Consider the following 66,854-nt stretch of genomic DNA (forward strand, 5'->3'; position numbering starts at 1 on the left):
TGACTTGTCCGGACTTGTCCGACCTGCCTAGCTCCTTTTCCACCTATCCACTCCACCCTCTCCTCCCTGACCTATCACCTTCATCTCCTCCCCCACTCACCTATTGTACTCTATGCTACTTTCTCCCCATCCCCACCCTTCTCTAGCTTATCTCTCCACGCTTCAGGCTCTCTGCCTTTATTCCTGATGAAGGGCTTTTGCCTGAAACCTCGATTTTGCTGCTCGTCGGATGCTGCCTGAATTGCTGTGCTCTTCCAGCACCACTGATCCAGAATCTGGTTTCCAGCATCTGCAGTCATTGTTTTTACCTCTGTAACAATCGGTGTCAGCCAGATAGTATGTTGAGTGTGTTAGCCCCCTGTGTTCCCTGTCTGTGCCATAATGTTTAGACTGATTCCAATTTAAACAGAGTTAACAGAGTCTTACATGAAATCATGCAAGTTTTGAGAAAGTACAATGTAACTCTGCAAGTACAAATCAGACACTTTACACTCTCATACACACATATTAACACTCTCTCTCACACTCACAAACCCCCACCTCAGTCAGACAGACACACAAATACACACACACAAAACTCGCATGCACACATATACATATACGTTTGTGGGGTGAGTTTGTACTTGCAGAGGTCTTTTTCAATGTATAATTTCAGTTACATCACACTGTAAACTTTTGCTATAAATTCTGTGCCTTACAATTGGGCCCTCCACAATCACCTGATGAAGGAATAGTGCTCAGAAAGCTAGTGCTCCCAATTAAACCTGATGGACTATAACCTGGTGTTGTGTGATTTTTAACTTGCCCATGCAAACAGATATCCTACATTGGCCCATATCATTCTAAACTGTCCCTATTCATATACCCATCCAGATGCCTTTTAAATGTTGTAATTGCACCAGCCTCCACCACTTCCTCTGGCAACTCTTTCCATACACGCACCATCCTCTGTGTGAAAAAGTTAATTCTCAGGTCCCTTTTAAATATTTCCCCTCTCACCTTAAAATCATGCCGTCTAGTTTTGGATTCCCCTATTCTGAGGAAAAGACCTTTACTCAGGGGATCTCCAGATCTTGCCCTATCCACCTCCTTCAAGATTTTATGAACTTCTATAAGGTTAAACCTCAGCCTGCGATGCTACAGGGAAAATAGGCCCAATGTATTCAGCCTCTCCCTATAGCTCAAACCCTCCAACCTTAACAACACTCTTGTAAATATTTTCTGAATCCTTTCAAATTTAATAACATCTTTCCTATAGCACAGAGACCAGAATTGAACACAGTATCTTAGTGATAGAGGTATGTTTCAGTACCACAAAATGTCCTATGGACTAAATTTAACACTTCACACATTCTAATTCATTTTTCCAGTCTTTCTGGGAAGTGAAGGGTAATTCAACCTACTTGATGATGTTGTCGTCAAAGGAAAGAACAAAAGCAAAACATGATTATTGGTTAACAGCAGTGATCAATGAACTCCGATACTGAAGCAGTTTGCATCTATATGCAACAAGACCTGAACAACATTCAGTTCTTGAGTGGAAACGTTGCATGTAACATTCATGCCACAGAAGTACCAGCAATGACCATCTTCAAAAAAAGACAATTTAACTGTTTCCACTCGGCATTCAATGGTATTACCATTTCTTATTAACATTATTAAAAACACCACTACACATGAGTTGGATAGAAGGGTCTGTTTCCATGCTATATGACTCTATGACTCTAAATAAAAGCAGGTCGCCAAAGGAATGCCTTCACACGATAATGTCAAAACTATTCTGATTCCATTTTAAGTGAGCTAGTTGGCATCTTGCTAATCATGACTTTTATCAAAAATTCATTCCCAAGTAGACAAAGATCACAAAGCATCTATGAATGTTATTGCATAAAGATGCACAATGGGAATGCACAACCACACAGTAAACAATTATGGCGTCAAATGTGAAAACAGCCTCTCTGCCAATTCTTGCATATTTTAACCGATATACAGAAACATATGAAACAAGTGATGTGTCAGCAAATGCAATTTAAGCAATATTGAATGTCGTGAGTGATTAACTGAATACAAATTTTCCACTGAAATGTGGGAAGCTCCAGATTTGTGATTTGTGATCATTGGCACATGTATCTCCATTGCTGAAAGTTCACTCTCCGCACAAATTAGTCGCTGATTATATTTATCACCAAATCAGAACCTAATCATTGGTCTCATTATGTCTATGGCGTGGCATTTTCATCAGCTCAATTTGTGAATGGTATTTCACAGCTTTGTGCAATTGAATAGCTGATGTAAGCAGCCGTTCTGTTGTTACAGACAGTGTTCGTGACAGTAAAGTGACTTGCAAAGTCAAAGAATACATGATTATGGTGATTACTCACATGACCAAGAATCTTGTTATGCAAGAGGAGCTGAATGTAAAGCCAGGCAGTGTATTGCAGAAAGTAAGCCAGATCCTAAAAAATAAATGATTTGTGAAATAGAGGAAGTGTCATCATATCATCTCCATCAGGGCCAAAGCAGATCAAGTCATGGTTCAGTATCAATGTTTATCTACATAGGAACATAGGAATTAGGAGTGGGAGCAGGCAATTCAGCCCTTCAAGTCCACTTCACCATTTAACATGATCATGGCTAATCTTTTCCTGGTCACAACTCCACTTCCCTGCTTACTCCCTGTAAACCTCCATCCTACCTTTCATCAGAAACATATCCATTTCTTTCTTGAATCTGTTGACTGATTCTGCCTCTACTGCACTCTGCGGCACTGAGTTCCACAGGTTCACAACCCCCTGAGAGAAGCAATTTCTCTTCATCTGAACTTTGAACTTACTTCCTCTCACTCGATGTCTATGACCTCTTGTTCGAGACTGCCCCACAAGAAGGATCATTTGTTCAATATCCACCTTATCAATCCCATTTGCATTTTATGTACCTTAATCTGATCCCTCTCTTATTCTTCTGAGTTCCAGTGAGTACAAGCCCAAATTATTCAACTTCACCTCATATGACTGCCCTTTCATCCCTGGAATCAACCTGGTGAACCTCCTCTGAACTGCTTCCAGTGCCAGCATATTCTTCCTCAGGTAAGGAGACCAAAACTGGACACAATACTCCAGGTTTGGTCTCATCAATGCCTTATATAATTGTAACAACACTCCTTTACTATTATAATCCAGTCCTAGTGAAACAATAAACACTTAAAATCAAGGTGACCAGAATATTTCAAGGATTGTGATCATAATGATATATTTCCTTTTCTGATGAGTAACTCTGATGGTGGTCAGCTATCTCCTATGTTGCAGAACAACAGCCCCAAATTTAGCGGATATAACCAGAGCTATTTACATCACAAAGACAATTAGCTGTAAAAACTAAGGGTCTGAATTCAAAGAAATGTCTCTATATACATATCTATTTAATTTACACATGAGTTTTAAAATGTGAATTCAGTTTGCAATTATTGAGAAGATTTGAAGCTTTGGTTGAGGTTCTGGATGTGAGTTTGCTCGCTGAGCTGGTAGGTTTGTTCTCAGACGTACCGTCACCAAACAAGGTGACATCATCAGTGAGCCTCCGGTGAAGCGCTGGTATTCTGTCCCATTTTCTATTTATGTGTCTTGGTTTCTTAAGGTGGGTGATATCATTTCTGGTTCTTTTTCCCAGAGGTTGGTAAATGGGGTCCAAATCGATGTGTTTATTGGTAGAGTTCTGGTTAGAATGCCAGGCCTCTAGGAATTCTCATGCATGTCTGTATTTCGCCTCCTCCATGATGGGTGTGTTGTTCCAGTCAAAGTGGTGTGCTTCTTTGTCTGTGTGTAAGGATACTAGGCTAGTTGGTGCTCCTGTACCCTGGTGGCTAGTTTCCTGCATGTCTGTCCAATGTAGTGTTTGTTGAGGGTGTAAGAGATGAAAAAATTGGTGTCAGCTCTGCACATGTCTCAGGCACATAGCACAACAGTTTTGATCCAAGATTGTATGACTACTTCCTGTTTTAAAGGCAATAAGTGCATTTTTTTTTCATTCACAGGATGTGTAAATTGCCAGCCAAGCAACATTTATTGCCCATTCCTAATTGCACAGAGAGCAGTTAAGAGTCAATCACATTGCTGTGGGTGTGGAGTCACATGTAGGCCAGACTAGGTCAGGATGGCAGTTTCCTTCCCTAAAGGACATTAATGAACCAGATCGGTTTTTCCAAGAATTGAGTCATAGTCAGTGATAGACTCTCAACTCCAGATATTTGCTGAATTCAAATTCCACCATCTGCCATTGCGGGACTCAAACTCAGATCCCCAGAACTTTGCCTGGGTCAATGGTTCGACAATAATACCACTAGCCCATCACCTCCCCATGAATAAATTGACTATGGTGCCTGATATTCATCACTTGTCCATGCAGGGTAAACCCAGGGAGAAGTAGTTATATTCACATAATTCCATTTGGTTCTGCAACTGCGTGATCATTCCCTCCTTATCTCCCTGCTGTGATTATGAGGTGGGGAGCTGATAAGAGCCTATGTTCCTGACTGCGTTTGCGAGCACAGTTAACGCAGTGAGGGTCACACAAGAACATAATGTTCAGAAGCTCCTTCATTCACTGATGATGGCATTCAATGAGCTAAAAGGAGAACTCCAATCTTAAAGTAATTGGAATGGCATCATTGAAAGCCACATCAAAGCATCACACATTACCGCAAACAGCTTGCACCTGAATTGTACTCAAATGTTTCAAGGACTTTCAAAGTTATGTTACCTTCCAAAACAAACTCTCGATAAGCAGGGACAACTTATAACATATTTACACATTAAATCATTTTGCACTGAAGTCTGAGGATCTGGAGTATTCGATTTTTAAAAATTACTTGCAATGTTTGAGAGGGTCAGCGACCCAAAACGCTGTTGCATAAATGTTTTTGACCTGAAAGTTCACTCCAGTTTAACTGATCGTGTTTCTTGTTGACTGCATTGAAAGAGCAGTTTATATTTAAAATCTACCTCACAGCTCCTCTGAGTGATGTTCAATAGTTCTCCACATAAAATGATGTTGAGACGCCATGACTAATTTTAGATTCGCAAGCAGGAGTCTTGTCACCAGCACTTCAGGACACTGATCCTACCCTGAATCTTAGTGACTGGGATACTTCTATGGCCCGAGCAAACAACCCCATGCCTGTAGAACTGCAGCAAAGCTGTCAGCCTTGATGAAGCAGATATTATTTCAAGAGGAGAGTCCTGAAACTGAAGCAGAGCTGAGGATAAAAGGGCCCGTACTTCTTTGAACACACTGAGCGGATAAAGGGATCATCATCTGAATGATTACACTGATTCCCTCGGGAATTAACGAGTTTAGCTTTCAGACAAAAATTTGGGCCTCCCTCAGTTCTTAACAGGCATGGATTATCAGCAGATTTTGGAATTTTTAGATGAAAACTTGGAGTTGTGTAATAGTTAAGACAGTTCTTTAAAATTGAAATTGTTTTGCCCATGTTAAAGACTCTCTTTCCAGACTTGTACTACAGCTGTTGTATTATGACCATTGTTTCAGCATAAAATTATCATCTTAAGATACAAATGTATTTAGCAGTGAGATGGCCTGTAGCTAATATGCATTTAAACTTGAGCCACTGGGAAACCTGTTAGGCCCTATATTTCAGTCATTCCAGGTGGTCATTTAAAGCATTAGAATTCCCCTCGTGTCTGTGTGGGTTTCCTCCGAGTGCTCCGGTTTTTTCCCACAGTCCAAACAGGTGAATTGGCTATGCTAAATTATCCAGAGTGTTCAGGGATGTGTAGGTTGGGTGCATTAGTCAGGGGTAAATGTAGATTAATAGGATAAAGGAATAGGTCTGGGTGGGGTACTCTTCAGAGGGTCAGTGTGGACTTACTGGGCCAAATGGCCTGTTTGCACACTGTAAGGAATCTATGATTCTATAAAACTGCACATTGGGGCTAATCACCTGTTGAAGAAACCCCCCAGTAAAATTATTATCATTAAGCAAATAGATCTGGTCAGTAAGTGTCGCATTTTCACCCCAATTCTACCTTAGTGTTGCTGGTTCTCGGAATTAATATTGGCTTGGGAACTAAGGAGACTATGGTATCATGGTAATGTCACTGAATTAGTAATTCAGAGGCATTGACTAAGATGAATGAATTGGAAAGGTTTAGAGGGATATGGGCCAAATGCAGACAAGTGGAACAAGTTAAGCTTGAGAAACTTGGTCAGCATAGACTAGTTGGACCAAAAGGTATATTTCTGTGCTGCATGATTCTATGCCTCTTTGTGGATTCACTTACCACCATGCCACTGGTAAAATTTATAATTATGTTAATGAATCTGGAATCATACTTCAACCCCAGGGCGTCAATGTGGACTTCAATAGTTTCCTCATTTCCCCTTCCCCCACCTCACCCCAGTTCCAAACTTCCAGCTCAGCACTGTCCCTTTGACCTGTACTACTTGCCTATCTTCTTTTCCACCTATCCACTCCACCCTCTCCTCCCTGACCTATCACTTTCATCCCCTCCCCCACTCACCTATTGTACTCTATGCCACTCTAATCTAGACTCTCGTTTCCAGCATCTGCAGTCATTGTTTTTACAAAGTTAGTGCAAGCAATGGTGATCATGAAGTGATCAGTTAGAGCTTAAAAACCCATCTGTTTCATGAATAGATGGATTTCCACTGAAGAAGATCAGCTGTCCTTACCCAATCTGGCCTATATCTGTCTCAAAATCCCTAGCAATGTGGTAAACTATCTGAAATGGCCTCGTAATTCATGCAGTTTTAGGGCAAGTGAAGACAGGCAACAGATACCAACATTGCCAGTGACATCCATCTCCCATGAATAAATAAAGAGGAAAAGAACTCCGACTTTTGGAACACAGTCATGGTAATATTTCAAGCACAGGGTGATCTTTGTGTTCTTGTTCATGAAACACAAAAAACTAGCATATGGGTGCAGCAAATAATTAAAACTGCAAATGGAATTTTGGCCTTTATTGCTAGGGGGTTGGAGATTAAAAACAGTGAAGTTGTGTCAGAACGATAGAGGGTGTTAGTGAGGCCACAGCTAGAGTGCTGTGTACAGTTTGGGGGCATATACAGGCATTGGAGACAATTCAAAAGGGAATAACATGGCTGATTCTTAAGATGAAGGGGTTCATCAAGTAGAATCCCTACAGTGTGGAAACAGGCCATTTGGCCCAACACGTCCACACCAACCCTCTGAAGAATAATCCACCCACACCCATTTCCCTACTACTTTACATTTACCCTTGACTAATGCACCTAACCTACACATCCCTGAACACTACGGGCAATTTAGCATGGACAATCCACCTAACCCACACGTCTTTGGATTGTGGAGGAAACTGGAGCAGCCAGAGGACACCCACAAATACACAGGGAGAATATGCAAATTCCACACAGACAGTCACCCGAGGCTGGAATCAAACCTGGCTCCCTAATGTTGTGAGGCAGCAGTGCTAACCACTGAGCCACCCTGCTGTTCCAACTAATCAAGACTAATAAAGAACCGCTAAACAGTTTAGGCCTTTATTCATTAGAGTTTAAAAGAATGAGGTTGATCTTATCATAGCATACAACATTCTGAAAGAGCTTGACAGGATGGATGTTGAGAAGATGTTTCTGTTCGTGGGAGAATCTCAAACTAGGGACATGTCCACATTCTCTGTGACAAAGCTAGGATGGTACAGTGGTTAGCGTTGCTGCCTAACAGCACCAGGGACCTGTGTTCAAATCTAGCCTTGGGTATTTGGGCTGTATGAAATTTGTACATTCTCCAAGCTACCAGGTGCTCTGATTTCCTCCCATAGTCCAAAGGTGTGGAGGTTAGGTGGATTGGCCATGGTAAATATGGGGATTGGATGGGATGGCTTTCAGATGGTTAGTGCAGACTTGATGGGCTGAAAGGCTTCTATTTGCTTGGTGGAGATTCTGTAGTTATATAATAAGGGGACACTAATTTTGAAACTAAGATTTGAAGGAATTGCTTCTCCCAGAGGATGGTGTCTGAAAATCCCTACCCCCGAGTATTGCGAAGGCTAGATCAATGATAGTGTTTAAAGAGAAGGTAGAGATATTTTGAAATATTGGGGAGATGGTAGCTATGCTGAGTTGGCACAAAAGAGGAGTTGCGAGCTAGGGCAGATCAGTCATGATCTTGTTGAGTAATGAGACAGGCTTGAGGGGCTAAAGGGTTTACTCCTGCTCCTGTTTCTTATGCTTTTATGATTCAGCAATCCCTCGGAATAAGTTGCCGGTTGAACCCTTTGCTTACAAATAGCCCATCGGGTATTGTTATCACATACTGGGAAAAATGTCACATGTTCAAAAGTTTCAAAACATGTGGAAAAACATTTACATTTATTCAGTCAAGTGGTGGAGATTATTTTCAAGTGGCTCAGCTGAGCAAATTGGCAAGAATTTAAAACGGTCAATCTGTTGTTTCAGTGATTGTTAAAGCTAACAGAGTTTTTCTGAGCTTTCTCTTTTTGCCACGGAGACTGAGCCTGCTATAGGTTAATGTGAGGCACAAATCATCCAACATACTCCAAGCCACTGACAGCACCATCCTATTTAAATTCGATGGGTAATTCACCACTTGTGGAAAAGGGAAATGTTAACATGCCACTTATTTATAAATGGAGAAAGTGAGGTCTGCAGATGCTGGAGATCAAAGTTGAAACTTTATTGCTGGAACAGCACAGCAGGTCAGGCAGCATCCAGGGAACAGGAGATTCGACGTTCCTGAAGAAGGGCCTGTGCCCGAAACGTCGAATCTCCTGTTCCCTGGATGCTGCCTGACCTGCTGTGCTGTTCCAGCAATAAAGTTTCAGCCTTGAAATTTCACTCTATGCATTTTAATTCTTGTGATGAGGTTTAGCCTTCTGTTAAAATGTTTGTGTGGACATCAAATGTTTTGCATAACTAAATGTTTAGAATTTAAATTGAGTCCCTCAATGACTTAAATTACGAGTTTTTACCTTGGGTTTAGATTGTGGTAAAAGTGTGAAGGTCTGTCTGATAACTGTGTGCCTATCCCGAAACGTCGAATCTCCTGTTCCCTGGATGCTGCCTGACCTGCTGTGCTGTTCCAGCAATAAAGTTTCAACTTATTTATAAATGATAATCAATGGAAATGATCATTTCAAATTTTGGTGCTTCATCTTGATCATAAAGTCATTAGAGATACGAGTAGAACGAGGCCATTTGAGTCATTTCCAGCATTAATAAGGTCTTTACCAATCCACCTGTGGCTTGAACTCCACTTTCCTGCTTGTCTCTCTCCCATCATTATCCTCCATTCCCTCATAGATTAAAATCTAACTCTGACATGATTATACTTAGGTTTCTTCAATCTTAACACAGCACTCTGACAATTCTGGACATGAACACTCCTTTTAGAATTTGTTTGATGACACTTGAACTGTTAAAAAAGTGGGCAAGACTGTTAATTCTGCTCTAAGTATAAGGAAATACTTACAAACAGAGCACTGAAAGCTGTATGGTCATCTGTTGGTTCATTTGTTGTATCCAGAGAAGGGAAAGGGCTAGTGGTAACTAAATTTGATGATAGTTCTAAAGTATGTGGTACCTTTGAAAACAGAATTAGATTAGAAAATTTGTATAAGACCATAAGACCATAATGGTCTTATACAAAATTTGTATAACAATCTGAAGAAATTTGGAAAGCGGATCTGGGAATGTAACACCCAGAGGGCTACAAGCTCAACAGTTGAGTATATCATAGATGGAGATCATTTGGTGCTAAGGGAATTCAAGATACAGTGTAGGATGTCGCTGTTAAAAAGGAAGACCAGTCACATTCTTACTGAATGATAAGCCAAATGGCCTACTCTTGCTCTTATATCCTTACGGCTCGATTAATTGACAACCTGCCTGTCTCAGTTTGAATTGCAATGTTAGTATTTCTGGTGCTGGATGCAGAAGGTTTTTTTTTCTCATGTGGAATCACTCCTGAGCTTTGAAATTTTCACATTGTGTGTGTAATCTACTCAGGCAGATTGTGGTTAAAATTATGAGGCATTGACTCTGTAATACTTGCAAACATATAGCTGAAGTCTGGCATACATGACTCAAGGTCATTTGACTAAATGTCACATAGTTTTATGACATATGGTTTCCAGGAACACAGAAAACCAATATTGGCAACCTTACTTGCTTGTATTTTTGTACGCAATTTGAAAAAAGCATACATATAGTAAAATTATTATGAAAGCTTTTTGGTTATTCCACAGGACTGTATCAGGCAAATCGAAAGTACAACTGAATCACAGTCACTATTTAGCAACAGAACAAAAACTAGTCAATTGAACCATGTAGGAAGTAGAACTTCCAATGGAATGGTCTGGAGAGGCCATTATTCCATAGTTTGAAGGTGGTGAAACATGAGGACTCAGAGTGTCATAACCCATTGGAGATATCTATTCCAGCAGTTTACCAACGTTATGAAGATAAGTGCCTCTAACATCCAAAGTATATTGGACCTGCTAGTTCAGTAGCCCAAATAAGCAAAATTCAATTAGTGGTCTATTGGATGCTGGAGCCCACATCTACCAACTTATCTCCCCTAATATTCTGAAGTTTTGAACACCCATTTAGGGCCATCCCTGATCTGGACCTATAGGGTCTATAGGATACAACTCTAAAGAGGCCGCAGGGTCAGAGGGACCTCAGTGTATAAGTCATTAAAGATACCAGGACAAGATGAGTGGGATGTTAATAAAGCATACAGTATCCTGGGCTTTATAAAGATGAGCATCGTGTACAAAAGCAAGGAGATCACATTAAAGTTGAATAAAACATTGGTTTGGGCTCACTGGGGTATTGTGACCAGTTTTGAGCACCCCAATTCAAAAAGGACGAAAAGGCAGTAGACAAATTTCAGAAGAGATCCATAAGAATAGTTTCAGAGATTAGGTGCTTCAGTGAAGTAGATTAGAGAGGTTGGGACAATTTTCCAAAGAGAACATTGAAAGGAATTTTGATACGGGTGTTTAAAGCCATAAGTGGTCTGGACAGATTTAAAAAAGGCAGAACCTGTTTCCACTTATCACAGAATCGAGAACAAGTGGGCACAGGTCAAAGATAATTGGCAAAAAAAAAACGATGGAGACACATGAATAAACTTTTTCACATGGACCTGGAATGTGCTTTTGAGTGTGGTGGAGGCAATTTCATTCAAAAGGGAATATGATTATCATCTAAAAGTCACGACTGTGCAGAGCTTTGGGGTAAGGCAGGTGGGTGGATCTCGATGATTTGTACATTGAGGAAACCAGCATTAACAGGATGGCTTGAGTGACCTCCTTCTGTACTGTAAACATTCTGAGATTCTATAATGTGGAAGCTCATTCAATACAAGAAAGATGCAATATAACCTACCGAACTGAGTGCTCTACTCCAACCCACAGCTATTAATAAGATAATTGGCAACTTTCAGGACATTTTCAGGACAGTTGTGGCAACTGTAACCTCTGATGTCACTGCATGTATTGATCAGTATGGAGTAACATTCTACTGTCATTAAGTATTTACACATGCACAGCTCACAGTTTTCAAATGATTCTACTCTGAGGTTTTGAAACTGGAACCAAAGGAGAAAGGCCGAACCGCAAAGTACACACCAAACACTTTATTTTAAGCTGTTATCGAATAGGCTGAATTTATTTCAGCAGGAGATGGTTCACATTGAAAAATCCAATTTAATGCAATACATCAAAATAAACATCTACAGTAAGAAAATAAAGTCTTCATTAATTGTCAGGTTGAGCAGCTTATTGTGGATTCAACTTAGAGACAGAAGGCATGTTTCTGTTCAATGGGTTAATACCCTGTGGCATTATTGAATAGCATTGTTGAATGTCACTGTTTAGTTTCGACAATATTCCATCCATGTTAATTATAGATACTGGGTGAATTTCACAAATCGCTCCAAAAAAGTCATCTGGATTGTGTATCTTTAAAATCATAGGGCTGGCTTTTCAGTTTGTTGGCTCGAAATCTGCAAGTTAGGGGTACAGATATCAGATGAGTGCGTTGCACACGCAACACTAAAAAGACAGTTTAGAACAATATCCTTAGCTTTTGTGGGCTCCATATTATTGCCATGCGAAATCTGCAGACTAATTTGATCAATGTTGGTCATTAGGAAGTGAGAGCCCATTATATCTGTTGGAGATGTACACTTGGTCATGCTGTCCTCCAGGTATTGCTTGTACAATTCTGTCACCTTTTGCTCCATGTATCTGTTGAGCACAGAATTGGACAGTGGTTCTTTTAGAAGGGCGATGCTTCTGTCACTGTTCAAGTTTGCTTCTGTTCCTGATTGTGACCAGACTTCATACACAGATCCAGGTGCAGAGGGCCACCCGGACTGGTTCTCAAGCTGAAGGATGGGCCGGTTGCAACTTTCATAGCCATGATCCACAAGGCAGCCCGTGCTGCTTGGACTGTGGGGTGTTATATTATCTCCTGCAATCTGTAAATCTGTGTAACTCTGGCAAATGGGAGACCATGATCGATACAAATCCAAATTGTTTTCGCTGCACCCACTGGGCTTTGGTATGTCTAAGACATCAGAGACCTTTCTCTCAAATATGGGCACTCTGTCAGCTTTGGCTGTTGCTTTCTCTTCCCTTTGGCATGGAAGGGATTGCTCCTTCTTGCTGTCCAAGATTTCCTCTGCGTTATATTGCTCATGATCAATGCTTTCTGAAAACTCTGACGAACTGAAGAGCATTTCCCAAGAGTCATTCTTGGTCTTAGAGACTCTTTTGGGGTTTACATTATTATTCTGGTGGACACATTCCCTTTGATGGCTGTAACCAATCCTAGTGAGGAACCCTTCGGCTAACATGACAAACGCTGTTAAGACAAAAAGCCATTTGTTAGCCAAATTGCCAATCCCTAAGAGATATCAAAAATCTATTACACTTAATTCTGGAAGAACTTCCGTTTGTCTTGGCTGCCATTGGAGGGTAATTAAGTTCAATTAGAGGATTTAAGGGAGTCCAAATACCAAATATCAGAAAGCATGACCAGAAAATACATTTCCAGGGAGTCTTCTTTTCTCTCCTCATTCAGCTAACAAAACTTTAATGTGAAACCCACTTGCATGCATAAACCAGAATTCCACCAAACCTTAACTGATCTTGCATTGATTAAACAAATGACAGCGCTTCCGCCTAATTTTGCCTTCAGGACTATACACCAGATCGTAAATAATGGCTGTTTCTGTGTGCGGAGAGACGACAAGATCAAACTCCACGTTGGTGTGCTCATTGTTGGAAAGCACAGGCTGGTCAAGATCAGATGTGAAGGCTAGCCATTGCTGGGCATAGTCATCGATTTGAGGCAGCTAATGCTCCTCTTCTCTTAATTTGTCAAAACACTGCAGCCTGAAGAGCTCATTTTATAATTGAAGGGTGTTTATTGTTGTGGTTGTCACTCTCCAGTATCCTACCTGATTAATCACCATGGTTTCTGGGATACCGGAGAATAGGAGCAACATTTTCTGTTGGCTCAAAGTGTGGACAGGTAGATTACTGGTCAGAAAGGCATAGCGACAAAGTTGGCCAGTTGAGACAGAGATGAAAAGGTCAGGCCCCAACAACAATCTCCAATTTGCTCCAATTTTGCATAAAAGATAGAAGCAAAAGGCTTGTATTTAGACTGTGTCATGTGTGACATGTCCCAAAGTGCTTTACAGATGATAAAGTACTTTCTGACATGTAGCACTGTTGCAATTTGGGTACGTAATGTAATACACGTAGCAAACAGCATTAGCAATGACCAGAGAATCTCATATTGGCCTGAGAGATAAATATTGGTCAGGACACCAAAATTCCCTTCCCCAGGTCAATCATGAAATTAATTTAACAGCTCATTCACCTAGATCAGCCGATTGAAAATGGAGGAGCAATTGTGACTGCTGAAGGTCTCAACAGAGAATGGAAAATTTGAACTGAAATGTAGTAGAGTACCAGTGACTGAGTAGAAAATGTATCTTGAAAAATCAATAAAATTACAATTCCGTTTTATGTCTACCCTGACTATCAACTGCAGCACACAGTCCTGAATGACCATAAGATGTAGCAGTTGCAACTATGTGGGATCAGTTATGAATCAAAGAAATACATTTCAAAAGGAGCATTGAGAATTAAGGAGGTAGAGTTTGTGTCGGAGGACAAAAGGTCAGATCAGGAGAAATCAGTAACATTAGATCTTGTGCCATAACATTTCATACACATTGAGTCCTATGAAAAAAAGGTACAAAAGTTTTAAGCACTGCAGAATATCAATTCCTTTGATTGTGTCATTTTAGACAAACATATCTGCAAAGCAAGATTGCAAAAATAGCTTGCACAGGATTCCCCTGGTGAGTTTTCAGACCCTTAAGTCAAGGTCACTTGGAGGTCAGAATCCCATACTGTGAGAGGAGCAATCAACTGGCACAGATTTTCATCAAATTGACAACTCAATTGTCTGAGAGGGGGTGGAGCTCTAGCGATTGGATGGTCAATAGAAAGCAGATGCTTTCTCAGTTAAAGGGTGCCTCACAGTGGAACTGCCTCCTGTCTAACCATTTTAAACTGTAAAATTTAAAACAAGCCTTACCAGCCACAACTGAGAAGCTCCTGTGATGGTAGGTGCTTGCAGCTGGAGCCAGGTGGATGTGGAGAACCTCAAAATGCAGGGAGATCTGATCAAGGGGTTAAGGGAGGCAGGCTGAAAATTAGAGTTAAGCTCACAATCAGATCAGCCACAATTGTACTAACTGAAGCAGACTCTAAGGCATGAATCACCTATTTCCTCCCCCTATTGCACATTACCTTTCCACTGTGATTGTCATAAGATGACAGTGGATTGAAGAGATGCATGTTCCTCAGTCCACTTAACTCTAAGCTCCAAGCTGGAGAAAGTGAGCACTGCAGATGCTGGCGATCAGAGTCAAGAGTGTGGTGCTGGAAAAGCACAGCCAGTCAGGCAGCATCCGAGGAGCAGGAGAATTGACGGTTCGAGCATAAGCCCTTTATCAGGAAAGCACCAACACCCATTGAAATAGAGGGATGTGGCACACTATCGTCGTACTGGACAGAAGCTGCCTGACCTGAGGTGGGTGATGGCTGCAGCTTCAAAATGACACAGCCTGTAGCGTCTGCTGTCCTCACTAACCACTTTGGACCAATCAGTTGTAACATTTGTCTCTCCCAAGATACTCCCTGAAGAAATAGCTAATAATACTCATCAAGGACAGAGAGGGACACAGTGGGAATCAGAAAGGTACACAGGCCAGCACGAAGCCCTACGTGTGATAGTCCAAAGTAGGTGCCTATGACAGGATGGAAAGCAGTTACTGTAGACTCTGGCTCATTTTGCTTATTCTATTCACAAAAAGGAGTGGTAGGCTGAGAGAGTCCTGTCGAGGTTTACATTCGGGGCTCTGGCAATTGTCAATGTGGTCAAAGATTAATAATCTGGTGGGATGGCTCTCCCACCCCTTATGTGAGTCTGTTCTACAATTATTGCTTTGAAGTCCAGCAGATTACCACCCAAGAGACCTGATTAAAAACCACCTCTTCCTCTCCTGCCAAGCCCAAACACAGTTTGAATGCAGTATCTCTAACAGAGAATTTAGCAATTGAAAAAAAGAGACACTTTCTCCTCAGAGTCTCAATGAAGCTGAGAGGAATTCACCATGTACTGCATTACAATCACTGAATGCAAGACAGAGAGATGTCAGCTGACCAATCACAACTATGCCTGCCCTTTCCTTGTAATGTGACAATTATCACAAAATTGCACCTTTCAGAAAATCATACTGTTGGAATCATTCAGTGAGTAAATTAAGGCATGGCACATCTCAGTGCAGCATGGGGAAGGTCAGGTGACAGTTGACCCTTTGCCTTGTCACCAGTGGACATTTTCTTGCTTCCTGTCAGAGTTGTGGACAGATCTACAGCAATGGTCAGTCAACATCTCCGTTATCTTTGTGCGGAATGGTGGAAGGTGATTTTCTTTTAGTTTTATTTTGCTTAGCCAATCCAAAGCTCCATTGCAGGTAGTTTTGACTCAACCAGTTCAGAGATATCGTGACACACTTCTGAAACAGGGAAGTCTCAAATCCAACCCTGCTAGCTCAGAGATAGGATCACTATCACTGTGTCACAAGACCCCACTTCAAGATTCAATTGTATTATTGGCCACTTTAACCTAATTATTCAGGACCTGATTTGAACCAAATGAACGCGGTGACAGAGCTATTTTCTGGTTTGACTCTTAAGCTGATGTTAGCAGAGAATTTTCACAAGAGTTTTAATCTGATTTTACAAACAAAAAGGATGGACCAACATTTTTTTACTTTGTTTCTAAAAAGCAGTCATTGAGGGAGAAATTTCAGTTCCATGATTTAAAGGAAAGTAATGGAAGGAATAGTTGGAGCACTCCACCGACTTCAGCTGCTGCAGTAGCTATTCACTCTGTGAAACAGCAGCAAGATCAAAGCCCAGCTCTGCCCCACTGTGGAGTCACCCCATTGACTCATTCAGACGATATCCCTGGCTCATTTATAACATTGTACCTGCAGAAGTGCAGTCACTCCCTCCATGACTAATATGATTGGGGCTGGGCAAACCAAGTCTCACCAATAATTGATACCATTAGTGAATTACCAGTGGAATTCCCAGAAATTACCCATTCCAATTCTGTCTGGTGGCATTTTCCTTCCCGCACCAGTTGTGGCAAGGTCTAGCATCATTGAGCTTTAAGAGGCCAGTGATTCCCTTTAATTCCCATGTGTTTCCCATACACTGAAAAACAAGGTCAGTTAGAAGGTGCCAAATGAGGGGGAAATCTGAATGAATGCAATGGTGTTGACGGTGGAAACCACTTCTTTTGCCAATTAACTTGCCGATTAGCCATTACTCTGTGGATATGTAAGGATTTCAATTCCGTAGCGCAGCCTGTGCTGGAACTCTATGCTAGCACAGACTACAGCCCGTGAAGAGGAGATAGGTAAATTTGAACAGAATTCACAGACGCAAATGATTCTGCCCTGAAAGAAGTGGGTTCTGAAGAAGGGTCACCTGGACTCAAAATGTTAATTCTGCTTTCTCTCTCCACAGGTGCTGCCAAACCATCTCCAGCATTTTCTGTTTCTGATTCGTCCCTGAACACTGGCTACAATGCAAATTAAATAGGATCTCCCATCACCAGAGGAGGTATAGGGTTGTGATTTTAATGGAAATTCAGGTCTCAGTGTATAGGAACAAACAGGAATGGAAGTGGGGATCAGGGGCTATGTGGGAGACTCATAATCACCTTCTCAGATGGTAGCCAATCGGGGACAAAAGGTGACCAGGTTGGATGGAGGGCAGAGCCTCACAGTAGGAAAGGTCAGAGTGAGAGAGAATAGGAAAGATTGCAGGGCATGGGAGGGGTGGTAAGGCAGAGATTGGGGATGATTTCAGGGGGTGGGAGAGGGTGATCTGTCTGAGGTTAGGGCAATGATTGCAGAGTGTGTTGGGGTTAGTCAGACTCATTGAGTTATACAGCATGGAAACAGACCATTTGGTCCAACTCGTCCATGCTGACCAGATATCCTAAATTAATCAATCATCTGAGATTTGTAAACCACAGCTCGCAGTCATTCAATCACAATGGCTGCCCAAGAAATGGCAGCACCCGGCCCATACCCCTCTAAACCCTTCTTATTCATATGCTGATCTAGATGCTTTTTAAATGCTGTAAATGTACCACTTCCTCTGATAGCTCATTCCAAACATGCACCACCCTCTGTGTGAAAACGTTGCCCCTTAGGTCTCTTTTATATCTTTCCCCTCTCACCCTAAACCTATGCCCTCTAGTTCTGGACTCCCCGATCCCAGGGAAAGACTTTGTCTATTTATCCTATCCATGCCCCTCATAATTTTGTGAACCTCTATAAGGTCACCCCTCAGCCTCTGATGCTCCAGAGAAAACAGCCCCAGCCTATTCAGCCTCTCCTTATAGCTCAAATCTTCCAACCCTGGCAACGTCCTTTTAAATCATTTCTGAACCCTTTCAGGTTTAACAAGATCTGGAGAGTGATTGCAGTGTGGTGAGTCAGAGATTGTTGGACAGTGTGCCTAATGGGGAGATAGTGTGCCGTCAGGTCATCATGGATCAAGGACTTTAGGGGTCAGGGAATTACAGGTCTTTGGAGAGATACTGCTCAACAAGCTCTCATCAGAGGTCAAGAAAGGTCATTGTTTGGGACAAGCCATGGAAGACTGCAGTTTGGCAGAGGGATCATGATTTGGGGAAGGAAATAATGAAGGGGCTGGAGGGAACAGGAAGGAGAGGTAGGATGATCAAGGTTAGTCTTGAGGAAACATTCCTGCTTCTCCCAGCTGGCAACACGCTGGGAAGGCCCGCCCACCACCTGCCTCAAGCTGTTAGAATTCATAGAAGCCCTACAGTGTGGAAACAGGCCCTTTGGCCCAACAAGTCCACTTCAACCCTCCAATAAGAAACCCATCCAGACCCATTCGCCTATCCTATTATTCTTTATTTACCTCTGAGTAATACACCTAACCTACACATCCCTGAAGACGATAGGCAACTTAGCATGGCCAATTCACCTAACCTGCACAGCTTTGGATTGTGGGAGGAAACCCATATAGACACTCTGTGCAAACTCCACACAGAGTGTCGCGTGAGGCTGGAATCGAACCCAGGTTCCTTGCCCTGTGAGGCAGCAGTGCTAACCACTGTGTCATCGTGCCACCCATTCTTGGTACTTCCTAGTTGTCAGGTCATCTGAGATTTGTAAACCACAGCTCGCAGTCATTCAATCACAATGGCTGCCCAAGAAGTGGCACAGTGTTTCACATTTAACTGAGTGATCCTCCTCACGTGTATGAGTATTGCTTTGACTCACCATTTCAGCCCACCTCTATTCAACCCAAAGTGGATGCATTCAAGATGGGAGTCAGGTTTCATCTTTCTCTTAAAAATTTTAGCCAAACACCCTGCCCCGCCTGCAAAGAGGGGAGCAGTAAGGATTAGAAAATCATCCTTCACATGATAATTCAAATGCAACGTCGTACAGATTTATTCAACATCATTTAAAAATAGGCAGCCCACTAAATACATCTGGTGGAAATCAGAATAAAACACTGACCTATTTTCATAAAGTCCTTCTGATAGCAGTTATGTAAGTTAATTGGTAATAGCACACCACAAGTTTAAATCTAGTACCAGCTGAAGTTACGGTGAAGTCCCATCTCACTCCTTGCCTGAGCTGTGGTGACCCTAACTCAGGTGAAACCACCACCAGTCATGTCCCTCTGAAAGCGAGTGACCCTCTGAGTGGAATAGTCACTTTAAAGGTATTTCATAGAATCCCTACCGTGTAGAAGCAGGCCTTTCAGTCCATCGAATCCACGCCAATTCTCTGAAAAGCATCCTACCAGGACACCCTCCTCACCACTATCCGTGTAACCCTGCATTTCCGATGGCAAATCCACCTAACCTACAAATCACTGGACACTATGGGCAAATTAGCAGAGCCAATCCACCCAACTTTCACATCTTTGGACTGTGGGGAGAAACCGGAGCACCCGTAGGAAACAGGGAGAATGTGCTAACTCCACACAGACAGTCACCCAAGGGTGGAATTGAATCCAGGTCCCTGGTGCTTTGAGACAGCAGTGCTAACCACTGTGTCACTTTGCTGTCCAAAGTTTGGAAACACAGACGGTTGGTTTGTGATACAGAGTAATTGATTGGCACGGTGGCTCAGTGGTTAGCACTGCTGTCTCACAGCACCCAGTGACCAGGTTTGATTCCAGCTTGAGTGACCATCTGTGTGGAGTTTGTATGTTCTGCCCTTGTCTGCATAGGTTTCCATTGGGTTCTCTAGTATCCTCCCACAGTCCAAAGATGTGTAGGTTATGTGGATTGGGCATGCTAAAATTGCCCATAGTGCCCAGCAATGTGCAGGCTATTAGCCATGGTAAATCTGGGTACAGGGTGGGTCTGGTTGGCTAGCTTTTCAGAGGGTTGTTGGAAACTCAATGTTCCAAATGGTGTCTATCTGCCCCGTAGAGATTCTGTCATTCTAAAACTAACAGCATGAGTTCAATTCTCACACTGGTTTAGGTTACCATTATGGAGTCTCCTTCTCAACCTCTCCATGTTGTGGCATGGTGACCCTTAAGTTAAATCACCACTAGTTCCCTGTCTCTAATGAGAGAACAGCCCTTTGGGGCTATGGCAACTTTATCTATACACTGAGTTACCTTCAGTCTTTGCCCAAATAGCACAAAACAAACCCAAAAAAACTTTAAACACAATTGACAACTTGCACATACCTGATTTACTGCAGTTTTACCACTTCCTGTCAACGAAGGACTAATGAAAATTCAATCTCAGCACAGACACCACTCTTTATAGATACATTACATATTGATCATTAATTCTTCCCAATAGAAGCCAATAATTTACTGATAAGGACATAAAGAAACTGCTTCCAACCTGCACTGCTTGAACATCATTCTGTAAGTTGACACCCAACAAAGAAAATTCATGAGTTGGTTGCAAATCTGCAATTGCTCAGAATGAAACTGTTCTCATGACTTTCTGCTGGCAACTTCCTCTTGCGCTCATTTGTTTGATATCACACCACAGGCGCTTTAAATAACCCTTTAGATCCTGGACCACTTCCAATGCTCTAAAAACCATGGGCGACACAATTGACAGCAGTATGTAGGTTCTGATGAAAAGTTCCGACATGAAACGTCGACTCACCTGCTCTTCTGATACTGCTTGACCTGCTGTGCTTTTTCCAGCTTCACATTTTATCGACTCTGACTTTCCAGCATCTGCAGTCCTCACTACCTCCAACATGAATGTATTTGCACAGTAACCAGATTATCCTGTGAAACCAAATTGGTCAAAGGCCTTTAACTGACCAATAATTCTCCTCCTTAAGGCCCCCTCAATTGGACAAGGCAGCTCGCCCAGCCAAACCCTCCCAGGCCTATTGCATGACGGCAGGCAAGGGATGTTCACTGCACCCGTGTCTTACCCTCCGCTGGACAGACCTTTAAATCCATTTCCAGTTGTCTTTATCTTTTAATATCTTTTGATGCCAAGAGATGATCGATCTCAGTTTTAAAATTAACGAGTGATTGAGCATCAATTGATATTTATGGAAGGGTTCTGCACACATTTGGATGAAGAAGTATTTCCTGATTACAATTCTGGAAGCTTTTTTGCCTGTTTCTTTGAGTATGTCCCTGAATCCTAGCCTTCTCATTTACCTGTTTTTTTTATCTACCCTGCCTGTACACTTTAATATCTTGAAAAGTTTGATCAAAATACCCACAATTTCTAAATTCCAGGGAATACAGAGTGAAATCTTATAGAGACCTGACAAAATGGGTCATGGCAAGATATATGGCAATATAAGTGTAAGAAGTCCAGTGAGCCCCATATTGATGTTGGGAGCAACTTACTGTATCCTTTAACAAAGTTCCAGGTGTCCAGGAGAGATTCTCATTAGGCAGCAGTGAGTTGCTTCTTAAGGGAGACTATTGCTTGTTAATAACCCTTATTTCACTTCATTACTATGAAGTTTTCTATCTTTACATCCAACGTGAATAGATGCTGAGGATTCCCAATGTGGAAATCAAAGTGGGTACTTGATGACTTCAACTTGCTGCTGGCTGCCTCTGTGCTGATCACCTCACAACAGTACCTCTTGGTACGCTCCATAGGCACTGATCATATGTCCACAACCATTGACATTTGACATGTGTCAACCTCCGGGAACTCTCATGGCAATCTATTGACAGTATGTTTCTTCACCCAATGCTGCACCTTGGGCCAAACTATCAATGTCATGCTGCAGTAGGAATGCTCATGGACAGGCAGCTAGCTCATGGAATGGACCAAGCTGCATCTCCAGGCTGTTGGCTTGTTCTCTTAGTGTTCACATACTTTGAGGCCATGCAGATGCTCACAGCATTCCCTGCATTGTCTTTCTTGGTCTTGCATTTTTGTACATTGCCTCTTGAACCAGCGTCACTGCACTGCTATTTTGTGATGTTGTTTCAAGTAGTTACAAAGGCAGGAAACTGGTCATAGCTGTCAGCCATTCTCAGTCAAGTCAAGGAAGGTAACATTTAATCAAGAGGTCCCGGCAGTCTGCATCAAGGACGGTATTCCATATCAGTCCAGGGACTGCACATTATCAGTCAGACACTTGGGGAAGTCAGAGTGATTTGATGTGAACAGCAAATGCTGGGTGGCCAACTCTCTTGAGTCTTTCTGCCCTCTTGAGCTTCCTCCTGGAATGAATCAAAAGCAGGTATTAAGGGAGATGAAATGTTGGTGCAGGTGGGCAAATCTCCCAAGAGAGTGAACACAGAAGGTGCGCAAGGTTACTGATGTCAGAGATTGGGGTGGGCCAGAGTGGGTGAGGGAAGATGCTGTAGGCAATAAAGAGAATAGTAAGATATGATCCTTGGTGAGAAGTGGATGCAGTAGCAGTGATAGAGTGAGTGTGAGATATTGGAGAGAAGGTGAGTAGTGGGATGGCGTTAAAATTCAATGGCCAGGAATGCTGTAGGGGCAGGGTAGGTAGTTAATGATGTCGGTTTGGTAAGAGAACCCTACTAGGCCTTGCAAAGATAAACCCTCTTGACATAACTGAACCTTGCCAAAAACTGAGAGATTCAGCCACTAGTTTTGTTTCAATCTCTCCTCGGAGCTTAATTCATAAAATCCAGGGATCTGACTAGTTACTCTACACTGTACTCCCTCCAGCATTGATACATCCTTCTCAAGGATTGGTGTCCAAAATCTGCTCTCAGTTTCCAAGGGTTGGATGATGTGATCAATTGTGTTAAAGGCTGAAAGTAGATTGAGAAGGACGAGGAAGGCAAGCTTTGCCATAAACATATGGAAGGTATGAGTAAGTTTGTTGGCACTACAGCATAGTGAAGAATCTGCTGGCAGGAATTCAAACATGAAGATCCAGGAAAGGTGGTGGTTCACTGGGGAAGCATAAACATAGGACTTGAAGGACTTTGTAAAGGAAAGGGAGATTAGAGATGTGAGGGTGGTTTGCAAGGACAAAATGGCCAAGCGCTGTTTTATTTTCACAAGTGGAAGGAGGCTGAGGTCAGATTTAGAGGGGAAAAGGGCAAAAGTTGAGGAGAGAGACGCTTTAATTTGATAGACTAACATGTGTGATCGGAAGGATAGCTGGATTGCCGGTGGTTTAGAATAAGAACAAGAGAACAAAAGAGAAGTTCAACACAGGACCAGGCCCTTTCGACCCTCCAAGCCTATGCCGATCATCATGCCCTAACTAAACTAAAAAACAAACCTTCTGCCCTTATTTGGTCCATACCTCTCTATTCCTTCCCTACTCATGTAACCATCCAGATGCTTCTTAAGTGATGCCAATGTGCCTGCTTCCACCACCTCTTTTGGTCGTGCATTCCAGGCACCTACCACTCTCTGTGTAAACATTTTCCCTCGAACATCTCCCCTAAACATTCTCCCTCTCACCTTGAGCCTGTGCTTCCTTGTAATTGAAACTTTAACCCTGGCAAAAGGTGTCTGAATATCCACCCTATCTATGCCTCTCATAATTTTGTAGACCTCTGTTAGGTCTCCCCTCAGCCATCGTCTTCCCACTGAAAATAATCCTAGGCTTTTTAACTGTTTCTCTTAGCTAGTGCTCTCAAGACTAGGCAACACCCTAGCGACCCTTCTCTGCACTCCCTCCAAAGTTTCCATGTCTTTCTGGTAGTGTGGTGACCAAAACTGCACTCAATACTCCAAATGTGGTCTAACAAGGGTTTAGTGGAAACACAGTCAACTGGTCAGTCTTATGGTCAAGATGAAGTGAGTGAGTAGGAGAAAAATAGAGAAAGATACAGGTCTAGGCAGGTAAGGAGACATTTTAGAAGAAATTTGGCCTAATGGGACAAGGGGCTAAATATGATAGAGGCAGGTGAATGGCTGGTCTTAATCTTCTGACAATTAAATATGAGCTCCTTACACTTGGCGGAGGTTAAGATGAAGGAGATGGGAGAGGATTTTAAAAGATAGTTTGCAAGAGAGAAATAAAGGTTACCTCTTCATTTCTGAATGATCCCAGAAAAGTGAGTAGTTATCACAGATGAGAGCAAGACACTGTTATGCTTCATGTCGTCCAGTCAGGTCTGCTGGTTAAAAATGTCGGACATTTCCATTCAATTGTCTATCTCTTGAGCTTAAAGAAGCAGTGATGAGGACATAGTGGGCTGGTGTGGAAGAGAGATTAATGGTTTTAATAGGACAAGAGCAGTGATGGTGGAGCAGGATGATTGATCAGATTAATAGTTACAAAAATGTCATGGCAAATGGAGGGTCAAAGGCAAGTCAAAGATTTTCAGTTTTGAAAATGGTGATAAGCTACAAACAGTGGAAATTTGAAGAAACTGGAAGGTCACGGTGCACAGGTCATGACAATGTCATGAACAGGTAGAGAAAAGAATCAAACGGGCTGATGGAAAGGCTGAGGAGTAAAATACAGCAAGGTAGAATTTATGTTACAGCTATCCAAAGCCCTGGTTTCCAGAACTGTTTCTTCTGGTTTCCCCAAGGATCTATCCTTAGTCCCTCTTACATACTACTCTTCAGTGATATGATCCAAAAACAGGTCAGTTTCCAGATGCATTCTACTGACACCCGGCTCTACCTCACTACTACCTCTGTTCATCTCCTCCACTGCCTCTAAATTGCCACACTGTTTACTCCTTGCAGTGTTTCACTAGAAATTTCTGTCGGCAAAATATTGGGAAGATTTGGTCAATTCCCATCACAACTTCCACTCTTTCATCACCAATGTCTTTGCTTTCCTGGTCAACACTCTGAGTTCCAAACTTCAGTTTCATACTTGACTACAGTATGAACTTTCAACTACATTTTTTCATTGCCATTAAGGCCACCTACTCCCTCTTCTGTTACACCATTCATTCCTGCCTCTTCCTCCAGTGCTGGAACCCTCATCCTTGTCTTTGTCCCACCCGGCTTTGACTATATCCTAACACATTGGTAATTCCTGTAAACTTGACATCATACAAAGCTGCGCTACATGGGTCTTAACTCTCACCTGATCTGTTCACCCATCAGCCCTGGGCTTACTGATCTACATCGGGTCAAGTTAACCAAAAGCTTAACCATAACATTTTGACCCTTGTTTTCAAATCTCTCTGTGGCCTGGCTCCTCTCTATATCTATACTCTCCACAACACTTCTAGATATCCCCATATCCCAGAATCTTGATCACCTCATTTTCTTCTTGTAAGACCCTCCTTAAAATCTACTTCTTTTATGAAATTATTTGTCCAGCTGTCCTAATACTTCCTGATTTGACACAATATGAAATCCTGTTTTAACATGTGCTGTGCGCACATAGATGATCATATTTTAACATGTTATAATGTTAAAGGTCAATTTGTAAAAATAAGTTGTTATTTCGGAAATAAAAGCTTAAGATAGAACTTCACACTCACTTATAAGTAGTAACCTAAGACATCAGAGTCTAACATTATTTTGTACTCAGGTCCATTGGAGGGGAACTTACCAAATTAAGCATCAGGAAGCCACAAATGTACTTCCTTAATTTGATTTCACAGGACTTCCTTCCTTGAAACTCGATTTTTGTTTGTTGTAATATGTATTGTTAAATGGTGTTTGCTTTCACACTGTGCTCCGGAAAGTATTGACTTTCAAAGTTTAGTCAATTAAAGTAGAATAAAGGAGTATAAATGGATTTATCTAGATGTGCACTAATAATTAACAATCTCAATTAGCAACATATAAGAAAGTGAGAGATATCTCCGATCATAATTATCTTTACATCAACAACGTGCATATAAATTGTGCCTTTAACATGGTAAAAACTCCCAAGTTGTTTTAAAGGAGAACTGCCAAATGAAGTTTGACTCTAAGCCACTTAATTTGAAATTAGATCACATAAATAGGAATGTGGCCAATGAATAGATTGCTGGGTGGCTTCAAGACAGAGTGAAAGTAAAGATGAGTTGTTCAGAATGGTAGGAAGTTAAAGATGGTGATTTTTGAGGACCAGTACTGAGATACATGTTGTTCACAAAAACACATTGGTCTTTTAGGAATCAAAACAACTTCTAACTTTGCAGATGAAATGGAATTAGAGGAAAACTCCTGAAGAAAAACAGGAGGCCATTAATAAGATTACAGAATGGGGAACATCACAACCTGAAAATTCCCATCTGAGCCCCTCAGCATTCCTGAGGGCATTGTGAGTCAACCTATTGCACATGGACTGCAGCAGTTCAAGTTGACAGCTCATCACCACCTTCTCAAGGGCAACTATGGACAGGCAATAAATGCTGGCTAGCCAGCAACATCAATGTCCCATGAATGAAAAGAAATCGGCAAATTATATTCAACGCAGATAAATATAATGCCATAAATTTTGGAAGAGAGAATAGCGAGGTTACTTATTACTTGGAGGTTATGATGTGGAGGTGCCGGTATTGGATGGGAGTGGACAAGTTAAAAATCACACAACACCAGGCTATAGTCCAACAGGTTTATTTGTAAGCACTAGCTTTAGGAGCGCTGCTCCTTCATCAGGTAGCTGTGGAACAGGATCAAGATTACAATACCATGCAACTGAAACGATATATTGAACAAACCTAGATTGCTGTTAAGTCTTTCCTCTTTAAGAATGGGTTGCAGGTTTTGGTTCATTAATATGTAAATTCCAGAACTTCTTTTAAGTCACATTCTTGAGATAACATAAGGATTTATAAAAAAAAGTGATATGTCAGCTTAGACAATGCATTAAAGGTGTAAGATTGCAGTCTGTCTGTATCTCAATCTTGAGTCAGACTGGTTCGATTTCCAAAGTAGGAATTTATAAAATGTTACGTGGATTGACTGCCTGCAGATTGTGCACTTTCTGAGCAAAATAGAATATATCTGCAAATGCAAATTCACCCCATAAACTTATATGAATGGCTGCATGCATACATGAGAGTGAGTGTGAATGTGTGCATGTGAGTGTGAGTGTGCGTGAGAAAGTGTATGTTTGCGTGTGTGCATGCTTGATAGAGTGTGTGTGTGAGTGTTGATGGAGTGTAAGCTTGTGGGAGGGTGTGTGTGTGGGTATGAGTGTGGGGAGCTTAAGTGTGTGTGAGAGAGAGAGAGAGTGTGTGTGAATGAGAGAGGGTCTGCGTGAGTTTGTGAGTATTCAAAGTTTGTGCGAAAATTTGTAGCTCGGGTGCTCGTTGTTGTGGTTCTGTTTGCCGAGCTGGGAATTTGTGTTGCAGACGTTTCGTCCCCTGTCTAGGTGACATCCTCAGTGCTTGGGAGCCTCCTGTGAAGGGTCGTGTCGTTTCGTGGCTAGTTGGTGTTCATGGATGTGGATCGTTAGCTGTCTTCCTGTTTGTCCTATGTGGTGTTTTGTGCAGTCCTTGCATGGGATTTTGTATACTACATTGGTTTTGCTCATGCTGGGTATCGGGTCCTTTGTCCTGGTAAGTTGTTGTGAGTCCTTTGTGAGTATGTACTCTAACCTCACACCTTTAATGTATTGTCTGAGCTGAAATGTCACTTTTCTTTATATAACCTTAAGTTATCTCAAGAATGTGACTTAAGAGAAGTTCTAGGATTTACATATTAATGAACCAAAACCTGCAAACCATTCTAAAAGATGAAATACTTAATAGCAATCTAGGTTTGTTCAATAGATCATCTCAGTTGCATGACACTGTAATCTTTTGCTATAAGTTCTGTGTCTTATGATCCTGTACCACAGCTACCTGATGAAAGAGCTGCGCTCTGAAAGCTAGTCATGCCAACTAAACCTGTTGGACTATAACCTGGTGCTGTGTACTGAAGGTTGCAAGTCTTAGTGGGGTAGAGGGACAAATGAATCTTGAAGTAGACATATGCTAATCATTAAAAATTGAATGACAAGTTAGAAAGACCATTAAAAAGCCAACCAAACCTTTGGCCTTATTTCAAGGGAATAAAATTGAAAAGTGTGAAAGTTATGCTAAGCCAGTATTGAATCTTGTTTAGCAATTAACCTGACTCTCCAGAGCCTGTCCAGCACAATGCACAAGTCAGGGGTGTGATGGAATATTCCCCACTTACCTGCATGAGTGCAGCTCCCATAATACTCAAGAATCTGGACACAATACAGGACAAAGCAGCCTGCTTGATTGGTGCTACAACTATTACTTTTAACATCCATTCCCTTCACCATCACTGACCTTGGCAGCAGTCTGTACCAGCTCCTAGAAAGATTGCGACAACTCACTAAGACTTCTTTGAAAGCATTTTCCATGACTTCTACCATCTGGAAAAACATGGGAACACCATCATCTGCAAGTTTCACTTCATGCCATACATCATTCTAATTTGGAATGATTTTGCCCATTCCTTTCCTGCCATAGGATCAAAATCCTGGAGCTCCCTTCCTAATACTGTTACTGTTCATCACTTGGAATTCCCAACCTCTAAACTGTTCTTGCAACCACAGTATTTATTACCATTGTTACAGTTCAGTTATTGGTTAATGGTAACATTCTGGCTATCAAAAGTGGACGTTTCAGCATTGGTAATGCCATTGAATGTCTAGAGGTGATGGTTGGATTCTGTTTTGCTGCAGATGCTACTTGCCATTTATTAAGCCACGCAGAAATAATGTCAAGATTGTACTGCTATTGCACATGGATTGCTTCGTGGTCTGAGGAATTGTAAATGGTGCTGATCATTGTGCATTCAATGACAAATATCCTCATGTCCAATCATATGATGGAGGAAATGCCATTGCTGAAGAAGCTGAAAATAGACGTAGGACAAACTGAGGAACTCTCTTTTATTATTCTCTCATGGGATGTGGATGTCACTGGCTGGGTTAGCATTTATTGCCCATTCCTAGTTGCCCCTGAGAAGATAGTGGTCAACTGCATTCTTGAACTGCTGCAGTCCAAATACTGTGGGTGGACCCACAATGCCCTTAGGGAGGCATGACCAAGACCTTTGATAGTGATAGAACAGCGATATATTTCCAAGTCAGCACGATGAATGGCTTGGAGGGGCACTTGCAGGTGGTGATGTTCCCATGTAGCTACTGCCCGTACTCTTTGCAATAGAAGTGGTTGTGGGTTTGGAGAGTGCTGTCTAACCATCCTTGGTGAATTTCTGCAGTGCATATAGATAGCACACACTGCTGCTACTGATCGTCAGAGGTGGAGAGAGTGGATGCTTGTGGATGTGGTGCCAATCAAGCCAGCTGCTTTGTCCTGGATGTGACAAGCTTCTTGAGAATTGTTGGAGGTGGTTGGCAAGTGAGGAGTATTTCATCACAACCCTGATTTGTGCCTTGCAGATGGTGGAGAGGCTTTGGAAAGTCAGGAGGTGAATTACTTCCTGCAGGATTCCTAGGCTCAGAATAGCTCTTGTAGCCACTGCATTTATTTGGTGAATCCAGTTGAGTTTCTGATCAAAAATAAAACCCAGACAGTTGATAATGAGAGTTCAGTGATGGTAACATCATTGAATGTCAAGAGACAGTGTTGAAGTTGTCTCTTATTGGAGATGGTCATCCTGGCATTTGTGTGGGTGTACATGCTACTTGCCATTTGTTAGCCCAAGTCTGGATATTGTCCAGGTTTTGTTGTATTTCAATATGGACTGCTTTAGAATCTGAGAAGTCGTGCATGGTGCTGCACATTGTGCAATCATCAGCAAATATCCCCACTTCTGACCTTATGATGGAGGGAAGGTCATTGATGAAGCAGTTGGACATGGTTGGGCCTAGATATTGCAGTGTATCTTGTACAGGGTAAAACTGCTGCCACTGTGCATTGGTGATGAAGTGAGTAAACAGTGAAGATGATGCATTGGTTACCAGTCAAGTGGAATGTTTTGTCCGAGATAACATCAAGCTTCTTGAACATTGTTGGAGCTACATACATTCACATAACTTGAGGAATTCCATCATATTCTTGATATGCACCTTTTAGATGATGGACAGATCTTGAGATAACAACAGATGAGTTACTTGCTGCAGAAATCTTAGTCTTTGACCTTCTCTTGTAGACATAATATTTGTGCAGCGGGTCCAATTCAGTATCTAATCAATGCTAACTCCCTGGATGTTGCTATTCTGGGATTCAGTGGTGGCAGTGCCATTGAATATCAAGGATGGTAGTTAGATTGTCTCTTAGATCGGAGATGGTTGTCACCTAGCACTTACATAATACAAATATTACTTGTCACTTATTAGCTCAATCCTATATAACATCTGCTTTTGTGACTCTGTTGTCTCCCCCAAGGTCTATTCTAATCTATATACCAACATCTGCCATTGGAAACACCCCCAGGATCCCTCATAAGAAACATACCATATGCACGCCTTCCAAAACCCTTCGGAACATTCTTGTCAAACTATTCTATGTACCCAACCCAAGTCCTTTATAGCATTTGTGTTTTGTGTCAAATCATGCTAACCTTTGATAGACATACTACTTTTAGCCCTTATACCTACCATGCCAACTTACCCAATGTCCAGCATGGATACATGCAGAAATTAGATAAAACATAGTTCTAAATGTTGCTTGTAGATGAGCATATTAAAATAAAACACTAATTCATTTAAAAGAATGCTGACTTGCTGACTTCAAGTGCAGAAAGTTTGACACCGCACCAACAAATATTTTATTTAAGTGACAGTCCCTTGAAACCACAAGCATTGGAATTCATAGCCTCACCTCAAAGAGTCTGTAAAGAATTGTAGCCGTCAATCTAATTGTGAAATGGCAGATACATGACTGTGCACAATGTTTGGTTGTAAAATCATTCGTGAAGCAGTGATCCAAATTTGGTAATTCATGGGTTTGTGGAATTGGACATAGAAAGATAACAAACACTGATTTTTTTTTATTAAACATTATAGATATTTGTTTACATGGATTTAAAGGACAGGACTTTTAAATGCATTGACAACCTGGCAGCTTCTTTTGACAGGTTTTTTTTGACACTTTTTGACATGTGCTCTTGGCCATTGCCTTTAACAATATTGGCAACTGATTTTTATAGATCTATTGACAATTCCACTGAGCTGAACAGTTAATTAGTTGATACGTATTTTGTAACACTTATGCCTACTTTTAACCATTCCAGCTGGCAGATGGGCTCCCAGAAGTTGTCACAGATTTCCACACCTAGAGGCATATAAGACCTTTCCAAGGGCCTCCTGCAAGTGAAAATGGGAAGTGGCATGTTTGGGTTGTGGAACCTGCAATTTCCAGGCTCATATCCAAAATGTTTGTCCCAATGGAGAAGCTGACAAACATGGTAAACATTCAGACCAAACTGCTTTAAATTATTTTTTTCTCTCAAATATGTTTAATTGACTATGAAGCTTTTGCATTCAGTAGCAGTTATAATAGTGAATAACAACACTGTCCAAAAAATGAGGTTGTCTTCCTTTTCATAGGATCTGTCAGGCTAGCTGTGTTTTTCAACATTTATTTCAATCAATGCTTTTCTCACCCAACATTTTGCACATCATTTTTGTAGTTGTTGTATTCTGTTTACATTGTTTAATTTACTGTCAATTTTCTTTTCCGGGAACACAGCCTTGAAGAGGTTTTGTTCATCTCTTCTTTGTCATTTTCATTTGCTTTGTTCACCCACTGTCGTCATTGTTACTCAATTCATTTTTTTTATTTGTGAATTCATATGTGCTGAGGCCCTTCCTCACAGCCATTTCTCAGCATCTTTCTCCTGCTGTAGTAGATCCCACTGGCACTTGACGTCAATGCTAGTCCTTGGGTCCACCGCTGGTGTCCAAATCTCCTCTGATCACTGATTCCATGGGTTTTCATTCAATGTGTTGACTTGCAAAGCTGAGCGTGTACTCCCTACACCCGAGTTCAGTTAAAGAATATACAAGAAAAGCTATGACGCTGATGTCATAAGGGCCCCAACTGCATTCATCTGCCCAGTCAGAGAAAAGAAATTCCATTTCGAGTTATTCCCTGCCATGTCTTCCTGAGCTAATTATATGCCCACGTTATCAGTATAACTTTGATTTCATGTTCTCCTAATTTCTGAATAAGTCTAAAATGTCATGCTCTATCAAGTCTCCTTTAATAGAAATGCCTGTTATTTTTGATTGTATTGAGGGGGAAGATGAAATTACAGATGAATACATTCTAGATATATCATATTCTTTTATAACATTTTATGACTTTAGTATTATCTAATTTTAAGGGAATGTTGAATGTCACTATAATTGCTACATTTAATAAAGCTAAAAAATGAATTAACATGATGAGTTTAGTTGGTGCATGTATATAATATTAATTCTATGTTCTCTTCATCATAACTATGAAACAACTTTGTGATTCTTGTGCCTGATAAAATATTGCTTTTGGATGCAAGACAAATAAACAAACTCCACTTGACAACAATAGGAACACAAAGCTAGAGGAACTGGATCGGGGAGCAATGGGGACTATTAGTAAGAGGAAGCATGTTTAGTCCTGTGACTGTCCCTGTATTCTCCACATGCCCTCCTGTCTTCTCTTGATCTTCTCATCAACAACTACTGCAATAATATTGGCCAGTTTTTAAGGAAGATCTTGCATTTATGTAGTACCTTTCATGACATCAGGATGTTCCTATAGACAGCCAAAGATGTCCTCCTTGAAGTGTAGTCATGGTTGTAATAATAGAAACCAATTTACCCACAGCCAGTTCCCAGAAACTGCATGAAAGTACCAGGGAGATAAACTGTTTTAGGCATTGGTTGAGAGATTAATGTTGGCTGTTTTTGCATATTATTGTGGAATCATTTATATCCAGCTGGGAGGGCAAAAATGGCCTAGTTTACTGATCCATCTGAAAGCAGCACATCCAAGCAGTGCAGCCCACCCTCACTGAGCATTAACCCAGAGTATACGCTCAAGTGTATGGGGTAAATCTTAAAACCACAACTTTCTTCGCAAGACAGAAAAGTATTCCTAACTGAGCAAAGGCTGAAACTTTAGTTTCTTATTTTCTGCCACTGGCCCCTTTTTCTGTGGGTGCACTTTTGTTACTCTATCTCCTTCTATACTTGCAGTGCTTTGTTCTCTCATTGCAAAGTACATCATCAAGATCACTGACAAAGAGAGCATTCACCTCGGAGGACACAAAGCTCGGCACTTGTTTGATCCTGAAGGCCAACACTTGGGTAGCTCTTTCTGCACCGTTAACTATTCAGCTCATTATTTTTCAGATTATTACAAATCTCATCCCATCCGGAGAATTCTTTCACTACAATGGGACATGGAAGAATTTCAGATGAATCATTGGTAATTTCAAAGGAAACCCAAGGTTGCCATTGTGATTTTTGGTAGTTATCAAGACTTCTTGTTGCACATGAATATGTAGATGCCCCCTCTTGGAACCTGTGACAGTTTAAGGTCTATTGCCTGACGTTTTGCTCATGGAGTAGGGGAAGGGGGGCATATGAAACAGAATTACAGAGGGATAATATAAGAGCCATGGGTTTATATGAATCCACATGAAGTCAATAACCAATATAGGGTTGGGGTTAGGTTTAGGGATATTGTTTTAAGTCCCTCAGGATTGAGATAGCTTTCTTCCATTCTAGAACTGTGGATCCAAAGGTTGCTAAACAGCCCAACAGCTGGATCTGCACCCTGCTTCCAAAGATGGACCAGTTCAGGTTTAATGAGATGGGTTGGAGGGTCAGTTTCTGTCTAATCCATCCACCATTTGTACATCACCTCCAGTTGGGTTGCTCAGAGGCGTTTGAACTGTTTTGTGCTTTCATGGACTCCTCCTCTCAAGTTTGTGTGATCTTGGCTAAGAGATTTCCATGAATCATGGGGGAGCATGCATCTTTTCAGGGAGGCTTTGAGTTCACAATTAAAGCATTTCCTCTGCTGTCTTGGTCACCATTTGCTGTGAAAAAGCTAAGAGTAAAGAACCTATTTTAGAAGGCATGTGGACAATGTGGCCCACCCAGCACCACCAATTGTCTGTAATGGAAGTGCCAATGCTGTGGATGTTGGCCTGAGAGAGGACACCGATATGAGATGGCCTACCCTACCATTAAAATTCTGGATTTTGCAGAGATATCACTGGTGATATTGCTGTTAGGATTTGAGGTCTTTGATGTACATTGCACATTCTCCAATGCAAACAGAGGAGCAGGTAATTGTGCAACCCCTAGACTATAAATTTGGGGCTGGGTTTGAAGTCTTTGCCATCAAGCACTCTGTTCCTCAGATAGCCCAGGGAAGTTTGCTAATATCCCTTTGGGAAGTGAATCTGCTATTCTAACTGGGCCTGGCCCACGTGCACCTCCAGATCCACAGGACTATGGTTGAATTTCAGCTGCCCACTGAAATGGTCTATATCATCACAGGTTATGTTCAAGAAGTTGGTTCACTCCAACCTTCCCGAGAACAATACAATTCAAAGCTGGCTTTACTGATGTTGGCCACATCCTATGAATAAATTGTTTTGCAAGTGTGATTCTGGATGCAATTGCTAATGTGTAAGATGTTAAGTGGGGAGTTACTGTTATTAATGAATTAGATATTAAACCTGCCTAGTTCTACCAACTACTGCAAACAAGTCATATTGAGACCAACTTCCTCGTTCCACGTGATGGGCACTATAATGTTAAGATTATTTCAAACTTATACTTTCTTTTAAGAAGCTGTAATAAAAGTAAGCTCTCACAACACAATGGTAAACCTACAAAACATGTGAGCTCTCATACACCTGTAATATTCTCTTTTTAGTGTTAACAAATACCCATCTTTTACTAAGAGTTGGACTGAATTGTACCGAAATTATATCTTGGATAACGCTTGGTTCTGGTTGGATTTAGAATTTTATATTCATAGTATTAGGTGTGATGGATGAAACTTTGTTGTTGCACACAATTCTTGCAAAAAATACTATACAAATGGTTTTTTTGGGTACTCTACCAGGAGTGATATTGTGAACACCATGCAAAAGCGTTTTTTTTTTCAATTTATGAAGATATGTTTTGCAATTAATGGGATTATACCTCTACCATGTGTGTAATATATTTGAATTTGCGTTATAAGAAGATGGTCTGGATTATTCTTTTATTCCTTTTATTAAGGTGCTACTTGGCTTTGACCCACAGCCCCCAATAAGTCATTGTGACTTTGGCAAATTCACTCTTCACCAAATTTATAATCAAATTGGCTTTTTGTAGCTGATCAAACAGTTCAGTCCAATGTTCTTCCAAAGTTTGGCTAAAATGAAAGAAAACATCAATGTAAACAGTACAGTTACCAAGTCCTTTAATTACTCTATTGGCTAACTATTGAAACATTGCTTTGCATTTTATATTCCAAATGCATGGTTCTGCACCAATACAGCCAGCTATTGCTACAAAAGCTGACATTTCTTTAGATCCCTCAGTGAAAGAAACGTACTCGTATCCCTTTGTAAAGTCAATTTTGGCAACAAAGTGGACTTGTCCAATTCATTTATGTTGTGGTATGGGATTACAATGCTAACTTTACAATAATCAATCCAAATTCTCTGTGACCCATCCAGTTTTGGCACCATCAACACAAGCGAGCTCCAGTTACTTGGATTCAGTTCAATAATATCATTGTCCATCATGAACTTATCCTCTGCCCTTACTTAAGCTAATGTGTCTGGATTGAATTCATGCAGGTATGCTTTTACAGGTACTGAATCCCCAAGTCAATATTATGAACAGCCAAAATCAGTTTTCCTGGTCTATTACCATAAATGATTTATAATTCTGAATTATGTTTCATTTGTCACCCTGATAGTTTTCTGGCTGATAAGACTTTATAATCTTTAAAGCACATCCAAGTTTTCCAATTTTGTTAACTTTTGAATTTTCCATTTCAGATTATTTCTACCATTGCATTAATGTAGCTATTTCATTGTTTACTTCCTTCAATAGTGTAGGTATACTCCCCCACCCCCAACTTCCATCATTATCCTAATATCATTTTTAATATGGTAACATGACACACTTTCTCCTGTTTGGAATACTCACTGCATAATTCACATCACTGAGTCTCTTCTGAATTTGATGAGATTCAGTGAACCTGTTTTTTTTTAGTTACTTAATCAAAACTCTTCTGAGTTTAAATGTTTATTGTCTCTGATTTTTGATTGGGTCTGAAACATTGGTTCTTGTAGATTCGTCAACTCATAAAAATCTAAGTTTGCAAATCCTTTACCAGGTTCCGGGAGATGGATTTAACCATCCAAATCTAGCCCAGGAATGTGGTAGGCAAGAATATGACCAAAGTAGAACAGTCTTGATTTCTAAAGTTCACAGACATTCAATTCATCCTCCCAGCCGAAAGATATCTCAAGAGCTTGCATGAAAAATAACAAAAAGTTCACAAAGTAAATTATAACTACTGCAATCCATCTGTTGACTCAATCTTGGAAGAGAAAGAAATTCCATTATCTACTGGAATTCTAATGAAACAGCGCCACCTACTGAATCCCTACTGGAAATTGCATAGGTGGCAGGAATCCAAACAAACTCAGTCAAATACAATTAGATGAAACGTCAATTCAATGCATTCATTTGGGTTTATTTTTAATGGAAAGGGGACAGCATTTGTTATCAATCCTTAATTGCTCTTGAGAAAATGATATTGAGACACCTTGTTGAACCACCGCAGTCCATGTGGTGAAGGGTTCCTGACATTCACATCTCCATCTTGACTGAGGCACAACAGGCAGGATCAGGACAGCTCAAAGGACAGGGTAAAGGATGGGTGAAGATAAATCAGAGGAAGACCACTAACTCCACCAGATTTTATTCATCATAAAAACTAAAATGGTTGACCAACCAGGTGAGTTCCATATAGGATAAATGAACATTTGTAAGTCTTTGCCTCACTCTAATCCAGAAGCAGTATACCAGAGTTGGGGTAAGAGAGAATGTGGATTTTGAAGTTGCAATCACTTAGGCCAAGACTTTATTGTATAGTGGAATATGTTCAAGGGGTTGAATTGCATATTACTGCTGAATTTTCATATGCGTGTATGCTTATATGAAATATTTCATGTGACTTGGTTCACTGATTGATACAAACACCAGGCCAATATTTGGATTCACTGGCCAACAATCTCTTGCTTATCTCTGTGTTCATGTAACCCATCTGGAGATGGTGAGTACTGTAATATTGAAGTATGCACTTACTGAATGATTAAGCTTTTTGAAAAATTGAAATATATACCTGCCAAGTGGATAGTGTGTTTTATGGAGAAGGGATCTCAAAGAATGGATAGTTTGATTCCAAGCTTTGGAACAGAAAATGTGACTGTCCTTTGTCAGTCACTGTTGTCTTGCGGTATAGTTATTTGAAATATGTTGTCTATTTTTGTAGGAACAGGTTGACAAGTAGATGATCCAAAGAAATTGATCTGGCTGATGTTGATTTGTCACTTGATAGGAAGCAATCCTACCATCTATAGTCCCCTTGGCAACACAAGCAAACGTAGCTCAACACCTCCATCCTCTGAACTGAATCAAAAGGAAGCTTCAGATATGATGACAATCATAGAATCATAGAAATGTTAACAGCCCAGATGGATGCCGTTCAGCCTAATATGTCCTTTATGGCTCTCTACATGAGCAACTCAGCGCATCCCCCTCTCTTATCTTGTCATGTAGCCCTGCAAATCTTTTTCTGTTCTGATGTTTTTTCAGTACCATTGGAAAGCAATGCTTTATCCTGCTGCACCACACTCTCAAACAGGCCATTCCAAATCCCAAATAGCAACTGCATAGTAAAAACGTTTCCTTTGCGTTCTCTGCCTTTCAGCTTAATTTGTTATCTCCTGGTTCTCAAATCTTCTGACAATGGAACTAGGATCTCCCAAGTTACCTTCTCTAGACATACTTTTGAGCAACTCTATGCAATCTCCTTCCAAACTTCTCTTCACTAAGAAACTGCAGCTTCCCCACTCTATCTCGTAACTGATGACCTCCATCCTTGAGATCATTTTTGTGAATCACTTCTCCATCCTTTCTGATGCCTTCATATGATTCCTAAGATGTGGGGCCAAGAAATGTACAATTGCTCTCTCTGAGGCCATACTATGTTTACCATAATTTCCTTGCTTTCATACTCTATGGGCTAACCTTTAACAAAAATGAGCTAAATATCAATTGCAGGGAGTTTCATGGATGGTTTTTGTTTGTGAGCTTTATTCTGCTACTTACAGCAGCTTTATAGAATCCCTGGTGTGGATGCAGGCCATTCAGCCCATCGAGTTTACACTACTCGGCAAATAGCATCCTGCCCCCTACCTATAACCCCAAACTTCCAACAGCTAACCCACACATTCCTGGACGCTTATGGGCAATTTAGTAGGCCAATCCACCTAAACTGCACAAACTCGAGCACCAGGAGTAAACTCATGCAGACACGGGGTGAATGTACATTGACAGGAAAGGTTTACAAGGATATGGGTCAAACGCAGGGCAAACGGGACTAGATCAGTTTAGAATACATGGTTAGCATGGAAGAGTTGGGCTGAAGGGCTCAATGACTCTCAGGTAGTTACTCAGGAGTTTGACTATCAAATTAATAGTCTGAACTTCTCAAGTACTAATTTTGTCAGATCACTCTGAATTGTCCAATGTAAATGGAGATTTCTAGAACATTTCAGATGTAAAGAAGCTGCCAACCAGAAACTTCAGTTTTTGAGCTATTACCCTGGAGCCTGTTAGAATGGGGATTTGCAGGGATTCCACGCACAACTTCATGGAACATTTCTGGAACATTGACTGATTGACCAATGGAGTATCCAAGCCATTATTACTGTAATATTGTTTCAAATTTAAAGTATCTCAAATCTGCTGTCTTCAAGCTTATAGTATGCATTAAATTTAAAAAGTTTTCATACTTGTTTTAAATTGTTTCAATATTTTAAACACTTCAGACATTTAAACTTTAGTTTGTAGCAATTTTGCATTATATTCTAACAAATTTTTAAATGCTGTTAACTAGAAATGCTGTATTCTGATACTTCTTTCCCTGAGATTAATGTCTATAGTGTCCAGGGATGTTCAGGCTAATTAGAAGAGCTGTGAGAAATGCAGGATTACAGGGATAGGGAGTGGGTGGGGAAAGATTCTCTTCAGACTGTCAAGGGGCTGAATGGTCTGCTTCCACACAGAGATTCTAATCTCTCACCTTACACTATGGACGCCCCTACCCTGGGTAAAAGACCTTAGCTGTTCACCTTATCCATGCACCTTATGATTTTATAAACTTCTAAGGTCACCCTTTAACCTCCGACCCTCTAGGGTAAAAAGCTCCAACCTATCCAGCCTCTCCTTACATCTCAAACCCCTCAGTCCCAGAAATATCCTGGAAGAGCTTTACTCCTAACTATGCCTTCCCCAAATTGTTTACACCCCATCTACACTGGCCTGACGCTTCCTGTCCCATTCCATACCTCACCCCACCAACGCAGGATCTGACAGCTGAATCCCTCCTCCCTCCTTACACCCTGAGTTCATCACTGCCCACCCAGCCACTGGCTCAACACCCAGCTCAGAACTGACCCACATTGGTCTACACTAAACATTGCATCACTTACCTGGTCCCCTTGCCACTTGTACCCAGGCACACCACTCACTTGACGTCTGACACCCTTCCCACCTGGCACCCAATCTCTTACCTGGCTTGTACCCCATTCACCTGGCACATCACCTCCTACCCAGTTGGCAAGTATTTACCTGGCACCCTACTAACCTTCACATTGCCTATCTAGCCCCCTACCCATAATATTACATTGACCCTTTGATATTTACCCTTTGATAGCTGCTCCCAGCTATGAAAAAAACTGTCAAATGGAAATACAGCACTGCACATCTGAAGGAGCCCTGGACAGAATCTCCTGTCAGACCTGTGGAACTCCCTTCTCTCTTAAAAAAAAAAGGTCAGATAGCAATCTCTATGAGATTGCCTTTCCTTGAAAAATCCAGCCCTGAACTTCTAAAAAGATTTAATGTGAAAAGACAGGCCCAGCAGAATATAGGTTGGACAACTTTGAAAATGCCTTTATTTAGATACAGAATGGTTTCAAAATCAATCAACAAATCTGAAGCTGAACAAATTGAAACATTACTCTTCTTATTATAAAACACTAAAATATCAAAAAGGACAGATTCTTTTGATAAAGTTTTAAAAGCCTTTGATAATTAACTTAATTTGGGAAGAAACACAACTCTTGAACAATACCAGCTTCTGGGGCAATCCATAACTAATTTGGTGTAAAGCTTCTACAGGTTGGTTTAAACTATTAATGATGGAGCTTCAAAATCATAATTCATAGGATGCAGAATTGTTGATTATTGATGAGGTTTTGTCAGATTTCTTACAGCAAAGGAGGATTTAACTTTGAAGAAAGTTTTTGAAACTGTGCTGGAAATAAAAATCAGAAAGTTTCACTTATAATACCTAAGAACTCAGGTTGGACTGAGGACTAGACCTTATGCATCTTCTGAGGTGATAGTTTGATTACGTGTGCCTTATATGCAGCTGCCATACACTGTAGGAGTTAGATTGATGTCTTAGTGTCCACATAACAATACATCTCCCTCTCCCTGCTCTGCTGGACAGATCCTGCCTGACAAATAACCTGTCTGGGTATGTGCACAAAGGGGCACATTAATATGACAGGACTGACACCTTTTAGTTTCTGTCTCATTCAGCAGGCACAGCAAGGTAAGGCAGGGATGCTGTGAGCATCTGGGTAGGTGTTCAGTAAATGAACAGTGAGGGAGACAGCCAGCAGCTTAGTCCATGCATGGGCAGTGTGCACAAGTTCGCAAAGACGTCTTGAAGTAACTTCCCAGTGCTAGCTGTCAGTACGTGCTACAATGCAGGTCTGTACTTCCTAAGCATCTTGCCTGTGGATCAGAGAGGTGCCATGAGGATCCTGAAGGGTTGACAATTGTTAAGTGGCAATGTGCATGAATAAGAAGGTGTATGTGGTGCCCATGGCTCATGCCCTGGGATGCTGTTGAGTGGTGACCAACATGGTGGCTCTTTGCAGACAGCAGCGAGCACCCGCTCAGACTGCGACATTAAGAATGCTCAACGTTTGGTTTGTTTGGCAAGTCAGGTCAGACAGGAAGTTGAATATTAATGGGAGTGAGGTGAGCTATCAATAAAACGTGTTTAACAAACTATAACCTCCTTAATCATCACTGCCTAGAAGGAAACTAACCATACCACTTGGCAGATAAACGACGCAGCGAGTTGCTCTCGCCATCAAGATATGCCTTGGCAGACTTTTACACAATACAAGATCGTGGCTGATCTGCTAATCCTCACTTTCTGCCTCTCCCCTATAACCCTGGATTCCCTTATAGGTAAAAATCTCTCTTTGTACATAGGCCCTGACACTGTGACATCTATTTAAGACCTTCCCCCACTGCTTGAAAAGCAACAGAGTAAACACAACTCACAATTTTGATCCAGTAACTTGCTTTGTAAAGATGCAGCAATTCTGTCCTCAGTCCTTTTCCCATTTCAGTCCACAATCAACAATCAAGTAAAATAAAAAGATGCAATCTTTACAATATCCCCTATCTCAAGCTCAGGTAATCCTAAAGCAGTAGTTATGAAGTTTAGTTACTGTTGCAATGAGAGAAACATGACAGCTAGAGCAAGGCCACACAAATAGCAGTGTGTTATAATAGAGCGATTCAAATCAATGAGTTACCCCCAGATCATCTCCCTCTCTCCTTCCCATAGCGCTAATCAACAGATAATCATTTTACTCCCTAGGTATTGTACCGAAGTCTGGGCAAACCTAAGGCCATATTATTTAGCAGGCCACCCCCTGCCAAATACTACAAACTAATTTTACATCCTCGTTACTACCACAGGCAAAAACAAAAGATTTAAATCCTGGTTCATTTTCCTTACCTCAAACTGATCCATTATCTAAATTATCATCCACTTCTGTACTTACTCTGTCCCTAAAATAAATCCTTTATCAGCCTATGGTGTTACTGCTTATATAGCTCAATTGGGCAAGCATTAGCCTGAAGATCTAAAGACCTCTGGTTCAATCTGCAGTGCATGCATTTAACGTTCCTCACCCAGAGGTGATGGGCCAAGTGGCTTCCTTCTATTGTGATCATTTGAGGGAGCTTTATGTTTGGTTTAAAAAAATGGGGAGAGATTTCTTTTCAGTTTTGACTTGGAGACGCCGGTGTTGGACTGGGGTATACAAAGTTACAAATCACACAAAACCAGCTTATAGTCCAACAGATTTATTTAGAAGCACTAGCTTTTGGAGTGCTGCTCCTTCATCAGGTGGCTGTGGAGAATAAGATTGTAAGACACAGAATTTATAGCAAACATTTACAGTTTGATGTAACTGAAATTATATATTGAAAAAGACCTGGATTGTTTGTTAAGTCTCTCATCTTTTAGAATGACCATGTTGGTTTCAGTGTCTTTCATATGTAAATCACAAAACATTTTTTTATAAGTTACATTCTCAAGTGAACTTTAACAATTGATGTCATGTTGGGCCAGATAATGTATTGAAGGTGTGAGCTTCCCTGAGTGAGGCCGTCTGTGCCACAATGGTCAGGCTGATTCTAATGTAAAAAACAGATTTACAGAATCTTACATGGATTCATGCTGTTTTTGAGCAAAGTAAAATCTAATTCTGCAAGTACAAATCCACCCCACAAACCTATTTGTGTATGTGTGCATGTGGGAGTGTGTGTGTGTGTGTGTTGGGGGGAATGGCTATGAGTGTCTGAGAGATATGTGCATGAGAGTGTAAAGGGGTATAAGTCTGTGAGAGTGTATGTGTGAGTGCATGAGAGATGGTCTGCATGACTATGTGTGTCTGTAGGAGAGAGAGAATGTGTGTGTATAGTGCAATGGGGTCACCTGTAGTGTGACGTGAACCCAAGGTCCCAGTTGAAGCCATCCCCATGGGTACCAAACTTAGCTATCAGCCTCTGCTCGGCCATTTTGCGTTGTTGCCTGCCCTGAAATCCGCCTTGGAGGACAGTCACCCAAACGTCTAAGGTCAAATGTCCCGGACTGCTGAAGTGCTCTCCAACTGGGAGGGAACACTCCTGTCTGTTGATTGTTCAGCGGTGTCCATTCATCCATTGTCGTAGCCAATGTACCATGCCTCAGGGCATCCTTGCCTGCAGCGTATGATATAGACAATGTTGGTTGAGTCGCATGAGTACCTGCCACCTGCAATATATAATTTCAGCTACATCACACTGTAAACTTTTGCTATAAATTCTGTCTTACCAATTTTATTCTCCACAACCACCTGATGATGGAACAGCACTCCGAAAGCTAATGCTTCCAAATAAACCTGTTGGTCTATCACCTGGTGTTGTGAGATCTTTAACTTTGTTCTCCTTTTAGTTTAAAAGAGTGAGAGGGAGCTTTCTTTAAAGTGAAAGTAATCTGAAAATAGAGAGCTTTTAGTCTTTATCTAACCCTGTGTTGTCCCTACCCTGAGAGTGAGACAGTGATAGGGACAGTGCAGAGGAACATTGACTTTTTGTTTAACATAGTAGAGAAAGCTTTATTTTTCAGTTTACTTTCAGTTTAACAGAGTATTTATGTTGCATCTAACCACATGCTTTACCTGTTCTGAGAGTGTTTGATGGGGACTGTTTCAGTTTAAAAGGGTAAAGAGTGCTTTACTTTGCATCTAAGCCCATGCTGTCCATGTATAGGGAGTGTTTGATAGAGACGGTATCAAGGGAGCTTAAATTACCATTTATTTTTAGTTTTAAACTGAAAGTAAAGCTTGCTGTACTCTTTGAAAGAGTAGAGGCAACAATACACTGTATCTAACTCTGTGCCAGACCTGTCCTGGGAGTACTTGATATGGACAATGGAGGGCGATCTTTTCTTTGGAACACAGGAATGGGAGTAGGCCATTCAGTCCCTCAGGCCTATTCCACCATTCAGTCAGATCATGGCTGATCTGTGGCCCAAGTCCGTATGCCTGCCTTTGGCCCACACCCTTTGCTTATCTATCTCAGGTAGAAACTTAATTGTTCCAGCACCCACTGACATTTGTGGAAGCGAGTTCCAAACATCTGCCAGCCTACATGTGTAGAAGTACTTCTTAACATCTCTCCTGAACAGTCTGATAATTCTCAAATTATATCCTTGGTTCTATAAAATTCCAATCAGCAGAGATAGTTTGTAACGTGACTTGTCCAATAGCCTCCTCACTAGCTATCCTGCTCTATTCTATATAAACTCTGCACCCACAATGCTTCCCCATCATCTATGTTCTCACCATTATCCTGCCAATGTCATACAGAACCAGATTTAAATTTCAATCAGACACCTTCGCTGTCTGTAACACCATCCCTCCTTTCTTCTATGACCTAATTCCCCTGCATTTCCTCCTGTTCATGCCTCCAATTCAGTCACTGCTCACTGCACCCCACAGCATCAGTACTTCCACTTAGTCTCTTTCCTCCATTCAAATGATTCCTTTCTTCTATCCCACTTCTACATAATCCATTCACTAATCCACTGTCCCATCAAACACCTTCAGACCACACCCTCTAAGTAAAAGTTCAAGCTATTGCCAACAGAAGACAGTGAGTAGTAGTAGAAGGAAAATATTCTGCCTGGAAGTCAGTGGTGAGTGGTGTTCCACAGGGCCTGTATTGTTTGTAATTTTTATTAATGACTTGGATGAGGGGATTGAAGGATGGGTCAGCAAGTTTGCAGATGACACAAAGGTTGGAGGTGTCGTTGACAGTATAGAGGGCTGTTGTAGGCTGCAGCGGGACATTGACAGGATGCAGAGATGGGCTGAGAGTTGGCAAATGGAGTTCAACCTGGATAAATGCGAAGTGATACATTTTGGAAGGTTGAATTTGAAAGCTAAGTACAGGATTAAGGATAGGATTCTTGGTAGTGTGGAGGAACAGAGGGATCTTGGGGTGCAGGTACATAGATCTCTTAAAATGGCCACCCAAGTGGACAGGGTTGTTAAGAAAGCTTATGGTGCTTTGGCTTTCATTAACAGGGGTATTGAATTTAAGAGTCGTGAGATCTTGTTGCAGTTCTATAAAACTTTGGTTAGACCGCACTTGGAATACTGCGTCCAGTTCTGGTTGCCCTATTATAAGAAAGATGTGGATGCTTTGGAGCAGGTTCAGAGGAGGTTTACCAGGATGCTGCCTGCACTGGAGGGCTTATCTTACAAGGAGAGGTTGACTGAGCTCAGACTTTTTTCATTGGAGAAAAGGAGGTGAAGAGGGGACCTAATTGAGGTATACAAGGTAATGAGAGGCATAGATAGAGTCGATAGCCAGAGACTATTTCCCAGGGCAGAAATGACTAACACGAGGGGTCATAGTTTTAAGCTGGTTGGAGGAAAATATAGAGGGGATGTCAGAGGCGGGTTCTTTACACAGAGAGTTGTGAGAGCATGGAATGCGTTGCCAGCAGCAGTTGTGGAGGCAGGGTCATTGGAGACATTTAAGATACTCCTCAACATGCACATGGTCACAGAAATTTGAGGGTGCATACATGAGGATCAATGGTCGGCACAACATAGTGGGCTGAAGGGCCTGTTCTGTGCTGTACTGTTCTATGTTCTATGATCTATATTCCATTGGGAAGAACATGCATCCAAGGTCTGTTCTTGTAACCGCTATTTCTGGGATTCTATGTATTGGGAGAATGTAGGAGAACAGGACAATGTGAAATGGCTGGAGTCAGAGTAAGTTCAAGGGCTTGTATAAATTTGTGTTTCAGTGTGAACCAACAGTTGGATAGGGATAGAAAAAGCAAAAACACAAATACAGCCACAACTTAAAAATCATCTTGGTCACTTTGAGAAAAGGCACCATGCTGCAATAAATCTCATTTATTAATTACATTTTTATTTTCTTAGATATACATCTTAACAGCAAATTCAACAAATCAAGAGACATGTTTTACTTTTAAAAAGATTTCTCAAACACATAAGCTGCCATGTGTCTCACAGATCATTGGAAAGTCCACAGTGACAACATTGGCATTTTCCAAAGGTTTCATCAAAACTGGAATATAATGCCATAATGGCTCTTCTGCAGTCATAGTGCGATTGAAATCTGCAGCCACTTCTCCAGATTAGGGGAGGGATTTAAGAACATTCTCCCATCAAGTCAAGCTCACAAGTGTGGAACCTGTGCATGATTTCCATTCTGTGGTCTTATAAACACAGAAGTTATTCTTCACCTATCTTAAAGCCCCACCACTCAAAACATTCATTTTTAAAAAGTGACGATCACATATTCACCATCAAAGTGATAGCCATTATCTGTTACTGGTGCTTACATCATGTTCAAAATGGTCTTTCACAGTGTTTCAAGTGCTCTGGCAGTTTTTAACTCAATGCTTAGAATGTGGACCTAAAGAATAGCAGGATAGCAAAATTGAATTTGAGGAGAAACTAGCTGGTTGAAGAAGGACAGAATAAAAGGATATATTGACAGAATGTTAAGACACAAAGTGACAGTATTAAGCATAAACATGGTATAGACATGTTGCACTCAATGCTTTTTTCTGTTGCCATATGTGGCATGTGTTCTATCTAATTCTAAGCTTATTTTGTGCAGCAAAACTAGCAGTTGTGAGTGGGGCAGCATATAGGCTCAGTAGTTAGCACTACTGCCTCACAGTGCCAGGGACCTGGTTCAATTCCAGCCTCAGTCAATTCTGTGTGGAGTTTGCATATTCACCCTGTGTCTGTGTGCGTTTCCTCCCACTGTCCAGAGATATGCAGGTTAGCTAGACTGGCCATGCTAAATTGTCTAGTGTCCAGGGATGGGTTGGGTTAGCAATGGGAAATGCAGGGATAGGGTTGGGTCTGGGTGGGATGTTGTTCAGAGGGTTGGTGTTGAATGATGGGCCAAATGGCCTGCTTCCACACTTTGGGGTTCTGTGATAAGCATTCTGTTTCTGAGGGCGATGGTGACTATGTTTAACACCATTCTTACAGCAGTAACAGATATTACCATTAATGGGAATTATTTCCAGGGAAAAGTAGCAGGAGACAAATCTTTGAAGAAAATCTGGTACACCATTAATCAGATGGCTGTGAAAACACAGATCTCCTGATTAGGAGCAGCTCTCACTGGGGCCACATGGGGCAGCAAATCCTACATTCTTGTGACATTTTTGCTTTCTAGATACACTGAACAAATTAGATTAGATTAGGTTCCTTACAGTATGAAAACAGGCCCTTTGGCCCAACAAATCCACACCAACCCTCCAAAGAGTAACCCAGCCAGACCCATTCCCCTACCCTATATTTACCCTCGACTAATGCACCTAACACTATGGACAATTTAGCATGGCCAATTCATCTGATCGGCACATCTTTGAATTGTGGGAGGAAACCGGAGCACCTGGAGGAAACCCACGCAGACACGGGGAGAATGAGCAAACTCTACACAGACAGTCGCCCAAGATGGGAATTGACCCCGGGTCCCTGGTGCTGTGCGGCAGTAGTACTAACCACAGAGCCAAAGAAAAAGTACCTGCCACATGGTGGAGACTGTATTAGGATGAAGAATTTGCTGTGTCTTTCCTGTCATTTTTAAAGCAAGTAAATGCAGAAGGCTGCTTGACCTCAAGGTGCAAGTGAAGATAACTTAGAATCTGAGATGAGAGATATTGCAAAAATAACCTGTAACTATGCTGGGAGGAAGCACAATTGTTAAATTTTGTTCTACTCTTCTCAGCGATTTTTAAAAGACTTTTAAAAAGTGGCATGGTGGCTCAGGGGTTGGGCAGCACAATGGCTGCAGTTAGCACTGCTGCTTCATAGCGCCAGGGACCTGGGTTCAATTCCCGCCTCGGGCAACTGTGTGTGGAGTTTGCACATTCTCCCTGTGTCTATGGGTTTCCTCCAGGTGCTTTGTTTTTTTCCCCACAGTATAAAGATGTGCAGGTTAGGTGAATTGGCCATGCTAAATTGCCCATAGTGTTCAGGATCATGTAGGTTAGATGCAATGGTCAGGGTACATATAAAGTAATACAGTAGGGGACTGGGTCTGGTTGAGATTCTCTGAGGGTCAATGCGTACGTGTTGGGCCGAAAGGCCTGTTTGCACAGTGTAGGGATTCTATGATTAAACAGCTCCATAATAATTTCCAATATCAAAGTGTGAGTCTGGATGTTGGTAACTGTCCATCAGCTCGGAAAATGGCAGGAGCCCCTGGAAGAAGTTAACCTTGTACATCAGATAGCTAGGGAAGAGAATTTTCTTCTTAAACATTCCATTAATCAGTTCAGGCATCCCATTAGCCAAACTGGACAAAACACATTTGCTGTTGTTTCAAGATACAATTTGAATTTTTTTTGATTATGGAATGCTTTTAATGCAAAAGATGAGGATCTGAAAAAAAATGATACAGTCTGTGTCATCTTTCAACTGCTGGGTGCATCTAAGCTTTTACACCACAGTAGAATAAATGTGCTGAAAACTGTGGATTCATGGAATAAATGTGCTGAGATTCAGTTTAACTGTGTTTAATCTCACATGATTACAAGTCAGGTTCTCAGCCTTTCTCCAGCTGCTTCTATTTGATCATTGTTAAAAATTTGTTTAAAAATGTTTTAAAAAGCATTTGTCCTTGGTTTCCATCAATCCAATTGTGTGGGTTGTGAAGAGCTCTGATTTGAGCAGATTTGATGATAATGTACAAGCCTCAACCCAGAGCCTGACCGAGGAGCCTTATACGCTGAGAATTTCATACAGTGCAGTAAATATATCTGACATAGATGGTTCATGAATTCTAAGGAATATCATTTCAAATATATTCTGAATTCATAATTTAACCATTTACTTTGGTTTATAAATAGCATCTATTTGAAGCATCACATTGCTAATTTCAAACTGTTACCTTGACACATCTTGCCCTTTGTAAATAAAATACACAAATTCTTTAGCTGTGGGATTGAATTCACCATTTTGCATCAAGATTGTTTAACCCTGCATTGTTAACTGTATTATTTTTAATACAACAAATATTTGCTATTAGATATACTGGTTGGAGTTTAGAAGGATGAGGGGGGATCTTTTTGAAACATACAGAATACTGAATGGCCTGGACAGTGGATGTTGGGAAGATGTTTCCATTGGTAGGAGAGATGAGGACTCAAAGCCTCAGAGTAAAGGGAAGACCTTTTAGAACGGAGATAAGGAGAAACTTCTTCAGCCAGAGAGTGGGGAATCTATGGAATTCACTGCCACAGAAGGCTGTGGAGGCCAGGTCATTAAATATATTTAAGAGAGAGAGAGATAGATTCTTGAGTAACAAAGGGATCAAGGGTTATGGGGAGAAAGTGGGAGAATGGGGTTGAAAAAAACCTGCCAGTCATAATTGAATGGCAGAGCAGACTCGATGGGCTGATTGGCCTAATTACTGCTCTTATTTCTGATGGTCTTATTTCTTGAATTTCAATATTCTGTATAAATCAATGAATTGATCTATTTAGTTCTGCCTTTCTCACTGTTAGATTTTAAATTTGTGCTACAGTACCTCTTCCGTTTCTGTAAGACAGGTAAGGGAATCTTCAGACATTAAAAATGTGTTGCTGGAAAAGCGCAGCAGGTCAGGCAGCATCAAAGGAGAAGAAGAATCGGCATTTTGGGCATAAGCCCTTCTTCAGGAATGAGGCCTGAAGAAGGGCTTATGCCCGAAACGTCGATTCTCCTTCTCCTTTGATGCTGCCTGACCTGCTGTGCTTTTCCAGCAACACATTTTTAAGCTCTGATCCCCAGCATCTGCAGTCCTCACTATCTCCAGACATTAACAATCATTGAGAACAAGTAGGCAGTCTTCGAGGGCCTGTTACCCCTCTCCACATTCCCATCACCCACGGTACCATGTTCATCGGCGGTATCCTGGAGGAAAGAATGGAAATGGCAAACTCAGACATTATTCTTTCTCGGACTAGATCTCAAGTGAAACGTACAGTCACCACTCTTCAAAACTACAGGAAAACAGTTGCTCTCCATTTAACAGTAATATCTGTCAGGTTAGAAACAGCAGAGAGTCTATAAATCTCAACAACTAAAATCTACCAATCATCAGTACCTCTGTCTCACATGGGTTTTTCCAGTTTTGTTTTGTTGCAATACTCACCATGACCATTGGAGGGTTTGATTGATGGCCATTCTGAGAGAACCCTGATAAAGGCAGTTCCCTCTGGTCCATTTTCAGACAGCAATGAACTATTCTTCCATTTACACAAGAATTGAATGTAAACCTTGAGCACACTCCTTTTGGCCAAAAATCTTTCAACTTCTCAAATGAATGTGTCTCATCCAGAGAAACCCAGCCATGTTTCACAAGGTGTGTATCTCTGTTTAAGGTGTCTGAGTACCTCTACTTAGTTAGTCATTCAATTTCCACATTAAAACATTTCTACTGAAAATTAAATGATTTGTTTCCAGAACATCCCTCCTCAAGGGATGTTGTGAAACTTAAAAAGGTTCACAAAAGATTTACAAGATGTTGCCATGGTTGGTGGATTTGAGCTATAGGGAGATGCTGGGTTTGTTTTCCCTGGAACGTCAGAGGCTGAGGAGTGACCTTATATAGGTTTACAAAATCAAGAGGGACATGGATAGGATAAATAGACAAGGTCTTTTCCCGGGTGGGGCGGGGTGGGTGGTGGAAGAGAGGAGTCCACAACTAGACGGCATAGGTTTCGGGTGAGAGGGGAAAGATATAAAAAGGACCGAAGGGGCAACTTTTTCACACAGAGGGTATGTGTATGGAATGAGCTGCCAGAGAAAATGGTGGAGGATAGTACAATTTCAACATTTAAAAGGAATCTGGATGGGTATATGAATAGGAAGGGTTTAGAGGGATATGGGCCAAATGCTGGCAAATGGGACTAGATTAGGTTAGGATATCTGGTTGGCATGGAAGGAGTTGGACCGAAGGGTCTGTGTCCATACTGTACATGCATCTATAACATATATGAGCAAAGTGCATTCATTCCATATCAAGTGAGTTTGGGTAAAGTGGTGGTTTTAAAAATGACAGCTCCAAATGGATCCAAATCAATTTGGATTTCAGTCAAAGCAAAGCAATACAAAAATAAATTGGTCTTCTCCTCTTTCAGAAGAATATTGGTTATTCACTGCTGCCCAAGTTCATTTTAGACAACGGAAATGTAGCTGGTGTTCTGTATTCCCCACACAAATTGAAATATACCTAGAGTTGGGAAAAACACGATTGCCTCTCCATTGATCTTCAAGTCCCACTTCCATTTCCATCACCAGGTTTATTTTTTAAAACAACAATCAAAGGACATGATGAATCTTGCAAACCCCTCCTGACATTTAGGAATTAAGGAATTTTGGAACTTTCTTGGAGAAGACTGAAAGCCACCCAAAATTATTCGTCTGACGAGAGACATGAACCAAGTACGGAAGTAGGAATATTATAAACGGTAAAAAATCTGTGTTGCTTTCTTAGCATTCAATCATGAAGTATTATAGGCTGAACTATAATGTGCTTAAAGTGAGGGGGAATAGTTCTATGAGTTGGAAAAGGTAAGTAACCATTAAATATGGTTCCTATGCGGTTACCTCTGACAACCATTAAGTCATCAATGGAAAGGGCATCATTTAGTACTCAAAAAAAATCTGTATTGAAGTAGGTTATAGACAGGAAAAAACAATATTCTGCATTGAAAGATCCAGAGTGAATTATTTAGAGACTCCCAATGCTTTGATACATTATTTACTGATCTGCTGATGCATCTGGTTTTCTCTTTGGAAGCTTTACTAGATCTTTTGGCTCTCAATCACTAATGGCTTTGGAAGTGAGATGTCGGGTTTTTTTTTGGTCTACTCCAATAGGATGGATGGATCTGCCATGCATATGAAATTTTGAATGTATTAAATGGTCTTTATAAGCATTTATTTAAGTGACAATTGGTTGCTTTAGCTAATTTATGATCTACTGAAGAGGTGTATGGTTTTCAATGTGACTATTCAAGTGAGGTATTATTTATTCTGAAAGATTGAGATTTTCAAAGACGTTGAATTATTGCTAACTATCTCTTGTGGATTCTGTTTGTAAAATGGGTGTGGTATGGATGGGAGAAAGTGAGGACTGCAGATGCTGGAGATCAGAGCTGAAAATGTGTTGCTGGAAAAGCGCAGCAGGTCAGGCAGCATCAAAGGAACAGGAGAATTGACGTTTCGGGCATGATGTGGATGGGCAAAGGTTATATCGATCTTGTTATGGACAGAATATAAAGTTTTAAAACAAATCATACTCTCTACTCTCTGCCTGCCAGAAAGTAGATGGTGCTTGTACTTTTCCTTCTGTTTTACGTAGCAGAAATTATATCCCCAGCTTGTCTGTTTGCGGACACTCATTTTGTCCACGTGACAAATCTGTAAAGTTAGGCTAGAAGTAGGGTTTATTTCATACACTCATAGATGCAGTGGAGGCAGAGACACTACATAACACATGCACGCTTGCAAGTATACATGGAGAGACCAAATTGGAAAGAATAAAGAGATTATTCAATTAGAAGTGACCATAGTACAAAAGGACAGAAGAATGCTGGTATATCTACGTACTTACTTTGAAAAGTCTTGTCTGAAAATCGAAAGCTGGAGTTAGCAGCCTGCAAGTCCTTTGTGGAAGTCATTGATAGACTCCCGAAGTGCACCTTAGCTATCAAAAGCTTCTCATTGTTCAGAATTCCTTCAAGCACCTTCAGGGGAATTTTGACAAAATGTAACTTTCCTTTTTCTGTTTTGATTGTAAAAAAAAAAGGCTTGATTACTCAGAGAGCAAAAAATGTAAGTTGTTAGTTTTTTTTAAGTGGGCTAAAAAGGTGGTTCACTTTGTAGTTCTGATTTAGGTGTTTCGATCTGACTAATGGACATTTTAATGAAGCAGTAGCTCCCGTGGTTATGTGGCAGAGCTGTCACTAGACTTCTGAATGGGCCTCTCAAACTTAATGTTGACCTTGCTCTGTGGGCACCTCCTCTGCAGCCGTAACACTGTATTTCATGCTCAGTTCTATCATGTCCTTTGTACGGTTAGATCTGCCTATACTGCTCGCAAAATAAAAAGCTTTTCACTGTACCTTGGTACATGTGACAATAACAAACCAAAACCAAACACCATCAAAAGATATCAAGGAAACAGCCCTAACCATAACCTTTTTATTTTATTTAAAGGCAACTGTAAGGCATGGTGTTCCAGATGTGATTGAACTGGTCCAGATTAGATTTCCTACAGTATGGAAACAGGCCCTACAGCCTAACAAGTCCATACTGACCCTCCGAAGAGTAACCCACCCAGACCTATTCCCCTACATTTACCCCTGACTAATGTACCTAACACTATGGACAATTTAGCATGGCCAATCCACCTAACCTGCACATATTTGGATTGTGGGAAGAAACCAGAGCACCCGGAGGAAACCCACACAGACACAGGGAGAACGTGCAAATTCCACACAGACACTCACCCGAGGTGGGAATTGAACCCGGGTCCCTGGTACTGTGAAGCAGCAGTGCTAACCACTGAGCCACAGTGCCACCTAAAGTCTACTACCAGGCTTTAAGATACACATGCTTTATCCTTACAAAACAGTTAAAATACAAATACAGAAAGTTCAGGTGTAACTTTAAGTCTATTGAAATATTTAACAACATGACATTTAAGTAATAAAGTTTACCTGATCCAATATTTACATCCTTTCTTATTGTGACCAATAATAAGCACAGTACTCCAGATGCAATCTCGTCAGTATAAATGGAGCATAATTCCTACAATTTTTGTATTCAACTCCCCTGATGATTAATGGTAACATTCTATTAACTTGTCTAGTTGCTGCTTTACCTGCATCCTAACCATTTGTGACCAGCCATGCCCCTACCTCCTGCTCCTGCTGTGATGCTGCTCCAGACACAGCATTTGGTAATCGCTCTGGCCTCCTCCACCATTGGTGCTAAAGCCTCTGTGACCTCAGCACCAGAGCCGGAGCCGGCCATAAATCTGGGACTGCATGGGGCTCGGCCTCAACCAACTCTCCCGTGGGGAAAAATAACCGTGAAAGGAGCAATAGCCATTGCTGCCACCAAACATCAGGAGCGGCCAACCTGTGCTATAGCCACTGATGCCTGTCTTTAGCATTGGTCCTCTTGCCCCTTGTTCCTCCTCTGCCAAAACTATAAAGACCTATTTTCCTACACCGTTCAGCTCTGAAGCAGAGTCATTCGGACTCGGAGAGTTAACTCTGTTTATTTCTCTATAGATTCTGCCTGAGCTGCTGTGTTCTGCAGCATCGTTTGTGTTTGTTTCAAAGATATTATCCCTCCTCAAGGCAATAACTGACTCCCGGATCAATGTCACGACCCCCCCTCTTTTACAGCCTCATCCACCACTCCCATCTCATCTGAGGATTCCATACCCCAGGATATCGTGCTTACAGTCTTGTTCTTCCCTCAACCGCAACAGTCTCTGTGATGGCAATGATATCATATTCCCCTTACATTAACCAACTCCTCTGCCTTACTCACAAAGTTCCTTGCATTGAAAGAAATGCCATCCAGCTTTGGTACGCTCCTTTCTGCCTTAATTTGAATATATTTGCACCAATTTCTGGGCTGCATTGGTGGTTCTTCAATATGTCTCTGCACACCAACTCACTAGACCCCTGCAAAATTTAGACCTCGCCAACACAATCATCAACAACTTCACCAAACCATAAAACTTGTACGAGTCCCGCCTCCCCCCCAGAAACAAACACAGGTAATCTGCTCTTGATTGCGATGCACTCTGGGGCTTTCCTGAAAATGGGCCCGATTACTTCCCTTTAACTAGTCTGGTAGTTAGGTACAGAAGTTAAAAGGAAGCAAGATAAATAGACAAGTCAGGCAAAAGCGCAGCACAGAACCAGGGAAGACTGATAAATAAACTGCATTTGTTTCAATGCAAAAGGACTGACAGGTAAGGCCTATAAACTCAGGGCATGGATGGGAACATGGGACTGGCATATCATAGCTATTACAGAAACATGGCTAAAGGAGGAACAGGACTGGAAGCTTATTGTGCAGGGTGCCAATGCTATAGGAAGGATAGAAAGGGACGCGAGAGGTTGGTCAGTGGCGTTTGTAATTCGGGTCAACATTACAGCTTTAAATAGGGAGGATATTCCTGGGGGATTGTCCAATAAGTTATTCAGATGAAACTGAGAAATAAGATGGGACTGATCACATTGATGGAATTGCACTGATCGGCACCCAACAGTCAATCGACCCAGCGTAGCTAACGACGCAGTCCACTTGAATCATTATTAAAAAGATCAACTCTGTTAATATGGTGTTGCTCTTAGTATGCTCTTCTGCACTTGTCGTTGAAATCAGGGCTGATCTTCTGGCTTGGTGATATAGTAAGGATATCCCAGGCTTTGAGTCTGCAAATTTTGGTTGAATATAATTCTGTGGCTGCTGACAGCCGTTTGAAGGTTGTATCTCCAATGTGAAGATGGGACTTAGTCATCATAAGCACATCTCTAACAGGTAGACTGAGGAGGACAATGTCAAGATGACTGTTTCCTTGGGCTGGCTCCTTCATCACCAGCTGCAGATTCAGTTTGGCAGCTCTGTCCTTTATAACTCATTCAGCTTGGGGAGCCATTCTCACTGCTGGGCAACTAAGTGCCCCAACTAAAGTACATTCAGTACCATTGCCAAGCTCTGCATACCCTCCAAGTGGTGTATTGTTTCATCCACTAGGAATGGGGGTAGTACTTGGTTAAACAGTAGTTGAGCCTTACCCACGTTGGACATGTGTAGGTTACTCAATGTTACGAGAAGATCTACAACCTCACAGCTCCCGCCATGCCCAACCCCTGCATCGATGCCAGTGTACCAGCACCTCTGGATGGGCTGGCCTGCCAGGGATAGTGAAGTGGGTGAACATTGTAATCTATGATTCCATGGTTATGAGAATGTCAGCCTGCTGCTTCCATAGAATCCCCGACAGTTTGGAAACAGGCCATTCGGCACAAGGCCATACCAAATCTGGAGAGCATCCCACCCAGACTCAAGCCCCTACTCTATTCCTAAAGCTACCATAACCAGACACTATGGGCAATTGAGCATGGCCGATCTATCTAACCTGCACATCTTTGGACTGTAGGAGGAAACCCACACAGAGAACGTGCAAACTTCACACAGACAGACAATCGCCAGAGGCTGGAATTGAACCTGCGTCCCTGTTGCTGAGAGGCAGCACTGCTAACCACTGAATCACCGTACTTGAAAAGTCCATGGGCAGCTCTCAAGCACAAGTCCCCAGATATTAGTAAGGAGGACATCGCAGGGTCAGCAGTGCTCTGTGTTATTTCTGGTGCTTAGGGTTGGTGTTGGATGCTCTGTGTGCTCTCAAAATAGTGAAGAATTGATTATATCCTTTCGTGAAGGACATTAAGATCCATGTGGTCTACTAATGACAATCACCAGCCATTACATGCTTGCCACTAGACTAGCTTTTTAAATTTCTCACCTTGTTGAATTAAAATATCCTCAACTGCCCTGATGAGATTTGAACTCATGACCCACATCATTAACCTAAGGTTCTGGATTATTAATCTAATGGCATTTTTACTACATCAGTACCTCTCTCAATGTCACTGGCACAACCAAACATTTCAAATACAAAGTTACAGGTGTAAAATGAACATTAGCACCAGTGGATCACCTTTAGTTTTCTGGTGTTAACATGGACTTCCCCATTTTTAAACAAATAAGCACAGACCGTGCTCTGCTTTGCCTGAGCTCCCACTTGGAGTAAATTCATTTTGTCCTGCTCCCTTCAGAACAGTTGCAGTACTCAAACCTGTCTGTGCAAAACAGCTGCACATTGACCTGGAATGTTCTGAAACGTATGCTGATCACCTGCATTAGAAATGTTTAATATGGAAATTGACTAATCAACAGGAGAAATATTTGAGGATCTTTACTAAGAACTGACTGAAAAGGGTGTGGCTCAACGTGTGTCAAACAGTCTAAGGGACTGACTTCTGATAGGTGGTGCACAGAGAAGCAGCATCAGCCTTAACTACAGACACTAGCATTAGGGAGTTCACTCCATTCAGACTAAAGTACTCTCCTTACTGCATACATCCAATACCTGAGCAATGCAAGAATCATTGTCCAAAAATGGAACATCAATGGATTGTATTTGGGATCCCACAGAATGACAACCAAACATCCTCCAAAAGACAGGGTGAGTATTTTATCAAAACATCACATTCTACTCACATAAAACTCTCAGAGATAGACTCACAGAGATGGACAGCACGGAAACAGACCCTTCGGTCCAACCCGTCGGCACCGACCAGATATCCCAGCCCAATCTAGTCCCACCTGCCAGCACCCAGCCCAGATCCCTCCAAACCCTTCCTATTCATATACCCATCCAAATGCCCCTTAAATGTTGCAATTGTACCAGCCTCCACCACATCCTCTGGCAGCTCATTCCATACATGTACCACCCTCTGTGTCAAAAATTTTTCCCTTGGGTCCCCTTTATATCTTTCCCTTCTCATCCTAAACCTATGCCCTCTAGTTCTGGACTCCCCCACCCTAGGGAAAAGACTTTGCCTATTTATCCTCTCCATGCCCCTCATAGTTTTGTAAACCTCTACAAGGTCACCCCTCAGCCTCAGACACTCTAGGGAAAACAGCCCCAGCCTATTCAGCCTCTCCCTATAGCTCAAATCCTCCAACCCTGGCAACATCCTTGTAAATCTTTTCTGAACCCTTTCAAGTTTCACAATGCTATGGGTTTTGAGATTTTGTTTGTTGCGAATTGCAGAGTCTTTCTTCAGGGTCTGTGCACTATTCCAAACCACCAACAGATTGCTGCTAAGCAGAGAACACCACAGTATAGTAGAGGAAAGATAGGTACTTGATTAATAAGGGGAACCGGAGTTACCAGGAGAAGGCAGGAAAATAAGATTGAGAAACATATCAGTGACAATTGAATGGCAGAGCAGGCTTGATGGGCTGAATGGCCTAATTATCCTCTTATCTTATGGAATGTTGTACTTTTCGCTTGAATTCTAGTCTGTGAAATTCTCATTTCTGAGTTGGCCACTTCCCTTCTTTCCGTCAGACTATTACTAACACAAGTGTGAATGAAGGTGATGAGAATGTGGAGGGGGGATCAGGTCCTCAAAGACTGACTACTTGGCTCTCAGTGATGGGTTATGCTATGGGTCTGGGTAATGTCTGGAGATTCCCTTACCTAGCTTGCAGAAACTGAGGAGGTACTGTATAGGATCCAAAATGCATCAGATGAAAAATAAACTTTGGTGAATTATTTCATCTCTTTACAAAAGAGCAGTCCAGTCAACAAAAATAAAGGAAATGTCGAATTTCATTTGGATACATTTTGTGAGGAACAAAACATCCAATCCCACAGATTTTTAGCTATAGCATTTTGGATCGTGAGTTATAATTAGAGGGAAGAGCAAGATATATCAAATAGATTGGTTTCAAAATAAAATGTCTGAGCCCTGGCGTGTGTAGAATTGTTAATCTATGAATTTTGAATATCCTTTGAAGTGTTGCTTAAAATGCTTGATTTATTTACATCTGCTATATTTACAGCACCGGATCTGAAATCCTCAGTTATCAGTCTTCAGTTAGACTGTGTTCTATTTGTGTTCTAGCCTACTTATGCCAGACACTCTTCAAAACCCCACAATCCTAGATCGATGAAAGTTGTGGAGATGTGCTCTAACAGCATGAGGCTGTGAGATCAGGGGGCCATGAAAAATGAAGATATAACATGACTAAGAGACCTTCATGAAGGACATACTCGGGCTTGTATAGATCCATAACTGTCTACATAGTCTGTATTAAAGAATTACAGATGAAATGTGCACAGACTCCTGTAAAGTTATTTGATGGGTCGTCAGATCCCTATCACTTCATAAAAATGCTGCAACACAATCCTATCAGGAGACAGAAAATATTCTAATTCCAGGAGAAAGAGAAGGTGAGAATTTCTTTCAAATTAACTCTATTTACCAACATTAGGTACCACAGGAGTGAGCACAGCATCTCCTGTATATTGATGCACATTTATACCCACATAATCAGACAGTAATTATGGGCAATGAATCGGGAATGAGCACATTGAGTTTCTACATAGGGAGAGATGGGTTGATAGATTGACAGATAGAGAAACACAGATCAATGTATTGATAGACAGGCAGATACATCAATGGATATTTGGCATAACCATGAGCTGCCAGTCTCTGGATAGTCAACAACATACAACAATTGACCAATGCCCACTGTATAGCTGACCCATCGTCTGCCTCTGGACATCTGATACCTACTCCCCCAAATCCACAACCCACTGACCCCTTTCCCATCTGTCACATTACCCCTCACTTCCCTGCCATGTAACTCCCTCACTCAACTCACATACACCCCCGCTACCAACTTGCATCCCAACCCCCTCTCCTACATATCACCTAGTCCCTTACCTATCTCCTAAGCTATGCTCACTTACCAATATCCCCTCACCAAGTTTATATACATATCTTCCTTCAGTAGTGAAATACAACAGGTGAAAGTGAGGACTGCAGATACTGGAGATCAGTCAAGATTAGAGTGGTGCTGGAAAAGCACAGCAGGCCAGGCAGCATCTGAGGAGCAGGAAAACTGAGCTGGAAGATTGGAATTGCATGTCCTCTGCAGACAATCCACTCCAATGCCAAGTGTGAGATTTTTTTAGACTGATGCATTGGAAGGTAGGGCAGTAAAGTCTTGAGTTATACAGTGATGATCTTAGCGTACAACAAGACATCTGAACCCAAGTCAAAGCTTCAAAGAGGCATAATTTCAATGGGACCCACCTGATATAAAGGAGGAAATACAGCTTGAACAGATGATTGAACCCTCCATTGAAGTCCTTCCCTATATTTTCTGGGTGCATTCTTTATTCCCTACACCTCATGCTGGCTCTTGTTTTTTGAATACCATTATTTTTCCTGGAACAATCCTTTGGCCAGCTTGCCAGCCTCAGAGCTGTTGGAGTGTGGAAAGCTGTGCCCTTGTTATAAGGTTGGTATTTCTTGAATAACTCATGCTTAGTAACAGTTTAACCAAGTAATGTTGTTTAATTTCCATCAAGTCAGAGGTTTAAACTGGAGCTTGCCAAATGTATCAGGGCAAGTGCAATAGATTAGAAGTGTGTTAAATGTGATGCAGCGAAATGTAGCAGACAATTTGAGAACAATGAGCTACAATAAATAACAATGGAATAGTGAAGAGATAATAGCAAAGTTTATGGATAAGCATTAGCTGGGTCAGTGGAAACAGCTCTCCCACACTACTTCAAAATAGTGCAAAGGGAAAATGTTTAGATCCACTTGTCAAACAGGCCCTTTAAGACACCAGTCCCGTTTTAGAAGATTCCATCAGTACTGCATGGAAGTGTCACCCTGGACTACATGCTCATGGTTGTAGAATGATGTTTGAATTAACCATGTTATGCATCAGAGACAAAAGAAAACAAGATTTTCTGCTGAGTAATACTGGTTCATTTAGGTGGAACAGTTGGGTGTAATATCAAATTCCAAGAAAGCCTGTACTACAGTTTTAGAAAATTCTTACACCTCACTGTGCTTCCAACTCCAATTCTCATTAGTTTTTAGGTTTGAAGACATATTTATAAAGGTTCATAATTTTCAAGCAATGTTGAACAAAGCATTTTTATGTGTTGTTTGCTTGGTCTTCCTCATTGTTTTAAAAAAAAAGTATCCCAATCTGCTAGATTTCAATATCTCCTCATATTTATTGAAGCCTTTTCTTTTCCCCTGGTTGTCTCTTCTCTCATTTACTGACAATGGAATGTTTACTCTCAAGTAGAATTCTTCATCTTTTCTGAAATGTTCTGCTTTTGTAGAGATGAAGAGATACATGGGAGGGGGGAATGGAGCAAAGAGTGCAATAGGTGGATGGAGGTGGGGATGAAGGTGATAGGTCGGAGAGGATAGGTGGAAAGGGAGATTGGCAGGCAGGACAGGTCATGGGGACAGTGCTGAGCTGGAAGATTGGAATTGCATGTCCTCTGCAGACAATCCACTCCAATGCCAAGTGTGAGATTTTTTAGACTGATGCATTGGACCAGAAACTTCCTTCAGAATGTTCTATTGTTGGGCTGAGAGCTTACCCATTAACATTTATTTGAAGTTCTAAATTTAAATTTAACATTTTGGTTGGGACCCATGACTCTCCCACTCAAGCCTTATATCAAATGCAATTTCCTCTTATATTTCACCCACCTCCTCATGTATCAGAGAGTCTCTAAATCCATGTTCCAACTTGGACTCTGATTCAAACTTAGGCAAGGCAGTGACATTCCCTCCCAGCTGTGGTCAGCCTGGACAGTCTCATTGGTCTCACTGGACTGACTGTAGCTAAAAAGATCATTTGTCTGTCTGTTTAGCTAAAATCAGTGGTCAGGAATTCATTTCAAAACATTATTTTGTAAACTAAATTTGCATTCCTTGTTTAATTTTAAAAAGGTATGGGGCTCCCAATGGTGCTTGTGATTACAGTTTCGAACATTTCATACAACTGCATCCTCACCTACTGTCTGTACTACCCATTTGCTTCCTTCCAGTCCGTGAGCAGAGTGCTTCAATTGGTGGGGAGTAGATGAAACATGCAGTGGGACTCCCAAAGGTACAGAGTTCACTTCTGTTGGGGAAAGTGTAAACACCGACTGGTCATTGTTCATTCTGTCAATCTGAGTGAGGGAGAGAAATGGACAATAGTTTCAGTGACCATTCTCTGTAAGCATACAGCAAAAAGACTTGGTTAGAAAGCAACAGGGATCATGGCATTGAGTCAGTGGACTTGCAGGTTTCTCAGTAATAAATAAAAAGGTGGCTATTTGAAATAAAATAAAATGTTAATTAATGCTGAAAGAACAGTTAAAATAGTTAGTACCTGAAAGGGTTAATAAACATCATTCAATTCAGTTCCACACCTCAGATATCATGTTCCTGACCTAAGCAGCTGGTCTAATGTAAGGCAGGTAGCAAACAATAGTGCGTACTTAACTCTTATAACTGAGCCTGATGTCTCTCAAGCAACCATCACGTAACTGATTTAAGGAAGGATCAGTCGATCTGAAGCGTTCTCTGATTTCTGCCCACAGATGCTCAGAGACCTGCTGAGCTTTTCCAGCAACTTCTGATTTTGTTGTTGTAACTAAGGTGCAATGTGATTAGTTATTATGCACTATGTAACAGACTTATTCTGTTTTATCAAGACTAGCCAATCTTCTGGCAAAGAGTTTGGACAGGCAAATTCCTCACATGGTATCAGTAACTTAGATACCAATCCTTATTGGTATCAATCTATGAATCTATTCAAGTCATCTCAGATAGATCTACTAAACACAGCTACATCATATACCATGCTGACAACAGCTACCATTAATCATGAGAAAAATAAAAGAAAATTAGTCTCTTTATTTTGCTGCTCAGCTATTCACCTGTTCCAAAATTGTACTATTTTTGCCTGTGTCCATTGTCTCTATCTTTCTGTATTTGTGTCCTCTACTGATTTGCTTCTGTCCATTTCTGCCTTTGTGCATACTTCATGGAGTTTTTCTCCCAGATATTGCCATTCATTTGCATTGCCCTTATTCTGTGCGGCTCACAAAATTGTTAACTTTTTGTGGCTTTTATTTCCAAGTCTCATCTCTTTCCCATTCTTCTCATTTCCCAAAAGAGAATAACTGTTTAACTATTGATTCCAACCATTTAATCCAAAGGCATTAAAGTTGTCGAAGGGTTCACATTGAAAGACAGCTTTGTGTTCTTTACAAAATATGTAAGACTGAGAAACAAGAACCAGAGTAGGCCATTCATGCCTTTGAGCCTGTACTGTCACTCAATAGGCTCATGGTTGATCCAATTTTCCACACGTCCATTTTCCTGTATTTTCCATGTAGCCCTCGATTCCCCTATTCATCAAAAAAAAATCTATCATTTTATTCTTCTTTTGCTAGATTCTGAATTTATCCCAGTCTTCAGGGCTATCACTGACTTTTGCCTCCTTATACTTCCTTGATTAGTCATGGTTGGATTATACCTCTCTCAGAACGTTTCCTCCCTACTGGGTTATACTTTTGCTAAGAGTCATGAATTACATCCTTAAATGTTTGCCAGTCCTTGCTTACTGTCCTTCCTGCTAATCTATATGCCTAGACCACTTCAGCAAACTCCAACCCCATTTCATCATAATTCCCTTTACTTCACTCTCAAACTGAATGTTAAATTCTATCATGTTATGAATACTACTTACTATGGATCTTTTACTGAGGTAATTTATTCAGTCTCTCTCATTCCCCATTATCTGATCCAGGATAACTTGTTTCCTGGTTGGCTCCATGACATGCTGCTGTAAGAAACTATTCTTAATGCATTCCATCAATTGGTTATCGCAATGCCATTTCCAACTTGATTGATGCAATCAACAAGATGATTAAGGTCACCCATAATGATTGCTCTATTCTTTTCAGAAGCATTTATTTGTTAATTTATACTTTGTGTGGCTACTGTTTAGGGGTCTACACATTATTCCAATTCTTCCTTCACTTGCCATTATTTACCTCCACCCAATATGACTAAATCATCTGAGCCTCAAATCATCTCTGTCAACCATCCTCCTTCATCTCATTAACAATGCTACCACACCACGTTTTTCTTCCCGGTCCTTCTGATAGATCAGACTTCCCTGACCTCCTTGAAACCAGGTTTCTATATTAGTTATGAGATCATATCAATTTTACTCATACCAAATGCTTCATGCATTAAGGTAAAGCCTTAAGGCTTGCCTTTTGTCCCATTTTTATCATCATAACTTTTCTTTGTACCATGGCCCTCTTTGTCTCTCAACCTTGATTACCCGATCTCCCTTTTGTTTTGCACTTTAATGTTCTTTTATTGTCTTCCTGGTTTCTCTTTCTCTGGTCACCTGTTTAGCTTCTCACCCACCCCTGCTATTCCAATTTAAACCTGCGTCAACCACACTGACAAATATTTGCCCTGACATCAGTCCCAGTCCCAGTCCCACCCATTTGTAAACAGCCTAGTCTGTACTGGTTCTAGTTCCCCTGAAGGGATCTTGTGGTGCAGTGGCAGTGGTACTACCTCTGGGCTGGTAGGCCTGGGTTCAGTCCTATCTGTTCCAGAGGTGTGTAATAACATCCCACCTCCCCCCAGAACGTCCTATGGACCCAAAACCCTCTCCTTCATACCTTCGTTCCAGCCACGTATTCTTCCAACATTACCTGCAATTTCTACTGACTAGCATGTGACACTAACAATAATCCTGAGATCACTCGCTTTGAGGTCCTACTCTTCACATTTTTTCCTAACTCCCCATCTTCAACTTTTAGTAGCTTATCCTTTTTTTAAAAAAAAAAGCTCTAGGTCATTTGTACCAATGTGTACCACAACCACTGGCTGTTCCCCCTCTCCCTCTACCATTTCCTATAGCTGCTATGAAATGTCCTTGATCCTAGCACCAGGGAGGCAACAGGTCATCCTAAAGTCTCTTTCTGATCCAGAAAGATCTATCTATTACTCTTACAATTAAAGGCCCTATACCTATTGCATTCCCACTCTTTCTCCTCCTCTCCTGTGCAGCGGAGCCAATTGTGTTGCAACAAATTTGACTGTTGCTGTTTTTCCCGAGAGACCATTTCTCTCAACAGTATCCAAAGCAATGTATCTATTTTTTGCAGGAGAATGGCCATAGGGGGTTCCTGCACTTCCTCCCTAGTCATCTTACTCCCCTGGTGGTCACCCATTCCCATTCAGCCTGTGGAGTCTCAGCCTTCAATGTAACCACCTCTCTATACATGCTATCCATGATTCTCTCAGCTTTGCGGAATGCTCAGGACCCCCGCTACTGCTCCAGCTCATCATCCCAGACTTCCAGGAGACATTTCTTGCATACATACTGGTCCCAGGCAAAGGGAATGCTCCCAGCTTCCCACATGGAGTAGCAGGAGCACATCACAGCTTGGAGCTCTCCTGTCACTTTTTCCAGCTTTTGGATTAAATATTTAAAAGCCTTTTAAAATCAAATAATATCAATTATTATGGGAACTTCTTCCTTTAACTTCATTAAAAGGAAAGTATAGACCACACAAACTATAAAAGCCACAACATAAGAAATTTATCAACAGTAAGCAATGACATTCACACTCACCATCTGTACAGACACAATCAGCAGCCCTGATTCCTGATGATAGTTCAGAAGCTCTACATCTGGATCGAGTGAAGATCTTACTGTGATGCTCTTTTGAAAGTTTTCCTGCTGTTCTGCTCAGCTACTCTTTGCCAGATTTGCGCTCCCTCAAACTTCTGCCGCACTGTACTGTAAAAGTTTTTTTAAAGGTGCTTTTTCCCCTTATATTCAAAATTCCTTAAGATTTTATTTTTCTGTTAAACAGCGGCAATACTCAATGCTAAGAAAAGGAGGGGTTGATCACCTCATCCCTCTTTCACCAAACTCCACTTACACTCTAATGCAAAGGAGCAACTCCAGTGTAGACCCATCCGCATAGCCAAACAGTTGTGATCATACAGACTGGAACAACCAGTGATCTTTGGACTTATTGTACAGACAGGGATTGTGGGTGGATCTGGAGAACTGGAAGGTTACAAATACAAATGCTGCTGCTTGAAAAAAAAAGTGTAAGGTTAAACCCGACAGCTATCTTCCAATAATTGTACTTCTAAAACGTTCACCAATCTTGAAGTTATGTTTCAGAGTGAAGTTAAATGTTTTTGTTCGATGACGTCAATGATTCAAGATGGCAACACTTTCCACACAGCTGGATGAAGGGACATGGGTTTCCTCAACACTGTCCCTGGCCATATCATGCCATACGGCATCAGCTATAGTATAGACAAGGACATCTCTTGCCGATATCATCTCTTACTCTGCAAAGGCAAAGGCACATCATTTAAATTGTGGAATTTGAACCCTTAAGAATAGATGTGGGAGACTGGGGATATTTTTGCTAGCAATCCACATGGTTGTCTTAAAAGGGGATCTAAGATTATCTGTTATCACAAGGTCACATTATGGCTATAATTCATGTGCCCCATAGCTTTGTAAAGGATTGAGTGATTATACACTAAAGGTTCAACCAACATAGGAAACATGTTTTAAATCACGAATGTCTTCTTTCGTGTATTGGGTATTCCTACAATAAATCAGCATTTATTGCAAGAATTGTTTATTCAGACAGGTCCCCTCTTAATTTGGTTTTACAATTCCTCACGTTACAGGTTTTGTCAAATAAAAATCTATTACAAATTACCTGAGTGCCCTCATTCCTGATGAAGGGTTTGTGCCCAATACGTCGACTGTGTTGCCCCTTGGACGCTGCCTGACCGGCTGTGCTTTTCCAGCACCATACTCTCAATTGAGAGCCAGAGTTGGGCTGTGCTGCGAGCAAAGACTATAAGACTCTATAAGACAATAAAAGAAAGCATACCAAACGTCTACTTCACTATCCTATCTACCTGCGACTCCACTTTCAAGGAGCTATG

The 66,854-nt window shown here is 41.3% G+C and overlaps 2 protein-coding genes across 2 annotated transcripts in view; one reads left to right on the forward strand and one right to left on the reverse strand.

Annotated features, from left to right (window-relative positions):
* Positions 1-11,679: 11,679 nt before the first annotated feature.
* On the reverse strand, positions 11,680-20,634 carry LOC122557107 (TLR adapter interacting with SLC15A4 on the lysosome-like). The gene is made up of 3 exons (XM_043704426.1): positions 20,569-20,634; positions 14,668-14,752; positions 11,680-12,915 (listed from the first exon to the last, which is right to left on the reverse strand). Exon 3 carries the CDS (start codon positions 12,905-12,907, stop codon positions 12,017-12,019), a length of 891 nt encoding a protein of 296 aa, XP_043560361.1. The 5' UTR covers positions 12,908-12,915; positions 14,668-14,752; positions 20,569-20,634; the 3' UTR covers positions 11,680-12,016.
* Positions 20,635-50,085: 29,451 nt separating this feature from the next.
* Positions 50,086-66,854, forward strand: part of LOC122557541 (sodium- and chloride-dependent neutral and basic amino acid transporter B(0+)-like) — an 81,182-nt gene continuing 64,413 nt past the window's right edge. Inside the window, exon 1 of the mRNA XM_043705288.1 lies at positions 50,086-50,223. Within this exon, the coding sequence (XP_043561223.1) occupies positions 50,086-50,223 (138 nt within the window). The remainder of the gene's footprint in view (positions 50,224-66,854) is intronic.

Source organism: Chiloscyllium plagiosum, chromosome 15 (genome assembly GCF_004010195.1).
Source record: "Chiloscyllium plagiosum isolate BGI_BamShark_2017 chromosome 15, ASM401019v2, whole genome shotgun sequence".
Taxonomy (NCBI): Eukaryota; Metazoa; Chordata; class Chondrichthyes; order Orectolobiformes; family Hemiscylliidae; genus Chiloscyllium; species Chiloscyllium plagiosum.

Coding starts and splice junctions, on each gene's coding strand:
- LOC122557107 (XM_043704426.1), bottom strand. CDS start 12,907: ATGTTAGCCGAAGGGTTCCTCACTAGGATTGGTTACAGCCATCAAAGG.